Genomic DNA, 72089 nt, shown 5'->3' with positions numbered 1-72089 from the left:
GTAGTTACTGAGGAGCAAGTCATTGCTCAGGCGCAATACCTTGACTTAGTTTACACTCAGTCGGGTACGTTACACGAGAAGATTCCGGATCTTCCAAAGTCGAATCAAATCGCTGCTGCTCCTTCGGGATCTCATGCCGCTGATGGTATGATTGGTATCGTGAATACAAAAAGCAAGAAGAAGTCTTCCAAGGCTTCAACTACTCCTATTATCACTTTGCCTGATTCCCCGACAGGAGAGTCTTCTCCTGAACTTACCGCCGATATTCACGCTGTAGAGTCATCTACGGCCAAATCAAAAAATGGCGGAAAGAAGAAAGGAAAGAAGAAGCTAAAGCAGACAAGGCTCCGAAGGAGAAAACAGAAAAGTCGGAAACCAATGACGAAAAGCGCAAACCTCGATATCCTTGTCTTATTTGTGAAGAGGATCATTTTACGAGAGATTGCCCTCATCGGGCCGAGGTTGTGAAAATAGTCAAAGGTTCTCCCACTCCTGCTGTGTTAAAAAATCCATTTCCGGAGCAGGAGAATAAGATGATAGGTTCTTCCTCGAATGCCAGTGAAGAACCCATTTTGATGATGTCTCATGTGAGGATTGCGACTCGATCGCAAGATTATGGTAGTAAGAATCCTGTTGATGGTAAGGAAGCAGAATCTTCTCACTCTAACCCATCAACCTCAGCTCCTGGTTCCGATCCACTACAGATCGAGAAACCTAACCCGGACTTAGTAATTAAACCGCCCGCCAAGGGTGTACTTCGAAGGTCTGCTTTCAATCCACATGCGAGAGCAGCCCAGAATTACAACATTGTTGAGGACTTAGCTGTTTCACCCTCAGCAATGTCGGCGTTAGAAGTGCTGCAATCATGCCCAGCACAACGAAAATTACTTTTGTCGGCTATAGGAGCTGTTGATGTTCAGGACCCGAATCTAATAATCTTCGATCTAGAAAATAGTACACCGCGTCTCCCCCATCAAATGGCTTTCCAAATTCCAGTGATAGTCAAAAACATGCCTATTCATAGGACTGTGATTGATGAGGGAGCTTCTACGTGTATTATGTCGATTCAATGTTGGAGATCCCTTGGTTCTCCTTCGTTGAACCAATCCCCCACCATCCTTAAGGCCTTTGATGGCTGTGGGTTCCGTCCGTTTGGTATTCTACAGGAATTGCCTATAGGGGTAGAAGGTAAAACCGTTAGTCTGGATGTGGAAGTGGTTGATGCCCCTCTAGACTACAACCTTCTTTTGGGTCGAAGTTGGTCATATGCTATGACGGCGGTCGTTTCATCGGTCTTCAGAGTAATTAAGTTTCCACATAACGGTAAGATCGTGACTATTGATCAGCTGACATACTTTTCATCCGACCCAGCCTCTTCAGAGAGTATCCAGCATGTCGGTAAGACGACAATCCCTTATAGGGACGTTGGTGTAGGTTTAGTTAAGGATTCCGGTTTACTGGGAACTTTTCCTCTCCCTCCACTCAGCGTAGAACCTTCATTTGCAACAATTCATATGATTACATCAGAAAACATTATTTATGATGATCCTTGGATTGTCCCATCTGACTCTGAGATAGACTCATTCGGTGATGCTATGCCTTTGAGTCCATATGAAATTGCTTATGAAGCTGTCATGTCTTTTACCGACTCTCGTTCAACCAGATCGACCAAATGAATGTGGTTAGTGAAGAATCACTTTTCACCTCAACCTTAGAACGGATAGCGTTTCCCGAAGTCGTGTCATCTGACGAACAACTTCGCGAAATCCTAAGTGTAGACGATCTACCATGGGAAGATCTCCATCACAGATCTTCGTTTTTACCTAAGGATGATGCATTTGAAAATGATTTTTCATCTATCTTTACCGCTGAATATGTCAAAGACGCTCAGGATCCAACGAAACATTCTGATTCAGAGTTGAATTTAGGGAATATTTCTCGCACTATTCCCATTGATATTTCAGTGAAGCCCGGAATTGAGGAGAACATTCATATAGGTGCCGCATGTACAGAAGATGAAATCCAAACTTACAAGGCCCTATTCCAAGAATTCCGCGATGTGTTTGCCTGGTCTTACGAGGAAATGCCGGGAATCGATCCTGCCATTGTTGTTCATGAAATAAAGACCTACCCGGATGCTAAACCCGTCCGGCAACGGTTGCGTCAGATTCACCCTCGAAAAGCGGCTGCGATTAAAGCAGAAGTCGAAAAGCTGTTGAAAGCAGGTTTCATTTATCCGATCCCGTTAACGGATTGGGTATCGAATATTGTTCCGGTCAACAAGAAACAAGGAACAATAAGAATCTGTATCGACTATAGGGATATCAATCGAGCTTGTCCAAAAGACAACTATCCTACGCCTTATATCGATCAAATTATTGATGATTGTGCCGGAAGTGAAATGTTTTCCTTCATGGATGGTTTTTCGGGCTATAATCAAATCAATATTCTACCTGCCGACCAACCAAAAACGGCATTCATTTGTCCATGGGGGACATTTGCTTATTGCAAATTACCTTTTGGGCTTAAGAATGCCGGGGCCACTTTTCAACGGGCGATGTCTTACGCATTTCATGATATCAAGCACATTGTGCAACCGTATCTCGATGATTTGCCTGCTCATTCATTACATCGAGCTGATCACCTTGTCCACTTACGCGCAATCTTTATGAGGTGTAGGCATTATCGAATTCGGTTGAATCCCCACAAATGTGTTTTCTGTATAGAAACAGGTCGATTGCTGGGATTTGTTGTTTCAAAAGCCAGCATTCGCGTCGATCCCTCGAAATTCGAAGCTATCATCAAATTGCCTCCTCCTTCGAGTTTGCGCCAACTCCAAAGTTTGCAAGGGAAAGCGAACTTTTTACGCCGATTCATCCCAAACTACGCCGAGGTCACTAAAGGTTTTACACGGTTGTTGAAACAGAACGCTCAATTCTTTTGGGACGAGATTGCCCAACAATCTTTTGATGCACTTAAACACGCGTTGACCCATGCACCGTTGTTGCATCCTCCCAACTACAACCAGGACTACTTCTTATACCTCGCAGCTTCGCATTCCACCATTGGAATGGTGTTAGTTCAAGAAGATGAATTCGGAGCGGAACATGTGATATATTATCTCAGTAGGACCTTAAATCCCACTGAGCTAAAATATTCGCATGTGGAGAAATTGGCCCTGGCAGCCGTTCAAGTTGTCCAGCGTTTTCGTCACTACATTCTTCTCCGTAAAACTACAGTTATTTCGGATTGCAACCCTATGATTTACATTTTGACAAAACAACTGCTAGGGGGCAAGTACTCTAAATGGATCGTTATCCTGCAAGAGTTCGACTTGGAGTTCGAGAAGTCCAAGTCTAAGAAATCCTTAGTTTTTGCGGAATTGATGTGTGATTTCCCGCGTACTGACACAGAGACTGTGGCAGAGGAGTCCATTGCGGACGAATCTTTGTTTCTTATCAGTACTTTAGATCCGTGGTACGGGGATATAATCATCTATCTCCAAACCCAAACCTTTCGGCCTGAAGCTTCAAAGGCGGAACGTCGAAAAATTCGGTTTCAATCCCAGCAATACAAAATTATTGGAGATACACTTTATCGCCGGGGGCAGACTTAGTTTTTCGACGTTGTTTAACTCACAAAGAGGCTGAGAGGGTTTTGAATGATTGTCACTCTGGAGCATGTGGCGGTCATATGTCTGGGTATGCCACAGCTCAGAAGGTGTTGCGCGCTGGTTACTTCTGGCCATCTATGTTTAAAGATTGTATCATTGCAGTCCGGAAGTGCCACAACTGCCAAGTGTTTGATCGAAAGATGCGCGCACCACCTGCTCCTCTCCACCCTATAATTGCCGTTGGTCCATTCGCCGGGGGGCATGCGTATATCATCCTTGCGGTTGATTATTTCACTAAATGGGCCGAGGCGATGCCTACATTTGACGCAAGCGGCAAAACAGCTGCAGTTTTCGTATTCAATCATATTATAACTAGGTTTGGTGTCCCACAAGCAATCATTACTGACCATGGGAGCCATTTTCGAAACATCATGATGACTGAGCTTACAAGCCAGCTTGGTTTGCGCCACGATAGCTCTACTCCTTATTATCCGCAAGCCAACGGTTTGGTTGAGTCTATCAACAAAGTTCTGGTTATCATGATCCGACGAACCATTGGTATTCATCGGTCGAATTGGCACAACATGTTATTTTCGGCGCTATGGGCATACCGAACCTCAGTGAAAACTTCAACAGGGTTCACTCCTTTCCAGCTAGTTTATGGCTTGGAAGCTGTGTTACCCATTGAATGCGAAATCCCATCACTTCAAATGGCTGTCGAATTACTCCCAGCTACTTCCGAAGAGGAGAAACGTTTATTGTACTTAGCTAAATTAGATGAGACTCGACGTGACGCTGCATTGGCAATCGAGACTCACGCGAAGCGAATGAAAGCTCAGTATGATAGAAATGTGACCCCTCGAAGTTTTTCGGAGGGAGACCTAGTGCTATTATATGATCAAGCTAACGATAAGCTAGGTGCTGGAAAATTCGTTCCTATGTGGCATGGACCCTATATTGTAAAGCGAAAGCTAGCAAAAGGGGCTTATGAGCTGGTAGATTTTGATGGGGACTCTTTGGGTAAACCTAGAAATGGACTTTACCTAAAGAGGTATTATGCTTAAATGGTGGGTATGGAGAAGTTTTAGTTAGGTTAGGTTTTCTTTCTAGCTAGTATGTTTGTTAGTTAGTCAGTGTGCTTAGCTTAGCAAGTGTGTTTTTCGTCGTTATTCTGGCTTATCTTGGTTTTACTCTTGATATTGCAGATGTCGACGCCTCTCCAAACATACATTGGATTTTCTGATGGTGCTTGTCGTAGTACACGGAATATCTCTTCCGCAGCTTGGGTTATCTATTCACCCTCTGACGAGTTAGTTTCTATGCATGGGGTAAGCCTCGGTCAAACAACAAACAACATTGCAGAATACAGTGCAGTGGTTGAATTATTATCCGAATCTATTTCATTTGGAATTCGACGTTTGATAGTGAGGTTAGATTCTGAACTTGTTGTATTACAACTTAATAGAGTTTATGCCATTAGAAATCCTGTGTTATTAAGGTTGTTTTTGAGAGTGCGTCTCTTGGAACGTGAATTTGATTACATTGAATATCAGCATATTCCAAGGTCTTTAAATACATTAGCAGATGCAATTGCTTCTCGAGTGTTGGACAGACATTTACGATAAATCATGCAAGTAAATTTAAAAGCATTTCATCACATATGTTAAACAAGATAAGCCGGTAATAGTGATATATATATAGATAGGAGTGTGTCAAAAAATATACATCGTCTTCGATCATAGGTTGAAAAACACCTTATGATCGGCAAAAATGATAAAGTACAAAAAGTCAAAAATGTCACATGTGTCTACAAAGTGACTAGCCAATCACTGGTGGTGCTCCCTATACGACACCACTGCACGGGCTACCTTACGCAAAAATCTCCTAAACGGTCCAGGGACTGCGACTACATAGCGCTGAAGTCTGATAGGAATATCATCCATAGTAGTCTCAGGCATATCCGCCGTCAGACGCTCTAGATCATGCTCCAACTCAGCTAGTGTCTCTGCAGCCGCGTCCTGTGGGGCCGGTACCGGTGCAACTGGATGTCTCCTCTCAAAAGGCCGGAGGTTGGCTGGGCGCTGTGGACCAACATCTGCATTTTGAAAATTTTACTGTCAGTTTTGAGACGATATATATAAAAAACAAAAAAATACATAATTTGAAAACTTGTGAAAAATAAAGTACCTCTGTCGTCCCATTGTTCTCCCTGTGGAAGAACCGTGTCCGGATCACCTCGAAAATCTACTCCGGCATACGGAAAGTCCTGGATCGAAAAAACCTGGTCCTCTAACCAGTGAAAATAACTATCAGAGAATCGAACAACCGCCGCGCCCTCGTCAGGATGCCGGGCCATCACCGCAACCCATCGTACCAGCTTTGGCTCCCGAGGACCCAAGATATCAACAGTGAGTTGCTGAGGGATCAGCATCGGAACTCTCTCTAAGGCAAAGCTCACGACTAAAGGCCCATATACAAAAGTTTTCAGTCGTCCGTTCTTTGCCTTAGTCAGTTGGCTCTTCATATTAGCCGACACAGCATCACACCAGTTGAAAATGGTGCCTTGGTAACAGTCAATCGCCATCCGCATTTGGGACCCGGAAGCAATATGTAAAGCGGCTGCGCCGCAAATTCTAGTAACCGTGAAAGCTATAACTTTGAGTTCACGCAGAGAGATGTGTTTGATTTCCACGCCTTTCGCATGGTGTGCATTGGGTGTGCACCAATCTTCCCGGAGACTAGCAAGGGATTGGCCACCCGGCCTAGTCCCGGCTAGATTGAGTTGCTCGCCTCTATTTGGCAAGCCAGTGAGAAAGTATACATCAGAGGGCTCTATCTCGAGCTGGTGCCCTCCTATGTAAAAGCATTGCACTTGAACGTTCCATCTCTCAACCAGCCATTCTAAGAATCTCACCTGAGCCCTCATGCCAGGTATGGCCCAGTATTTATATAGCCCGCATGATTTTAGGGCATCAATGGAAGGTTGATGTTCAATTGCAGCTAAATCAACGTCCTCGTGCTCTCTTTCTCTCCAATCCAACATGGTGAGTGCCCTACACACCAAGAAACAATGATTAGAATTAATTTGGGGAAATTTGAATGGTTGTTTGTGAGGATTGGGGTTTCAAATTCCGCATTCCACGGAGGACGCACCCCGCGTTTAGAACACAGGGCGTCCGGACGCAGCTAGCCTGAAGGTGGGCTGTGTCCCCCGACCATTTTCCTGTATAGGAAAAAGTCGGGGGACGCAGGTCACCCGAAGGGCACCTGCGTCCACCGCAGAGCGCATTTTGAAACCTAAACCCCCCCAAAAAACAAAACTAAAACCTAAAATACAATTTTAATCGGATGAAATTGAAGAGTAGGATGTTGTAAAATACCTGGAAGAGACGGCGTTCGATTCTGACGGTCGGATTTTCCGCAGCGACCACGGGAAGTTTCTTGCCAAAAGCCCTTTTTTTCAACCTCAACAGTAAAATGGTAAAAATGACATGGTAAAAAGTCTTTTTATAGGTTTTTTGGATGAATTTGTTCATTTTTCACCATGGAAGGATGTTTTTCGATGTATTTTTGCCTATCTTAAACAGGTATGAGTAATGTGTTGTTTTTGTGCAGGACAAAGGGACTTAGAGGGAAAATTGTCATTTTTCACGAACCAAAATATCTGAGTCATATTTTAAGCCCTTTTCTGACTCCTAAAAAATGAAAAGATTGCCGAGCGTTTCTTTTACACTCGTTAAAACGAAATTAAAAGACGGTCCCCTTATAGCTCTTTTCTGACCGTAGAATCAGGAAAAGATTGCCGGGTTTTTGTCATTTCAAACTCGATACGGAAATAAAACGACATGTCCTTGATCGCTTTTTACTTTTCAGGTCAGTCACACTAATTATGAAAGTACTCCTTGGTCGCAAGATCAAGCGGTTCCCCCAGGTATTATTTTATACTTTTTTGGGCTTGAGGGACACAAATCTACGAAAAAGTTCAACTTGGAGTCTTCTTAAGTTTTTCAGACTCTCTAAAATTGAAAAACGCCGAGTTTCTCCTATACTGGGCTCGTTAAACATTTCACAGTAAAGGACTTGTTCAATTACAAACAGGAACGAACCACTCCTTCCTAGGGTTCGAATCAAAACTAGGTTGGACTCATCCGAAGGATGAGCTTATAATCAAGCATATGTTATCCTCCTCAAGCTTGTTAAAAATAAAGAGGTACTTGCCAGAAATGGTGGGGGAAAAGAGAGAAGAATGAGCCTATTTGTTACCTTTTGTCTCAGAAGAAACTTTATTACCACTCTTGAACACGACACTTTTCATTCACCTGGGTTGGGAAATCCTTTACCTCACAGTTGATCAAACCACTTTGAAAGTCTTCAACCGGGTTCCGGGGATTAACTTTGAGTTATTCAGCACCAAGCCATCTGTCGTGTCGTTATGTGTTCAAGAGGTCTGCAAGCAAAACTTTCATCTGCAAAATACTTGTCATACATTTGACCATCCCTGAGTCAGTCCTTACAGCAACATTTCTTCAACTTGAACAATGATTTCGTGTTGCGGGCTTGCCTGCAACAGGTCGCTTTCTATCGACATCAGCACATTATCTAGAGAGATGACTTAGAAATCGTCAGTACCTTGAAGTCTGCATGCATCAATGGCAGGTTTCTCGCCTTTGACGTCAGTTTACATCATTAACTTTCGATCAAAGGATTCCATGAAATGTTCGACATCAACTCATTCATTCACATCTCATGGATTGTACTGGGTACTTTGAGAACCATTGACATTACTGGTGGTCTCTCTCACACTTGTTAACAGTTTACATCATCGACTGGTAATCAAGTGGTTTCTACCATGTTCGACATCAACTCATTTATTCGCATGGCTAGAATCGTACCAATTCGAGAAGTAGAAATGAAGACCCTGGATCTAGTTTCCACCATCCAGGCTGCGAGGAGTTTTGTATTTATTATCTAAGTAGACTAATCATAAACAGATGGCTGCGCCCATACTGTGTCTGCAAAAGTCTATGATTATGATGTACTGCAAGATCATTCCTGTATCAGAGTAGTTAGTCTGTTAGTTAAAGTTTTAATCTGAGTATGGGAATGCCTACCTCAGTGATGATATAATCTTATACATGTATTTTGTGTTGAAAATTGTAGGTTCTGACCAGGCTCTCCACGAGTTAATCCTTGAAATGATAAAGCGCTTCACCCTTCCTAGATAATACAAAACCCTAATCTATTTCAGGCTTCGCACTTTAGGGGGCAATCTGTTACACTAAAAAATGTCACCATGACTATTTACAGTTAGTATGGCTCTATCAACAGTCATGCTACCCTCTTAGGCAAGTCTTATGCCTCTGCTCTCCATGTCAAACTCCAAAAAAGAGAGAAATTCTTTCTAAATGTATTTATCTCTGGGGACGCAGGTTCTCTCAACCTTACCTGCGGGTACGCACCCAATGTTCACAAAAGCTGCGTCTTTGGACGCTCTGTATGTAAAGGGGCAGGTGCGCCCCCCTGTAAAGGTTAAAATGCGCAAGTTTCATCTTTAAAAAGTCACTTGTGGTCATTTCTAGAGCATTCTAGAAGGTTGTTCGACGTGTATTGAGCGCCTCCAGATGGTTCATGCACTCCTACCAAAGAGGAACTTATCCCATCAATAGGGGAGCTATCCCATCCAAAGAGGGGATTATCCCATTGATGGTGGACCTGATTAACTTCCTCTTGAGCACTATAAATACAGGCATTGGGCCAGAAGGAGAGGAGGTTGAAAGCTATACATTTCTAAGGGTAAATGTTGCAGGAATTAGGACTCCCATTTAGAAGCTTGTGAGGAGAGATTGCCATCTTTGCTTGTTCTATTTGGAAGTGGGTGAGCTTTGTCAAAGTAAAGGAGAACTCTTGATGGACCCTGGGAGGGACTTGCACAACACCAAGGCTCAGGTTGTATTTGTTCCTTTTGTTACCTATTAATGCAAATGAGTCCATTCTTCTCAATAACTTGTTATTTATGAGTTGTTTCATGTACTCCTTGGTCTATGTGTTAACTATGTTTTATTCTATGAGATTATCAAGTGCTATTTAATCATTTGATTGTTAGTGTATGCAGGTTTCAAAGTGAAGGAGGAGCTCATCCGGATCAGCGGAGCTGGACTGCTACAACAGCGTTGGATTACAGGTAGGATCTAAACACTTGATTTCCCGTACAGTAAATGCATGTTTAGAGAAGGATTGCTCTTGTTTGTCTTGTTTGTCACTAGAGAGTCTTAGGCTCCTAGGGAGGTTGGTTGTGTCCGCACAATCGACTCTTTCCGCCTGACAAGGAGGAGGTGGCATCATCAGGCCACCGAATAGGGCATCATATGGAGATAGTGCTTTCTCATTGATGTATTGGGCACTAGAGCTATTGAGGTTCAACATGGTAGCGTTAGTCTTGATTGAATGTGAGGAGTTGAGCCACATAGGTGTACCTAGGCATATGAGGAGGTGTAGATCACATTGTGGTGGGTGTACTAGCAAAGTGGTGGATGCATGGGCACATATGGGATGGCCTATGGTACGTGGTGGCATGGCACTAAGCATTGATATCTAGTGGTGCATGAAGTTGTGCCATAAAGTTTAGGGCTACGTAGTGGAGTGTTGGGGTGTGTATTTGTGTTCAACAGAGCATGATTATGCACAACAATTTATTGAGGTATTTTCGCTAGAGAGATCTCCTGATGAGGGCATCAGGAAATCCATTGGGTTTGGCACACTCAAATTTGGAGAGTGATTTTATCATAGGGTCAACCGTGAGCTTCCCTTTATCACTCACCAGCATTGCACACTGATGTCGAGGACTTTGATACCATTCCTTGATGCTCTCATTGTGAGCAACAAAACCCAAGAGGTTCATTTTTGAGATAGTTGGACGGGGCGCAGTGCATCAGGAGAGAGGCTTTCCAGCTGTGGCATATGGCAAGGCACGGGTTGGTGGATGCAGGCTTGGGGGTAGTCCAATCTTCTATAGAGGTAACACTTGCACCGCATTTGAGCCCACACTCAGGGAGAGGCATGAACCCCTTTGGGCGAGACATTCTGAGGTGTATGCTCTACAACAATTTGTGGACCTTACATGTAGGCAGATTTTTAGACTATAGACGGTGTTGGGGAGTGATTTCAGGAGGTAGGATGATAAATCCCACTGCGTGGTATGGCCAGTGCAGGGCAGGTTTGTATGCACCAGATTGGTTCATGATGTAAGGAGGCCATATATAATTTCACACAGGGGATTGAGATGTGGTACAGGTTGACGGCAACAACTGTTAGGACTATGTCGTAGCCATTCTGGCTATGGGATCCAAGGATCTAGTTAGTTTATTGGCCACTTTGTTTCATGATGAGCGGGAGCAAGATAGAGGATGACCCAACTCCCACTTGATTTGACATGTGAGGGAGCATTGAGGACTTTGTCACATGGCAAGAGTGGTTTTCCTTGTTGCTACGACAAATCAGAGTGAGTGTTGGATGGGTAGGTCATGACATCGTGGGGATCCTTAGGCCAGATGTATTGGGACTCCATATATATTTTTCCATCAGGTCCCAGGAGAGGGGGATATAGCTTTCGTATGATGGGTAAACCGTCATGATCAGAGTGGTGCAACAACATCATGGTGGCACCCCTTTTGGACTAGCTTGGGATTTTTCCCTAGCAGGGATTAGCAGTTCAACTACCAGTGGAGGTGAGCAAGTTTCTATAGGGGAAGATCATGCATATCTTCCATTGGGTTTTAGTGAGTTGTTGGTGGTGTGACAGACTTCACTAGTGTGACAGAGTGATCAGTAGGAGGAGATCAGGGGAAGCACAGGCAGGAAAGGATTCCATCCCACAAGGATTGGATTGCGCTTTTAGGGGTCTACTCCTGAAGTGCACGAGAGAGACTATTCGGTAGAGTAGTTTCACGAGGAGATGATTAGGATATTATAATACCATGATGCTCTACTTAGTGGCAGTATGCAAGGGACGTCTAGTTCTTATGTTGAGTTGGAAAATAAGTGGAGTAAGGGATGCGTCATGCTAATCATGATGGCTTGGAATCTTGGCAGGACGAATTAGAGATCAGGGATGGTTGAGTGTACATTTGGGACCCTAGTATTGTGTGCAGAGACTATTGGGGCCAATTGATCAAGAGGGTGCTTGTTCAAGCATTGCTTGAGGACAAACAATTTTTGGTGGGGAGCACTGTAATGCCCCTAATTAAATTATTTTTTCTAAGATGAATTTCTATTTTTCAATTAGGTGTTGGGAAATATTTTTGCATGTAAACTTAGGAAAAGTGGGTGGAGGGAGTCCCCACTTAATTTTTGGAGAGATGGAGGCCACTAACATTAGAGAAAATGAAAGATTAAATTGATAGTGGAATATGGGGCCCACATAAAGTACATAATTAGGGAAGAAAGAATTTAAATTCGTTGAGGAAAATCGAATTGGTGGGGGGAACCACAAGGAATGCATGGCCAACAATTACAAAAGGAAGGAATGAAGGAGAAATAGGGGTCTTTTGTCTATTTGAAAATCAAATTTGCCTTAGTTGTTCAGCTAAGCCAATATTGTGTTGTTTAGGACAAGAGCTTCCGAAGGAGAGAAGCTCAACCTTTCTTTGGTGGACTTTGAGTACCACCCTAGGAAGCATTTCCTTCATCAATGATACTGGAAGAGGCATTAAATACAAGTCCCACACATTTCTGGAGTAGAGCACGCAGTCTGGGAGCCATCGCTACACAGAGGGAGGATTCACTAGTTGTTTGTGGAGCTGGGTTGTTGGGTAGTTGAACGAAGAAGCTACAAGAGTGTTCTTTGATAATTTTCATGAGTGTGGAGGGAATCTACAACCAAGAGGACCGACCTACACGCAACTCTCAGTTTATCATACACAGGACTGCATCATCTCCTCCATGACTGCGTAGTCATTGGAGTGAGACTCTTTTGGAGCAGCATCATCTGGGGGAGTTTGGAGTTGGGGTGTTGGGAAATCATTGGGAGGGAAATTTGAGGAGGATTGCTAGAGTTGGAGAGAAGAGATTGACAAGAGTAGCCATAGTAAGAAAATTTGAATTTGGTGGAAGGCCAAGTTGTGAAGGGTCAAATTTTGGAAGTTGGAACTAAAGGAAACCCTTTATGGGTTTTTCTGGGTTTTGGGCAAGGGGCACAATCCTAATTTTATAGAATTTTATAGGCACTCTAGAGTGGGAAAATCAGGGGGCGAAGTTAGACAACATTGTAGTTTTGGAGCAACAACACATTTTTTTGGAGGTGTTGATTATTGTAGCTGTTTAGCTTTCTCGTACTCATCACCTGGTGCTTGCAACTTGCCTTGTGCAAGCCCGGGTGAAATTTCTCCAACTAATTTGTACCACAATAGATGTTATTAATAAAATTTGGCTAGTTGGGGATTTGCAGAAATTTATGGTTTATGTGTATGAATTTATGAAATTTTCTGTATTATTTATTTGTGCATGTCTTTGTTATCATTGTAAAATTTCTACTAGGAATATTACAGAAATCAACTTGCATATGATTTGACATCAACCTATTTGTGACTTCGTCCAACCATCAGCCAAGCCAAAATGCTTGTACAAATCCTAGATAGATCCATGGCCTTGCCTTTAAAAATCAAATAATTTCTTGAACGCTAGATCTCCCATGAAATATACAAAGGGATAGACTTTTGTTTTGCACTCTTGTTGGACCACCATTAATAACAAGATTCAAGCGAGAAGAAAAGGAAGAAAGGGGGAAGTTGGAGGTAATCCAGAACTCATGGCCACACCTCCATAGAAAGAGGACACTGTAAAAAAATTTGAAATACATTTTCCTGAGACTGTCTACAAAAACAACACAAAATCGGGTCTTGGAAGCCCATTTTAGAGAATTGTCCCAGGTGAGAATTCTATTTCTCTGTGCTCACCAATAAAAGATGATAAATTTCAAAGGCACACCCCAACTCCATCCTTTCATGTACCAACACATATCATACAATGGATTGATCTTGTAAGAAATATATTTAAATATGTCTGAGACCACCACAGAACCATTACACATAACACAATTCCACGCTAAAACACCACCAGAATCCTTCCAAACAAAACCTGTGAGTTGAAGATCATATATGAAGCATTGCTAGAAATCTACATTTGCACCAAAAAATAGAATCTCCACAACATTCTTCCAAGACATAGACATATCATTCAGTGTCCAATGGCTTGATTGAGAAAGAAAAAACCTTTTGTGTGTAGTGTGTTAATAACCCCAACGGGTAATTTTTGAGAAATGTGAACCCCTAAAATTGGGTCAATAACAATCAATATTTTATCACCTTTACCTAAGGACCTTTGTAACTTTTCGAGGAACCATCTTCAAACTTTATAATTTTTTTCCATATATAAGAACCTTTCTGCACTCAAATATCACCCCTCCCGAACCATTACAATATCAACTTGCGCTTCATGTATTTATCAAAAATGATATCCTGCCATAAACATTTGCCAAAAAATATCTCCTTATATATATTTGTTAATTATTCCCAGTCGAAGACTCACAAGTCCATAATGCCCCATCTACCATACTCCTTACCCTTCATGACAACATTAAGATGAACCAAATGGAATTTTTTATCCCCTTGGTCCCTGACCAAAGGAAATGTATCATAATATCCTTAATCCACTGGATGATTTTCATCGAAAGCGAGAACAAGTGTATCTAATAAACTGAAATTTATTACACGATGGATTGAATGACAGTATACCTGCCTCCCGGAGATAGCTTGATGTGTCCATAAGGATAATTGTTTTTGGAACTTCTCCAATGACCAGTTCCAGACCACAATCCTGTAATTATTTGGTTTCAATATGAAGCCCAAATATGTGAGTCCATCTTCGATGTGTGAAACAACACCAGATAACCCAACAATTTTAGCACTTTCCTCCATATCAGGAGAGGAATGAATCAATATATATTTGTTACCATTTGTAACCAATCTGGTGTTGCACCATATCTAACAAAGATGAAATATAAAACACTCCATTGAGCCTAGGAGACCTGACCCAAAATTAGTACATCGTAAACAAAAAGTAAGTTTGTAACAGAGAATTGGCAAGATACCTATAAGCCACAGAAAGATCCTCACATATGGACCTCCCAAATCTTCTTATTCAACCTGTCCATGACCAGAATGAATAAGAACGAGGAAAAAGAGCACCATTTTCATAGACCTTTGTCGACTCGACGAAAGAAATTCGAAGGAGAGCCATTTATCAAAACAACAAAATTTATAGATTTTACACATGCCATGATCCAGCCAACGTTTTCTACGGAGAGCCCAATCTTCATAAGAATAATGTGCAAAAGAACTAATCAACACAGTATAGGCCTTACGTAAATCCAATTTCACAACCAAAGCCTCTTTTTTCTTTGTATGGATTGAGTGGATTCACTCTTGTGCAGTAGCAACAACATCATGTATTTGACATTTGGAGAGGAACATGAATTATTCTGGAGATATGTGATATGAAAGAGATTCCTTAATCCTCCATGTAATTATACTAGAAATCAGTTTGTATGTGATGGTACAGAGGGAAATCGGTCAAAAATCCAAGAAAGAAGTTAGGTGTGAGGATTTAGGGATGAGCACAATGAAGGTGGATTTAATTGCCCCAGTGACTCAGCCATATAAGTGAGATTCCTCAACCATACTCAAGAGGTCCTACACCTAGGATTTTAGAAGGAAGGATATATCATCGATAGAAATGGGTCTACTCAGAGCAACATTCGATTCCTCCAAGAACATGCAAGGAAAGGCCTCAATGCCCCAGAGTTGATCATAAATGTCAACCCCATTTCGAGTCGAGAACATGCCTTTGAAATATAGAACAACCTCCCTCTATATGTCTGCAGTGGAGTGGAATCTACCTCCCAATGTTGACTCCATTTCCTAGATAACATTCATGTTCCTCCTTTGATTAGAAAATTGTTAGAAAAAGCAGGTAGTTTGGTCCCCTTCCTTTATCCAGATGGCCCGACTTTTCAACTACCAAGAGGCCTCCTGAATGTTTAAGATATTTATTTTTTCAATATCTACCTCCTGAATGTGACTTAGGTGTATAGGGGACAAGGCTACATGATCCATAATATTCCCAAGGCATGCCATCTCCTCATAAATCTGTTGTAAATCCATCCTCATTTTATGTTTCTTTAAATTCTCCCATTTTCAAACTTCATTTTTTAATCTACTTAATTTCATCAAAATTTGGCTTATTGTCGAGTCCACCTCAAGGGATTCCATGGATGTCCAAGATTCACGCACCATTTTAATAAATTTCTCCTCTTCAAGTCAAACTCTATTAAATTTGTAAGGGAGGCCCCTCCGCATCTCCTCCCCTCTCCATTGCAGAATAATTAACAAATTATTTGAAATTTTTGCCCGAGAAACCCAAGATCTAGTATTCCCCAGGAGTTCCATAATATTACCATGGATCAAAAATATATCTAGTATTTTCCCAATATGCTCTAGACCAGACCTGCCATTACTCCAAGTTGGGACAAGTGGATACGAGAAAACATCCACTAGGTAGTTCTCTACAAAGAGATCCCAAAGATGACCTCCCAAGGGATCTGGTCTATGTCGAGAACCTCGTCTTTCCTCTCCTAAGATATGACATTTAGGTCCCCAATAACAATCAAAGATGAAATAGTTACGATCCCACATTCATCCATTCTGTTCCATAAAGCCAATTTGTCCCAACAAGGAGCATAAATACTAAGAAAATGCAAACAACATGAGATGCCCCTAACACAACTGGAAAACAAGATACGTGCAAAAAATTTGAACCCTTTTAATTTCACCCATCGAGGGTCCCAAAGTGCCACCAATCTGCCAGATATATCGCATGAATCAACAACCACAAAAGACCAACTCGGAGAGATAGATAAGAAGTAATATTTGGCCTTATCCTTCGAAGACATATATTCTTGAAAAAAGATAATAAAAGGTCGAATAGAGGTGATAAGGTGATTTAGGGATAATGTCTTCAAGGCACCCCCCAACCCCCTCAGATTGAGGGCTAGAATATTCATAAGGGTGCCTCACAGTCAGGGTTAGTTTCTCTAAGAGCTTGAGAATCAGTTGAGGAAATGATGGGAACCTCCTGAAGGTCGCTTTCCACCTTAAAATTAGGGATTTAACAGTTGATTTCCCATGAAAATGTAAACTACGCCTATCCCCCCACCTGCGAACCATAATATTCAAGGCTAAGCTAGGGCTAATGGAAGGGATCAAGTGGGAATAATAAAATTTGTGGATGGAAAGGATCGCTAGGTCCATAGCAAGATTTTTCATCAAGAAGCCAATGTCACTACCAACAGAGCCGTGGGGAGAGGAATCTAGTGGGAGGATGTCCACAAAAGATGGGACATGATTATCAACAGAAAGAGGGTCAATCTAGTGATCAAGAGCCTCTATTTGTGTCTCTAGGAAGTGGAATACCCCAAATCTACAGGATGAGGGAGGGCTCAGGTGAGTGAAAGGTATGACAACCTGGAGTCTTACCTAATGCCATGATCAAAGAAAGTTCCAAAATAAGAGGATCATGTGAAGCCAGTGAACCTGAGGAAGTCAGGGGAGGGTCTTGATTTAGAGGTATATTTTGGTCCACAGTGTCATCAAGCCCAGAGGAACATCCAAATGAACACCTGAGTCCTTTGACGAGGAAGGAAGGGAAGAATATGTAGAGAGGAAATGGTCCATATTGCAAAAAGGAACATCAAATATAGGGGCATGTGATGTACCTAGACGTTATTAAGTCTTGTGTGCATCAGAATAACCCTGCGAACATCACCCTTGATCAGACACCATATGAACATCGTTGGGTCGAAATCGAGCCTTATAGGGACATCTATTCGTAAGATGACCGATATGATGACAAAATAGGCATCTGAAGGGAATGCCCCAAAAATCAACTCGTTGTTTGACTTTAATTGAGCCCCATTCTAATTCAATATTTTCAAGGAGGATGCCAGAGGAATTTACCTCCACCAATAGCCAAGCAATCCACTTATCCGAAGGACCCAGGCTTTTTGGATCCATATAAACAAAGCGTCTTATGGCATTACCAATATCCTCAATGGCTTTACAATTCTAGAATTCCAATGGAAGTCTGGGGAGCTTAACCCAAATGTATTTATTTTGAGGGGTTTACGATAATGGGTTGAATCCTACATACCACCGTTGTAACTGCAAAAACTATGTCCTCTCACCCATGGGGACTTGAGGATGTGCTTTGCATTAGCTTGGTGCAGGAAATGTAAGTTATGAACCATCTATTCATCAACATGATGACCTTTGATAGCTAAGAATAGGAGACCAATATTTTTTGACCCAGTCCTGTATACAAATTTCAAACATATCTTCAAACGCCCATCGAACCACCAAAGCACATTTCTGTAAACTAACAACACGGTCCCAGAGAACGTTGTGTACAAAACTGAGTAATTTCAATGGATGAATTTATCGCTTTTCCATTTCGCATACAATATCTCCTAGCATGAGTCTCTCGATTCTTCTACCCAATGTCCTTTCCATGCAAAACATGGGAACCCAAAATCTAGTCTCCTAGAACATGCTCATCATGAAAGAGCGAAGGACCCAACAACTTACCATTTGGATGTTAGTTAGCGTATGCCACCTCAAAAACCAACATGTCATTGACGAGGGCACCAGGGTTCACTGAGTCAGAACCTGACCAATTCATCTCCCACAAAGGCACGGTCCACCAATGGCCAAGAACAAAATCATGAAAACCAAGAGATAAATAATAATGTTAAATCTGGCCCAAATCCAAGGATATTAACACTAGATCTTGATCTTCCTACCTAATATGGCGAGGATGGAAAAAAAGAAACATTATACTTCCACAAGAAGAAATGGGTACAAAGGGGCATTAAGACACTACAACATGAGCCCTCAAGAATCTAATTCCAAAGAGCAAAAAAATACAATCAAGACGCTGCCACCCAAAATTAGAAAATCCAAATACAATCACAATCGACTAGTACAACATCGATATCACAAAATCCAGACATGAAAATCCAACATATCACTAAAGTTCACCAAATAGCCAAGAAAGTTAGGCAAAGATCCTAGCCCACACTGAAACAGATACCCACAGCCGAGATGATGGATGATAATCAAACCATGGAAGTGGACAAAAGCCCCAAAAATCATCCTTGCACCCATGAAATTCACCTACAGTTACCACAACTACTCCCCATCAAATATAAGAGCATCAATGTATGACAATATATGGCTTAGTTTTAACTGATCTAAGAAATAAACTATTGCCCCAGTAGCTAGAAAAAATTCTAGCAACACCAACAACCAGGGCACCCCTCCACCAGCAGAGGTAGCACCACCAACGAAAATATTTACATCCAAGAACAAGAAATCTTGAGCGTTCCTTTTTCCTACAAGATACATCCAATCCCCCCCTTGGTAGCGCTTCGTTTCTTACTTGCATGTCCTATCTTTGACATCAGAAACAAAAGAAGAAACTAGACCCCTAACTTAAGAGCCCCCATACTGACAGGAGATCAATCAATTGAATCCAGAAGAAAATAACGTGAAAAATGTGAACAACCAATACACCAACTAGCATGTCAAGGAGAAAATTGAAAAAAATGGTCACCACAAATACAACGTAAATAGGTATACAGTCCACCTGTGATAAATACAAAACCTTTGAAAGCCATCTCAATTTGTCTAAGACTTTTTAGCAACTTTGTATGTATCAATAATGGTGAGAGAAATGAGAAGGACAACACTAATGACCAATCCCAGTAGCTGATCAAATTCAACCAACAAGAACGTATTCATCCTTTAGAACGTATCACCCATAAACATAATAAGGACAAAGTAAAAACTCGAACTACTATGTCTCCGCTACTCCACTTCCCTGAAGAACGACTTCTTTGCTTCATTGCTTCTCTAGAACATCTTCTCTGCTTCATTGTTTCCTTAGTGGTGAGGGAGTTAACAACTAAAGAAGTGTGCCAAGGGGAATTTAAAAACCAATTCTTTTCACATATATATATATATATAGGGATTAAATATTAATCCTAAATTGATAATGGTATATTTACTAAACAAAAAATGATGCAGTTATATGTAAATTGAATAAATAAACTAAACTTTACATTACCAAGTATTTGGGAAAATACAAGATTCGTTTTAATAAGCAAGAGCCATAAAATAATTACAGGTGTCTTGGAATTCCTCTCTTCAAACTATTTTGACCAATAACCCAAGCCGTTATGCAAATGATTGGTTTTTAATAGACAAGGGAACTAATAATCTTCTTGGGTAAATGCAACAACCTACAAGCCACATATATCAAAAACTCATAGTTCATCTTAGGACTGAGACATACGAAGACCACCAAAAACTGGAGCCAGGATCCCTAGCTCCAATGGGATGCCTAACCTTTCAACCGTACTATGACAAACCATGTCACTAGAGACTTGAACCAGGGTGGATGGGATTAAAAATCACCATCTAGACCACTCGAGGTTGCTAGTTCCCTTGTCTAAAAATAAATAAATAAAATAATGCTATCATTATTGTAATTAGAGAGGACTCCACTTAAACAATTAAAGAGGTCCCCACCATCTCACTTACATGGTCATGCCTTATTGGATATTAGGTTCTAAAGGAACTCTGTAAAAACCACCATGTGGGGAGCCCAATACTACTTTTGAAAACCAGGTAATAAAATTTGTTTTCCCAAAAAATTTAACTGTGATCCCCTCCCCCTCCTGCTCCCCTCGCTTACATAAAGGACTTGGGTAGAGCACTGAAGCAATGACCATTTATAAAATTAGTCTTTTTTTTTTTCATTTTAAAATAATTTGCGAGGTACTGACAAATACAAAAATAAAAATGCACTCCACTAGGGCTATTATGTCCCATCAAAGTGCTCTAAGCCAATAAGAAAACAAGAAATACATTTTTCAAAAATTATCGAAATTTTTAATAATTTAAGAAAATCATAATAAAAAAATCTTGAAAAGCTTTGGATGTGCACATGAAAATGATCAGAATTAATAGGCAGTCAATGGGTTTTGACTGCGACGCAGTTGTTATAGTCCTTGGCTGACACAGGGAGTAATAAAATAAAAATCATTCCATATACAAGTATTTTTAAGAGAAATATATCTTATCTGAAAGATGATGTATATAGATTTTCTAATTTCATTTTAAACATTATTAAATATATTATATAAAATGTAATGTAAATAAATTATTATATAATTATAAAATATATAGTAATTGTTTTTTATTTAAATATAATGTTTATTTCGAATGGGGTGCCTTTTGAGCAAATGGGGGGCGGGCTAACCAAGAGACCGAGGATTTCGTAGCACATCCTTGTGGCAGTTGTTAATGGTCTGATTGAATTTGAGCTAATGCCACGTGCAAACAGTTACCATGTCAATTAATCTCCTTTGCACTCCATACACCAATCTAATCTGCCTTGACTATCATCTGTCTTGACTGCCATCTGCCTATCCAAACTGTACGTCACAACTTCTCCTGTGCGAAGCATCAATCCAAGCCAACACCAAGTGTGACAATTCATAATTTGGTTCAAGTAGTTCATACTTATACCAACACTGGCTCTAGGAGGTCTCTATTACACAAGCAAGCTTTGGCTCACGTTCAATATTAATGGGTTCCTTTGTTGACCCATCTTCTTACACCTTGGCCTGACACAAATATGCAATTGTTAGCGTATCTTCGAAATTTTAGTAGGGAAGGATTTCACATTGCCAATTTGGACTGCAACTCTGAAGACAATCACCACTAGGTTACTCGAGAGCTTGGTTTCACCTGGTTGTCACTTTTCCTTGCATGTTTGTAGGGAATTTCGTGGCTTTTCTGCTTGATCTTCATTGCATGTATGATCACAAAAACTCTTACTACTAGACAACACATCTTACAGTTGTGGTACTAATATGTACTTGTTCGGGAGCCTCACCTCTGCTCTCGGTCTCACCTCTTCTTCCATGGTTCTTCTTTTACTTTTCTCCATTTTATGTCTTGGTTTCTCTGCTTGTCCTCATGTTTTCCCAGTGTTAGTGCCCAGGTGGATTCTCAGTAGTTCACCTCTCTGGATCTCTCACCTCCCCTTAGAATTATCCTTCCCTGGCACTGGACCTCCCTTCTATCTCTTTCCTTGGTAGGGTCACTGCCTTTTCCTTTGTAAGAAGTCTATCTTTCCCCCTTATCTTAGCCATATCAGTGTTTTGTCACTCTCCCCTAATTCTCCTTCGCGTTGATCTTTGTCAACCCTCTAGCATCCCTCTTCCAACTCTTTGTCCCCTTTTCCTTCTTTGTGATTCAATCATGCCCCGTCAGTGATCTTGTGTCTGCAAGGGAGTGGCATATCACTAAGAACGGGCAGTCAAGGTAAGACATGTACACACCATCGATTGGAGGAAAATACTGCCCACTTACCCATTTTGACTAACTACAATAAATCTATTATGCGAAAATTCTTTAAGTTATCATTCCTTTTTAATAGTTTCAAAACTTATGCATTCAACTATGAGTCTACTCAACTTGGCACCAAAGGAAGTTGAGTTTTACTTGATTTGGTTTATAACTAATAAAATTTGGTCAAATTGATTTATGATTTTAAAGTTTGAGTCAACCCAACTTGGTAGCAAAGCAAGTTGATTTTTACTTGAGTTTGTTTATACTTGATGAAATTGGGCAAATTGATTTACGATTTTCAAGTTTGACTAAGGATTGGTCGGATTGTTTAAAACTTTTTTTTAATAGATGTTTCTCATGGGCTAATTTTCCATGTTTTTCGCAAAAAAATTGTCAGATTCATCAATATAAAATTGTTTTACCTTAAAATCACCACAATTTAATAGAAGCTATATAAAATATTTACAAAGTTGAATATTTTTACAAAAATATCCCCAAACATTTTGTAATTTGCATATTAAGAACTAGTAAGATTCACTAATTATATCCTTAAAATTTTCCCTTCTTCAAATAAGGAATATTATAATGACATGGACACATCTTGTATGTTATGATAGCCATTCTTTAGCTATGTTTCCAACACTATTGGATATTTATTTCACCAAAATTATGTAACTACAAGAAGAAATATCTTCTATCAAAATCTTGTACCACAATTGAGAAGTTGCCAAAAAACATCCCAAGAATTGCAATTAACTCATACCATAATTAGTAACCCGCTTACATGGACACATTGGCCCAAAAGGTATAAACATATACTGTATATGATTTAAAGTTTGTGAGAAATAACAATACCTTGGTTTATCAACCTATTGGCCTAGGCCAAATGGTCGATGTCATACACCGAAAAGCATTTTCCAACCAATATAAAGAACCCACCTAAGTTCGAAACTTAATTTATCTATCTAAGGAGGGTTGTAAAAAGTTACATTAAACTTAAGAATATAGTATTGTGAAAAGTTACATTAGACTTAAAAATATAGTATCAGTGCATTTACTGGATCTCAAATCTTTTCAATAACGAGAAAATTACAAATTCTTTTTAATTAAAAAAAAAATCTACCTTACACACCAACCAAATAACCCATAAAAAAATATTTAACCATTAAATAAATTTTACAAAGAATCATTATATTTTTCTTATAATATATCTAAATCATTATATTCTTCAAGTTTTATGCCAAGATTTTCCAAATTTTCATTATACTTTTACTTAGGATTTGTTGAATATCATGCCATTATGAATGCAATACGTGGATCAATATTTTGCATACTGGATATTTATCCATAATGAAATATGTTTGGACATAATTGTGAATTAAGTGCAATGATGATGTTCGAAGCTTTTGTTTCATAATGCATTTTAATCCTGGTTAAAAGAATTAATTGGTTAGCGAGACAGGATATTTATCTCTAATGAAATATGTTTGGACATAATTGCAAATTGTGAATTAAGTGCAGTGATGATGCTCGAAGTTTTGATTTCATATTGCATTTTAATTTTGGTTTAAGAATTAATTGGTTAGCGAGGGCCATTCAAATGACGAGGAAATTTGCTTCGTATTAAATGCATTTGCTTTGTTTCGTATTAAATGCATTTGCTTGTACACAGAGATTTCAGTTGAAAGAGCATTTCTCTGTCAATATTGAGATGCACAGAAATCCAACCTGAGCAGAGGATGTCACTATGCTTGAACATATGGCTACAAGTTACAAGCACTCCAGCTCATTGGAAGACAATTTGTATGGAGCCTGAGCAGACATGGATCTAAACCGCTCACATTCTTAAAGCATAAAGATTCTTATTCCTCAAGTTCATCCATTATTCTGACCCATGAGATGAATGGCTGAGTATGCTTATTTAGATTGATGAGACAGCTATGGGACTCCTGACTAGATGACTTCCATCCCTCCAAGTATAGGACCCAAATACATACTTTTTATTTAGAGGCTTTTGAAGGGTGAATTGTATAGTGAAAATCTGTTTTTCTCCTGTAGATTTGAAAGACAACTTCTTGGGATTGATATGTACAGATACACCTGCTGGTTCATCGACTGAAACAGTGTATTCCCCTTTGCCACCAACATTGGTGACAGTCCTGGTGACGGTCTCCTTGTTACTCAAGTTTGCAATGGCAACTGATGGATAGTTCAGTTGATAATCTTTAGGTGGATTTTTCGGGCATTTGAAATTTCTGTTTCGTAAAATGGTAGAAGCATTTGCTCCACTGCCACAAAGAAAGAGTACATAATCTTCTATTGTGGCATCATACAACAGGCCTGGATCTGATGCCTGATTGGGGTTAACTTGACCTGATCCATAACTGAATGGTGTGGCTGGATTTCCAGATGCATCTGAAATTGGATGACCTTCATTGTTTGTAACATTTGCTGCAGGAAAGAAAATGAAATACTCAAAAAAATGTTAAAAGATTACATTGCCAGAAACCCTAGTTTTGAATTTAAAAAGAATGACATTAATCACCAGTGGTCATGAGGGCAGATTTGATAGCGGCAGGGCTCCAATCTTTATGAATTGCCTTTAATAGGGCTGCTATTCCTGCAATATGTGGGCACGACATTGATGTCCCCGAGATAATATTGTACTTTACACGACGATCATCCATTAAAAGCTTGGTAGGAGAGGCTGCTCCACTCCAGGCTGCCAGTATGTTCAGACCAGGTGCTGTAATATCTGGCTGCAAAAACCAATAGAATATGTTAAGCAAGGGAACCCTCAATAAACAGAACATTTTTCCATTTGCATGTGTCATAGATTAAAATTGATGTTTATGCTGATAAACAATCCAAAATAGGACAGGATTTTGAGGTTGTTTATGCTGTTAAACAAACAAACAGAGTACAGCATTTTGAGGCTGGGAAGCTCAAATCACAAATGTAACTCCATGCTTATTGGCTAAGGGGAATGCAGTCTTAATTTAAAAGGTGGTTCCAAACTTTGCAGCTATTGTAAATAGATTTTAAAGTGGGTTTTTGTTTGGCTTAAGAGTCAATATAAAATTTTAACATCAGGTGCCAGAGCACTGAGAAGATGGTTACGAGTCTTACAGAGGAGAGAATATTTTATCTTATCCTGAGGAATTCTGTGTCATAGAATCTTACGAAAAGTATGGTAGTTTGTCCCTGGGAATATTGTATGTCTCCTTTGAAATCTTGTGACATAAAAGCTATGTGAAGAATATTGAGATAATGTGTACCAGGAATATTATATGTGTCCTTGCAATCTTGTGGCACAAAATAAGTGAAGAATATTGCAATAATTGTCATCAGGAATATCGATATGATAAAATCTTATCCAGAGTTTTGTACTTTATCCAAGGAATGTTTTAGGATTATAAAAATTATTTAACTAAACCACTTTTTGGTAAAATTTTGCAAAAATCAAGGTATTCAGTATAATTTAAGTTGTAAAAATATATTAATTCTATGTTTTTCTCCCTCCTGAATTCAAGCCAAAATGATATTTTCCTCTTTATATAATATGTCATATTGTATGTGTTATAAGGAAAATCTTATAACATTGAATTTTCTGAAAAATAGTATAACAATTGTCTGTACAAAAAAATACTGATAATTATATTCCTCACTTTTAGCTCTTTATAAACTTTATATACTTAACACAACATTGCAATTCTGTTGCAATAAACACCTAAAAAGGAAAGGGTCACAGTCTGTAAAAATGAAAATCGAATGTAAATGCCTAATAAACACTAAGTTATTTTTAACTTTTAATTTTTTCTACTCTAAATCCATGTAGATTTGTGCTAGGTAGATTTCTTTATACAAAACCCTATTCAACTCTGACTTTGATTAAGTAAACCTACCAACACAGGCTAGGCTGGAAACCTGAAGTTCTTATTTTGATATACAATTAAGAGCAGGGTTGTGTTCCCTGCGAGACCGTTAAAGAAAACTGACTATATCGTTAGGGTAACATATGTGTGATTTTAAACAAAAGCTCTTATATTCTACACTAAATGTCAAATTGGAAGAGAGAGTTATTATGACAAATTTGAAGAAAAAATTATTACTCTTCCAGAATGAATCTCTTTACCTTCAGGATGTCTGGATTGACCAAATTGGGGCCCCTGGAAGAAAAGGCGGCCATGAATGGTGCTGGCCTGGTTCCCAGGACGGTGTGGGCTGGAACAATATGTGCACGGGGTTTAGTGGTAGAGGTGATGTAGGCAAGTATGGTTGCTGCATCATTAGAGACCACTGCAGTCCCAGGTAGAACATATGCATCCACTGATATTTCTGCTCCATTAATTGGCAGATTCCCCAGAATGATTGCAGCCCCTCCCGCCCTTTTCACCTCTATGCCTTTCCCAACCCTGGTACCATTTCCTCTTAGGCAGAAGACTATTTTATCCTTTACTTTCTTTGAGTCCAAAGATCCTGGAAGGCATTGCCTGCATTTGAACGGGCATTTCTAATACATTGGTCAGTTCATGAATCTTATTGCAATTTATCTATCCATTTATAAGCACAACATAGGTTGCCATTGAGGTTTTGATGTAAATATCAAGTAGGTGGGATGGTTGAGACATACCCAGCAAAGACCAATGGATAGAACTTGTTCGCTAGTTTGTAAGGGGTCACAGTTCGGCCCTGCTCAAACAAAATAATTTAGTAATCTGTTAGTAACAACAAAGAAAACTCAAAACTTTATTGTCTATACAATGCCTATATAATTTCTATATAATTTTTACACAACAATAGATCAACCACAAGGGCTATATCATTTCTACATTTTATTGTCTATACAATGCTTATATAATTTTTACACAACAATAAATCAACCACAAGGGCTATATCATCTCTAGAGAACCATAAATCAACCACAAAGCTTCTATTATCTTTAGGGGCGTGAAAATGGGATTACCTTGAAAGCTCGTATTAAGATACATCATAATTTAATTATTTATTCTATTATTTTTTAGGGCTTGAAAATGGGATTATCTTGAAAAGCTAGTATTAAGATACATCATAATTTAATTATTTATTATTATTTTTTAGGGCTTGAAAATGGGATTACCTTGAAAAGCTCATATTAAGATACATCATAATTTAATTATTTATTAGTATTATTGGTAGTTATTCACAAATATGTACTGGTGTAACTTGAAATGACATCAAAATGGCTTATAAAGGGATGTATTTTTATTTTTGTGAAATTATTTTAAAGGAATATGAGATTATAGCCAATTAGACGTACTTCTTGGGCTTAGGTCTTATTTTGGGATTAAAAAATAGTTTCAGCATAGATTGTACCTGCAAAAAAAAAAAGCATCTTTTATGGTTATGGTTGGAGTTACATTTAATATTAACATATGCTTTGTAATAGTATCTAGTTTTAATTTCATTTGTGAAATCAAATACTAATACTAGCCCTGAGTTTGACTTTGTAATGTCCACTTTTTAATTTTATTATGATATGCTAAGTTATTAGTCTATCTCTTGTGAGATTGATTGCTCTCATAGATTTTCATCTAGCTTTAATCTCATGCATGAAAGGAACTACTAACCTTAAGTTTAATTTTGTAATGCACACTCCTTAATCTCATGCATGAAAGGAACTACTAACCTTGAGTTTAATTTTGTAAAGCACGCTCGTTAATCTCATGCATGAAACCAACTACTAACCTTGAGTTTTGTAATACCCACTCCTTAATCCTATTGTACTATGCTTAGTGTTATTGGTATTATGTGGTAGGCTTATGCTATGGTCTATTATGCTAGATGCTTCTAATTATGATTAGCCTTAATATTTATTAATGTTTAAGTTTGATTAGAATTTAAGAATAACCCGGGAAAGATTGAGGACATTTACTTATGGATCAGTGGAGTTGGTAAGATAGTAAATAGGTCTAAATTTTATGGTAAAGGAGCCCTGGATATAATTAGGTGGGTAATATTGAGGGGAGATATTTTGGAGGTCACGCAATGGATAAATATTAAAGGGAAAGGATTAGGAGAGAGATTTTTTTTTGGAAGGGGGTGAATATTTTTTCATATTGGGTTTTGGAGAAGTCTTGGGGAAGGAGGAGAGGAAGAAACCTAGAAAAGTTAGAACACTCTGGGTTTTGATTTTCAACATAGGTACTGGGTGATTAGAGCACTAGATTTAGACTCACCATGGCTATGGTCTAGGTTCTAGAATCTCAAAGAGCTAAGGAATCTGTGGAAATTTCTATGTTAGAAAGATGAATAAGCTAACAAGATAACATATTCAATTAGGTGATTCCAAAAGAAAGACCACAATAGAATTAAGTGATAAATAACCATTCTTATTATTTTTTATGTTTACTTAAATTATTAAGAAAAAAATATAATATTAAATTAAACTTATTTAATATATAACTATATCTATATATATAAAATAAATTTTTGGTTTACAAATCTGAAGCGCTACTTAAGCCCTCACAAACTTCTTGTATAGGAGAAAGCACAATACGAAAATACATTGCAAATAATATTTCACATCAAAACAATTATATTTTATTAATTTGAATAAAATATTATAAAAATGTTAAGTGGAACGTACCTTGATTTTAGTGCCATCCCCTAGAAACACTAGTGAAACAAAATCTCGATCCACACTGTTGGCCGCCACGGTGGTGATCCACGGAGCAAGGTTTGATGCCGTGCCAGGTTTTGGCCCATCATTACCAACACTGCAAGCCACGAAGACACCTCGGTTGACGGCATGTAGGGTCCCAATGGCGATGGCATCTGTATACACAGTTTGCACGCCAGCAATCCCGATGGATATACTCAACACGTGGACGCCGTCGTGGATGGCATCATCCAGGGCTGCCAGCATGTCAACATCACTACACGTGATCTCCACGAAAGTGCCCTCACCGGCAAGCTGACCCCAACACGCCTTGTACATTGCCAACCTGGCCATCGGAGCCCCACCCGCGGCTTTCCCGGTGGCGAAACCACCCAACGCTGCGGCATCCACTTCCCGGCCGAGAGCAGTCGAGGAAGTGTGGGTGCCATGGCCATCGCGGTCACGTGGCGAACGATACTCTCCTGTCGCTGTTTCATTGAGGGGACCATTGTCGGCTTCAAAACCCTTCAAGTAGTAGCGGGCGCCAATCAACTTGCTATTCATACACAACAAAATTTTCAAGTTAAAAAGCTATACCTACAGTAAGTCAATAAATATAATTTTATCATTCATTAAAAGAGAAATATAATGATGCAAGATTATGAGATGTGATATAGCACTGACTTAATATAGTGAGAATTCTTTTTGACTCATTTAAATGCAATATCAATGAGAATTTTTTTTGACTGGTCTAAATGCAATTTCAAGTTAATGGTGTTATGTGATATTGGAATTATTCATCTTAATCAGTGAATTAATTTTAGACGATTACATTAATTTTTATAGATATTATGAAATAGATTATTTTTTTTTATATAGTGGAAAAATTTGTCTAAATTTAGTTCTCAAACCCTATTCCCACTTATCTTTTAAGAGGTACATTACTTAAAGATTTACACTGGGGAGATTATTAATGACTTAGCAGAGAGTCAACATTAATCACAAAGTGTTGGAAGATAATAACTATGTATTAAAATATATCATGAGCAATAGTAGACTAATGACAATTAATCTTTAACCGGCCATAGGTTCATTAATGCTGGGGTTATATTTAAATAGTATAAATATAATGGTGGGCATGTACAACTGGACAACATTAATGGCTTTATAGATGGGGAAATAAGTGTTTCTGTAGATCATTACCATCAACATTTGTATGGTATGATTTATATTATAGAATTGCTAAAAATTAGATATATGACAATTGAATTACAACAAATATTTTTTTATGGATAAACCAATTATTGTTTTATTATCTTTCTATTTGATCTATTAAATATCAATTTATTTTTATTCAATTAACACCATGTCTATTAAATATCACTTTATTTTTATTCAATTAATACCATGTCTATTAAATATCACTTTATTTTTATTCAATTAATACCATGTAAAGACAGTGAGCTAATCATTAACTTACGACAAAGTATCTAACAACTACAAAATTAAAAAAAAATTCTATAAAAAAGAAAATACACTAAACCTACTAAACCTGTTAAATATAGAACAATAAATATTTTCATCTCACAATCTCACAGATTGATTTGCAACTGTAAAATTCAAAATAAAAATGAATGTATATTCCACTCAATATACCATTAATACCCTGTTAAAAAATGGGCAATCAAAATTAAAATATTGTTAAAAGAAATGACAAATATTAAATATCCAGTCACAGAATATTAAATCTGTGAATCAAACTGTGAATTCAAAATAACTTTGAATTGAACCAGACACAAAATAAATTTGAATTAAACCAGACACACTCCATCTGCAGTACAATTTTAATGCTTTTCCACCTCTGCATGCGCAGCATTTTTAATGCTCAGTGCTCAGCAAAGGGAATTATACTTTTACATCCAACCCCTTTGCCAAAATTTGACCTGCAAACTAATTGTGAGCCCGTCTTTTCATTGTTGGGTGTGATAGATTCACAAACAAGTCAAAGGCATCATCAAACGGGCCCCAAAAATACAACTAATTTAATATTTTATGACTTTTCATTAGGTTAAAGGATAGGCTCTTTTCACATAATTAATTAAGAGAAATTGAAGTATCAAGACCCAGTGGAAAGTCCAGTCACAAAAAGTCTGTGCCCTCATCTTACTGCATGAGTGGTCCCTGACCCAAATATGTTGGAGATAGGGCAGTAGCAGACACCACACGAGATAATTGGATTTTTGAAGCACCGACATATACCAAAAACATTTTACTTCACAAAAAATGATTCTTCGGTAAGAAAAGAAAGTCTCCTCTATGACCACTAATTTGTTGCCTCTGTGACGACATCATGAAGGATTAGGTTGATATTAAAATGCCATTTAGGTGGAGACAGACTACAGAATGGATGAAAATCTGTGACTAACGATTCAACGAGAAAGATATTAATAATCCCAAAAGCTGTAATTTAGTTTTATTGCTATTTTAAGTGCACCCATTTGTCTGTGATTTCGTTTTCATACACGACAAAACATATTTCATGCCATTTTTAATCCTATCCGAATCACTATCCACTGCACTCGTGGTAGTCAAATCAAAGCAATTCCCATCAATATGCTTTAATTGGCGAGGTCCACTTCAGAATTTGGGTATCGAGTCAGGGTGGTTCAGGTAAATTTGAGTCAGTCAAGTTATAAACAGTTTTTGGGTTTCAGGTTTATGAAAACCATGGGCAAAATCATGAAAATTATAAGCAAAATAATGAATTCTCTTAAATCTAGATCCAAAAAACTGCTAATCACTTGACAGAATAAAATTGACCTGAACCACCCTAACATTGCCATGGGAATATCAACGATCATAGCAATGAGAAATACAAAGAAAGTTGCTCGGTTCCACTTACTTGTTACAGTGTGAGAAGTTGAAGCCATTGCCCTTGTCACATATGCCCTTCCATGTGCTTGGGACTGGAGGCATTCCTTCATCGTTGAAACTCTCGGCCTCTGGCCAAATCCCTGCTTACATGACAAAATATTCATGAACTTTTCATTTGTGGACATGTTTCTATCTACAAGACACCCACATCATTAGCATGTTTCTATCCAATAACAATCACTTGCCGCCTGTAGAAAGCCTTGAAGTAGAGGGAACTGGAACTACCTGAGTCTAGGAGGCCAATAATGGTATCTTGCCCATAGTTTGCCTCCTCCCATAATTTTCTTGAGGTTAAAATCGTTCCATCTCCTTGTGTGTTTCTACCCTCCATACGAAGGAAATCCCATGATCTTGTAGTGTGCATCTTTCTGTTTTTGCTGGGAAATACAGAGATTACTCCTTCCATCTCTGCATCAGTTCACAACATTTCAATAATCAATTCAGATACCTTTAGCAACCTATATAGCACATTCTGTAAAATCTTTGAGCAAAGCTTGTTTGATCAAAGATAGGCTTTGCTCAAAGATAATCACAAGAAAACCCATGAGCCATTGCATGCATAATTAGCAACTAACAGCACATTTGTAAATTGTATCTGCTGCCTGATCTCAGAATTTTACAGAAGATATTTGAATATATTCACACCTTATAACAACATCAGTAATATTATTATAGAGATGTCCATGGCTTTAACATATATACCTGAGATGGCAGAAGCTTCTTCAGGTGAAAGATGGGCAGCAAAGCCATTGAAGCTATGTTTGTAACTGTAAAGCAAAGACTCCCTGGCTTCATCGGCACTGCCCAAATCAAGATCACTGAATTAATATCAATATAATACCTGTAAATTTCCATTCTAAAAGACCAAACCAAGGTCTTTGACAATCATTAGATTCATCAATAGCTTGCATGATAGACAATGGGCTTAGTATGTATCTATGGATTGATTGAGTTAATGAAGCAAATAACTCACTTTCCCTTCACAGAAACCATCATGGAATGGTGACTATCAACCACTTCCTCTGGCAGCAGCCCTCCATGGTCGCCTGCATATACAACGTATATCTGCCAACAATACATACACACAAAGCTATAAAAATTTGAATCACCATTCCTACAACTGCATTTAAACTAAACTAAGAACCTTCCATGGTTTATATACTCATTGTGTATGTATATCAGAGATATCCAATCTATATATTATAACAGATAAAGATCTCATTGTCTACGATAAGATATCTCAATGCATGCCCACCTCCTTAGCAGAGATGCCAACAAGGCAGAATGCCATGAGAAGCTTCAATACTGTTAAAGCCACCATGAAGTATTTCATCCAAGCTTGTGATAATAGGCCTAATCCTAGATCCATGATGTTTTTGATTAAAACAATGGAGCTGCAGCTCCTCTCCTTTCTTCACTTCCTTTACACAAACACACAGAAAGTATTAGTCTGGCAATCAATAAATGAATAGCAAAAGGACTGTAGACAGAACACAGAAATGGCAATCCTTATCATCTGTCTGCCCTTCATCTTATTCTAAGCTTGCATGCTTTGCAGCTGTAGCTATGGAAGCAGTGCAAACACATACCACAAAAACAAAAATAGGCCGGAATAACTAGGACAGACAAGCCCTCCTTTCCATTTAAAAATACCATAACTTAACAGCAATTTTTTTATGATATCTAACCGAACAAAATCTCCAGAGACATTTTACAAAGCCAACCTTTTAAGCTGCTGAAATCCAATTGCAGGAGTCACATGCTATGATTTTGTTATTAGAAGTGCCGAGCATCCCCATGTATTTATAGCTCTCACTATGGTTACTGCTCCAGATTCCATTCCATACTTGTCCCTTCCATATTCAAAAATACCACCCAATCTTCTCATGAAAAGTGCTTCCTAATATGTACGGGGGTACCATCATTTCTGGTTTTTTTTAAGTTTTTTCAAGGCATCAATTATTATTACGAGGCTACAAAGCGCTTTGATTTCTGCCAATTCAATGATTTGCTTGCCCACTCAGTGGAAACATGATAGACTGTGTATTCGTAAAGCATTATTATGGTCACTACAAGTCAATGGGCATGTGTCATTTATACATTTGTGTAGGTATAGGACAGATTTATTATTTATCTATATATATATATATCATTGGAAGGTTTTTGAATGGAATTTATTTGTATAGATAAGAGATTTGATTTATTTTAAAAGCTTTTATTAAACATTTTTAAATCAATATAATAAAAGTTATAATTTTGAAATTTTATTAAAATTAGGTTAATGAATATAGATATAGACTTATTTTATTTTGATTTTTTTTATTAAATTTTTAATTTAAAAATTAATAAATAAAAAGAGAAAAGTAATTTATTTAAAAAATTTAATCAAAATTTTAAAATGAATACATAGAGCAATAACATATTTGATTGCTTTGAATTGAAAAATAATAATATAGGATGACTATACAATTTTAGGAAGGGAAGATATTACTTAAATTTGTTTCAAAATTTATTTTTATATTAGAAAAGTATTAAGAGGTTTTGTTAGATTACTATAGTAATGGTAAGTTAAAAGGTTAAGAAGGTTGATAGTGTGATAAAAATGAGTATTTCTGGGTTTGTGCATGTCATCCTTGTGTAGGGGGCATGCTAATTTTCTATGTCTGGTTCCAATTTTATCGGATGCCTCTGAAGAGACTAATTTAAAATGAGTATATGATGGACAATCTAAGAGAAAGTACATTTCATTTTCAATCTTCTTAGTGTCATAAAGGTGAGGTACTCTTTCATCCTAAGGCATTTTGGAAATTGACCAATTTTACTATGACCTCTTTCTTTATCTCCCAATGTTCTACCTAAGATCTAGTATCCTTATGCTATCCCCACTTAAGCCAAAGGTGGTTTTGGCAAGAGTTTGAAGCAAGTTTAGGAAGCCTCTTATCTTCCATGTTGTTTAAACTCCTAGTATACCATAAACACATAGTCATAGTCTTGCTCTCAATGAGGGAAAGACTTGTTTAGATGAGGAGGGTAGAATAAGGTGTATTTCCTTTAATTTTGAGATTATATATATTATAAATTGCTTTTGGATCAGTTTTATCTTTCTCAACTACTATTTTGAGATATTGCATTCCCAAACCTCAAATTCATATAAGATAACAGAGGTAATAAAAGTTTCAAATTGGAGTTTTTCTAATACCATATACAAAGATATGTTCATAATAAGTTTTCCACCCTTCATCAGTGCTTTTTTAAATGTTGTAATTTTATTTGATTTTGCAATGAATATATATTCCAAGGCATTTGCAAAAAGGCACTTCCTCCAAATTATTATTGTCATATACACAAGTATCATATACTTGAAAATTATATGTAAAAATTGTATAATAAAAGTTATATTAATATAATAAATATAATAAAATGGGATATTTATGATTTTTAATTGAAATTTTGACGAAATTTATTTTAATTAAAATGAATACTTTTTTTAATAAATCTTTAAAATGAATGTAATAGATTTTATTCATTTATATATATATATATATGAAATAAATTTCATCAAAATTTTAATTAAAAATCATAAATATCTCACTTGATTATATTTATTATATTAATATAACTTTTAATATATATAGCTTATATATTATAATTAACAAAATTATTGTGAAAAACAATATCGAAATTTCATTGAAATTTATTTTGAATTTTGAATTTTAAATTAATATTTTATTGAAATTCATTGGAATAAATATAAAATAGATAGTTTCCCCTTTGAAATTTTAAAATTAATATAAATAAAAGTAACACATCTCATTTATTTAAAATACACACAATTATATATTCTCTAGATTAGGTGATGAATGTAGTTGGTGTGGTAGGAGAACAGGCGACGTGGGTTACCATTGCCCACTAAACCAATAGGTCGGGGGATGTGGCACCAAGTCCCTGGCAAGTGTAATACAAATGAACATGGTAATTAATCTTCCTCTATTCAACAAATGAACTGTCGACGAGATCATGCTTGTGACAACACAATATCTGTGAAGGTGAAGGTCACAAGTATGTTTAACACAACAATATTTATTCATAGGTGCATTATGGAGCTCGAACATGATAATACACTGGAATGACCTGTAGAGTGGTATGAGAGTTATAGGCATAGGAAGATGATGGTATGGCAACTAGTTATTCAAGTAAAGGTGTTCTCCACCCTATTTCTAGTGCAACAAGGGGAGGAGTGTGGTGGTTCTAAGCTTTGGTTTTCATTTTGGTGGATCACTAATTCAAGGTGGTGGAGCAGAAGGGGTAACAGAAATATCTCTTTGATGAAGAGGAAATTGTTGAGTTGCCAAGCGACATAGGTGCAATTAGGTCTGTTGAATGTTTTCCTTCATCGACTCTTTAGGCAGAGAGCACTAAGTTTCTATTTAGGTAATCACTTTCCTCTGCTTGTTTCCCCTTTTTTATTGGCTATTTTTTTCTCTAATTGGAAGGGGTGTTGTATGTTTGTTCTTGGTTCATTTGGGTCTTGGAGGTTGGGGGTCTATGTATTCCATCTGTTCATACCTAGACAATTGGAAATCATAAGATTTGGAGGTGCCTCAGGGATCTCCAAACTTGGGAGCGATGGACATATTGTGTTAGGCCAGAGGAAGATTCCCGAGGTAACATGCCTATAGTTTATTTTGAACCTATCTCCCTTAACCATTGAAGCTCCTTTTCCGATCTTAGGAATTTCACTGTTAGCCGAAGGCATTGACCGATACCATTGGGGGTCTTTGTCTGTTGGTGGTGTAAAATGTACACAGAGTTTTGGTGTTCTGGTTGGAGAAGGGGCCATTGTGTAATACATAGGCATGGGGGTGGCAATATTATGATTGACAGGTTGTTGATTTAGGAACAACTCAGCTTGAGTGATGGTTGTGCGAGTCTATGGGTGGTTGGGGACAAGGAGGTGATGGGTATTAGAACTTGACAATGCAACAAGGGACCAACGTCTTGGTGGAAAAGGTGACTTGCTAATGGAGTATTAGAGTTTTGGCAGGGTAAGGTGGCTTTGGGGGGAACAAGCCCTGCCTGTTTAGTGCTAAGTGTTGTTGACTATCTAGGTTCCACGTGGAGCTCCCACAATGCCCAGAATGAGAGCTAGAGTGAAAAGAGGGGTGGCATACTATGAGGAGCGTGCTCGTAGAGGAAACACCCATATGCATCAATGTATAGAAGGTTTTGTAGCTAGATACAAGGAGAAGATCCCAACTCATGTGCAGGTAGAGGTGGCCAGGTCTGAGGGAGAAGTATTATCCCACATAACTTCCCTCTTAGATTATGAAGTTATGGCAAAATGGACAGATTGCATCCCTGATAGGGGACATACTCGAGGAAGTCTTAACTAGTATATTTTGACAATTGACTTATACTGGCAGATGAAATTTCTATTGGGATGCACTCTGCTTGATTGGCATGAGTCCTAGATGAACCTGATCCATTCATTGGACCACATGCATGGACATCTAAAGGATTATGATGGCAAACTGGAGAGGATTGAATAAACATTGGTGAGGATCGAACATCACCTTGGTATCCCACTACTAACAGCAACACCTACGGCATATCAAGTAGGCCCAATCCCAGTAACAGGCTTTGATTCAGACCCAATTACTTATATGTATGGATTTAGTATTTGGTTTTATTCTTGCAAGTTTGTTTAGTCGAGGCCAGCTAGGTCATTATCTAGACTTAGGCAATATGGTTGTAAGGTATGTTATTTTCTAGTTTTCTCTCTCATCTCTTCTACACGTTTATTTTTGGCTATGGTTTGGTCTCCCCTACGAGAGATTGACTGAGTTTTTGTACCTTAAGATGTAATCTCTTGTTTCCGAAGTTAATAGAATGGCAATATGGTTGTAAGGTATGTTATTTTCTAGTTTTCTCTCTCATCTCTTCTACACGTTTATTTTTGGCTATGGTTTGGTCTCCCCTACAAGAGATTGACTGAGTTTTTGTACCTTAAGATGTAATCTCTTGTTTCCGAAGTTAATAGAATTCACTATAAAAGAAAAACATAAAAATAATTTTATTTATTTTTATAATTTTATTATAATAGTTATAGATATATATCTATATATAATAATAATAATAATAATAATAATAATAATAATAAAAATATGGCGATGGGGCATAAAGCAGACAATGATAGGGTGTTCTGTTAAGGCACTTCGTGTATAAACATCACCAGTTTGAAATTTTGTAGGTAAAAATCCAGCCATGCTAAGTGTTGGTGTGGCCGAGGTTGGATGTAATCCCAAGTGACTTTAACGACTTAGATGCCCCTAGGTCACCACTACTCAAGCCACAGGTTAATTGTACACTCATCTCAAAATTCACATAAACTAGAAAACAAAAATATATATATATATATATATATATATATATAACTCTATATATATATAACTCTAAAAAAAACATTATTATTATTATTTTAATTAATTATTATATTCGATTAAAGTTCATTTCATTATTTTATATTCAAAGTAAGAAAATATGAAATATATAAATAATGTTGTATTTTAGTTTTAGTTATTAATAGATTTTTGTTGTTGTTGTTGTTGTTAATATCCATTAACCATCATGATTTAATAATAATTATTTATATTGATATAATAGTAGTAAGGAATAATTTTAAAATTAATTCTTTTGCATCATGATTTAATAATAAATATTTATATTGATATAATAGTAGTAAGGAATAATTTTAAAATTAATTCTTTTGTATCATGATTATATTGTGTAATTTTTTTTAGTTAAAAATGGTTTCTGATTAGGATTGATCATATTTTTTTTTACAAATATTTAATTTAATAAATGGTAAAATTTAATAAATTAATTTTATTGTTGAATTGAGACTTTATAAATAGAGCTTCGGCCTAAATCACATATAGAAAGACATTTGTTGACGCGTTTCGAACCAACTAGTGTGGTTCATCGTCAGGGCAAGTTGAAGAAACAGATCCAGCTTAGCATGTTAAATAGTTTGAGGAGAGTCTCCAACGGCTAAATGGACTAACAGCTAATTTTGACCCTAAGATCCAGGTCAAATTATTATTTATTAATTTATTATTATTATTATTTTAATATTATTTTTCTCTTATTTATTAGTTATTTATAATTTTAGGTAGTATATATATGTGTATATATATTATACACAGCGGACGTTAACCATCATCATCATCATTATTAACAATATTTAATAAATAATTTAATTAAATAAATAAATTTGCCTTTTTCAAACTAACCATTTTATTATTTTAGCCTAACTTTATAATTTAATTATAATATATATATATATATATATATATATATATATATATATGGGGTTATTAATAAATAAATTAAATTAATTTTATTTATTTATTTATTTTTACAAATTATTATTAAATTAATAAATGAATAATCTCGACCTAACATTAAGGTTTTAATTAAAATATATATATATATATATATATATATATATATAATTTATCAATAAATAATTTAAATAAATGAGTAAATTACTTCTTTAACCATCCATTTAAATCATTTTATATATTTATATATTTATATATATTTTTTCCTTAAATAATAATATTATTATTAAATGAAAATACTCGTCACTTAACAACCTAATATTATCATATATATATATATATATATATATATATATATATATATATATATATATATATAAATATAATAACTATTAAATAATTTAGATAAATAAATATATCTTTTTAAACTAACCATTGAAATCATTCTATTTATTAATCCTAACTTTTAATAACCTATTATTATAACTTTAATTAAATTATATATATATATATATATATATATATATATATATATATATATATTAATAATTAATTTAAATAAATTAATAAATTCCTTTTTAAACCAGCCATTAAAATTGTTTTATTAATTTTACCTAATTTAACTTATCTCCATAAATAATAAGAGAAAAATAATATTAAAATAATAATAATATTAAATTAATAAATAAATAATAGTTTGACCTGGATCCTAGGGTCAAAATTAGCCGTTAGTCCATTTAACCGTTGGAGACTCTGCTCAGACTATCTAACATGCTAAGTTGGATCTGTTTCTTCAACTTGTCCTGACGATGAACCACACTAGTTGGTTCGAAATGTCTTTCTATATGTGATTTACGCCGAAGCTCTATTTATAAATTAATTTTATTTGAAGTTATATATGAATAATTATTTATTTTAAAATATATATGTGTGTGTGTGTGTGTGTTATTATGTTAGTAAGATAAATTTTAGGTTTCCATTTATACTTTATCATTATTTATTATTTACTTTCGGTATATGATAATATTGCAAATATTGTTTATGTTTCATAATTATTAATAATAGAAATAATAATAATGGCAAATATAGTTTATATATGATGTTTTTTTACACAAATAAGAAATGATTTATTATTAAGTTTGTGTTCGGACACAACAAGGTATCACTAAAGTATATGGGAAATTTACATATTGCTCAAAATGACTAGAGCTTCTAAGAGGAAGGGAAGAGTCATCTCAAAATGATCACACATATTTGAGCTACATTTCGTCCGAGTGCCAACATTTAAATTTCTGCGACTGTAGACTTTACAAAATTGGTATTTTATCAAAATACATTTGCATGGATTTTCCATATCTTACTAAGAGGGATCAATTGTCAATTGGTCTACAAGAGTGCTACTTGTTGTGCTTCTTGAATCCTCATTGTTTCTATGAGCTTGGAGGTCAGCTAGTTGTAGACACACCCCATCTAACTCATCCTCCATGCATTAGATCATTACCTGTTGATTTTGGAAGTTTTAGTCAGGGCCAAATTTTTTTCACATGGTTCGGAGACTTCCGTGTACCAATCCAAAGGAAAGTGCAGACACAGGTGGTAGTAGTGAGCAATTTGAGAGACTGAACTTGTAAAAACCCATTGGGTGGCTAGGTTTAGAGAGGTGCTAGATTCTTCAATGCGATGACTATAAAATCACTGAGAGGTAGAGAAAGGAAAATTACCAACCGAACCTTTGATGCTTAAAGCCTGATTTTATCCTAATCTTATTCCTCTATACTAGCTCGAATGTAAAGATTGGAGGTGGAATTGTTGGAGAGTTGCATCAGTGGCTGCCGACATTCCCGGAGGTGCTATCCTTGGAAGAAAGGTGAGCTCTAGCTTACTTCTTTTTCACTAAGGAGTGAGAGTTACACCCGGATCAAAATTTATAGGGAGAGGGCTAACCAAATTTTCCTGGAGAAGAAGTAAACCAAAGAAAGGATGACTTCTGGATGAGGGATCAACATAAGCAACCCACAGGAGTTGCCAAAATTTGTCTTGGCCACCCGATTTACCATCAAATTTAACTATGATGAACACTTTTCATAGCCTCGGCATGAGCTTAACATGTATGACCAACTATATTTAATTCAAGATTTCCCATGCTCTCCAGATAGCTATTGATGCCGAAAACTGGAGGAGGTGACTAGTAGAGTCAATTTTGTAGAGTACGATGTAGTGTGAGAAATATTGCAAAGGGTATGAATTTAATTCAAAACTGGCTATATTGTAAATATGCTCCATGTCTCTAGACGAGGCAACTGCCCCTATGAAGGATCTGGCACACTATGAATGCCATATGGATGGCTTCACATAAATATAGAGGATGTGGGTTGTGGGAACACTATTGTCATCCTTGCTAACTATAATGAGCAGCATCTTCCAACTTTGCAAATGTATTGAAATAATGTCGCCTAAGTTTAAGCTTTGTACATTCTTCCTTTGCGAATTTCTCTTAGTGATGGGGAGATAAAGTAGGAACTTTGCTTGTTTATGGGATATACTTCCAAATGAGGTTACCATTGATCCTAAGTTGCCCTTCTTGTAACTGAAAAGGTATATTGGCTTGTTTGTCAGCTTCCTTGTTCTTATGGCAGAGAATATGATAAAATCACTTGCACGAGAATGATTCTAAGATGCTGGAAATTATGCAAAGAAGGAGAGAAGGTGTGTTATTCTTAGGGAGATACACCGAGCAAAGATGTTGAATGATTAATAAGGAGTCCCCTAGAACAAGAAAGAAGAGATGTTCTGCTCTTTGGCCAATTGAAGGCCAAGAAAGAGACCATACAATTCGACAAGGTTGTTCAAACTCTACCCCAGTGACTAGGGACACTTAGTTTCTGTTTCTCCTTCAGGATTTACAATAATCTTCCCCCTCCTACCACCCCTAATTTATATATGAAAAATAAAATAAAATTGAAATTAATATTTATAATATAAAAATAATTAATAATTTATATTTTAAATATTATATAATAAATATGTAAATCATAATCACTTAATTCCTATTTAAACTTTATATTATATATTAAATAGTGTTTGTAAATTTTACAGGACTACATCTTTATCATGTCCAATATATCATCCTCATATTGAACCGGTGACTTCACATCAAGGAATGTCTTAATAAAACACCTAATCACCGTCTAATCGAAACTCCACTAACTACATTATATATTATATTATTTCTACACATAATAATAATTTTAAATAACATTTAAACCAATAATACTATTTTTAAATACGGTTATTAAAAAAAATTCTTTAAACCAATAATACTATTTTTATTAAAAAAAATCTTTAAAAAGTTCTCTCATAAGAAAGGTCACGAACCTTTGTAATACCTTACCCTTGAAGTCTGAGATATTCTAAATTTAAAAAAATTATAATTATAATAAGTAAAATTAATTTTATTTTAAATTATAAATTATTTTGAAAAGCATATTAAATATTGTTTTAAATTAAAATAAAGTAGTAAAAAAAAAAAAAAAACACTGTATATCCCATTAACTTAACGAATCTTTGCCAATGTTTTTGAGCAACATTTTCAAAGTTTTATCACCTCTTTACCCATAAAATTTACAGTTAACTAATTGGCACTTCCAAAGTTCCCACACCTGTTTACATTGGCTGATAGTTTTATAAAATAATGTATTACTTTGATTTTCATCCGAGTGATGATTTGTGAGGTGAGTAATTTTTTACTTTCCATCTGGTGAATGATAATTTAAAAGATATTTATAAAGAAGGTATTCTTTTATTTTTTATAGTAAAAAATATATTTATTATATTAAATAATATAATGTGATGTGGGCTAACTTTAAACCTCTTTTATATAATTTTATTTTAATAATTTAAATCATAATGAAAATATATTATAATAATAAAACACATTATTATACCTTTTATTTAATAACTCAAATCATAATAAATATGCATTATTATAATAAAATAAATATTATCAACAAAACTTATTATTCAAATAAAAAGCCCAAACATCTCCCTCCTCCTTAATGTCATATTTCTTCTCATATTTATACTCCTTCCCTTAATGTCATGTTCCTCCCTCTTAATCTCATATTTCTTCTCATACTTATACTCCTCCTCTTAATGTGATATTTCTTCTCATACTTATACTCGTTCCCTTAATGTCATATTTCTTCTCATATTCATACTCCTTCCCTTGGGTTGTCATACCTTTTCTTATTGCTTCATCCCCATGCATTAAGTGTTACTTTACAATCCATTATTATTACAACTTATTATTATTATAGGAGGGCAACAACAATGTACAATTGGTTTATATAAATGTTTATGTTATTTTCATAAGTAAAATAACTTCATTTTATTAGAAATATTGTTTTACAACCATTAGTTTGTACTATGGCTTGGTTTGCAACTAGGGAAACCAAACGAAGCATTGAAACTTGGTTTGTTTAAGATCTAGACAAAAAATTTACTAGTTGAAAACCAAAACCACAATAAGTTTATTTAAGGGTTATTTCTTCTCGAGTTACATTGTGGCAAGACAAAAGGAATACCAAAGACTAAGTGCATGGAATTTTGAAACATAGATAATATCAGATTCTCCCAGAGTTTAAGGCTACAAGGAAGGGGTCCCTATTACCCACCAAAATGGGTAATCCTATAGGAGAAATTTTTTCTCTTATCAGGGACAACCAACCAACCAACAACCCTACACATTGCTCATTAATGATGATATGCCAAATTCCTCTGCCATTTGCACCAATCATGCACCTCCCATTATCCATAATTCTTCTTGAATGAAGGTGGGATACCACTCAATAGGTACTTTAACCATTTTGTAATCGAGTGATTTTACTTAATGTTTTTGGCATTTTAAACATGGATAAAGGCGTGATTTGGATGATTGAATGATTTTGAATGTAAACCTATTATCTCACCTTACCAAGGGGTTGGTCTTTAGCCCTAGTCTAGTGGGACTTCCTCTAAGGCCTTAGGGTTATAAGAGGGGCATTACTTGGGAAATCTGGATTGAAGCAACATGTCCATTGCCCTTTCCCATACTTAACATCTTTAATCTTTCATCATTCCTTTAATACTGCATCCATCCATTGGGTTAATTGTCATTGATTCATTGGTATTTGGCACTTACACATCCACATCCTTGAGTACGACCATAAAAATTTTCCTTGGAGGTTGATGTAGCTAAAAGAACGAAAAAGCATAAGATAGGAAAAACAAAAGAAAAAGAAAATTTAAAATGCAAAATATGGTCAAGACAAAGTTATCATGTGGGAAAAAGCATAGCATGAGCTCTACCTCCCTCATTAGTCATAACCCATTTCTAAGCAGTTGATGCTTCACCTCATTATGAGGAACCCTTACATGTTCTAACCCTAATGAGTGAGAAACGCTCTCATCTTAAAGGGTAAAATAATCGTTATATCATAAAGATCAAACTTTGATCCTTAAATTATGCACTACTAAAAGCATTATCAAAAAGAAGAAAATGGTGCAATAGAGGGGTGGAAAAAGCGGGCCGAGGAAAGGGGTAACTCATGCCTCCACGAGTCCTCTGTCCATTACATCTATGCACTTGGGATGTGGACTCCCATTAGGTATTCCCTTAACCATGGGACTTTTTCATGGAGTCATTCATCTCCATTTCCACCTATTCTCACTAAAACCTATGGATTGAAGGGTTGACCTCAGAAATGCCACCCCTACAAAGGTAGGGAACACTTTTACAAGACTTGTTCTTGTTAGATATTTGAAGGTGATCCTGGTTTGAAGAATTATTATGCCCTTAATAGTTAAGTATGGTACACTTAGATGCATCTACGATTATTGTCTCTAATGAATGATAGATTTCACTTGAGTATGAGATGGTTTTTCTAGGTGGTTTTGAGTAGCTAAGGCCTTGAGGGCACACTATTCCACTCCTACTCCACATGATTCCCGGTGCATACTACACTTCCAAAGAGGATGATGACTTGCAGATGTAGTCATTATTCAATAGAGCATTCAACAGTTAGATGATATTGGCAGTTGATGAACACCCTAGAGCATGTTCAAATGCCAAAATGTTGAGCTTATATTTTCTTACCATTTGCGATTCTTGATGATGTACCAGTGAACCAAACATGCCCCTAGGCTAGCATTGACACTACTTGATCAAAATGCAATTATCCAAATCCCACATGAGGATGCTTATCCCCTAGGATGGTTGAGGAGGCCTTGTTTTACCTGATGAAGCCCCAATGCTGGAGAGAAAGTGCACCACATCATCTACTTGGCACCCATAGAGATGATATTGGGCACCCAAAGTTGGATTTTTGACACATGGAGGTTATTTGAGGCTTGATGTGAGGTCCCTACCTCAAATTGATGGTTGATTGTGATGCTTGGTGTTTAATGAATAATTTATACCTATAGTAGTAGGATGTTTTAAGCTCAATATAAATGCCTAGGGTTTACCCAAAAGGAGGGTCTGTGAAGAATTTGATATAACAAAATAAGACACTCCCAATCATGCAAGCAATAATTGACAAGGAATAGAAATAGATGCTACTAGTTTATCACAAAAACCTATCTTTGTTGATGTTGCCAACTTCATATGAGATCTCCCAGAGATCTTAGCTCCCACTCCTCTCCTAGATCCTGCACAAAAAAGAGAAAACAACCTGCTATTTTCCTACAATAACAATATTAGTGCACAAAAACTATATCAAACATGAAACATATAACAATAATACATGGATAAACATGGGGATAAGTCTTTTACTTTGTATTGATATCACTAGAAAATGCACAAAGTTGAGGTTCCTACAACCTTCGTTCGAGTAACTCTCTCACCTATACTCATTGGTATCTAGAATTATGAACATAAGCTTACCGCAAGAGCACTCTGGCAACATTTTGACATAGTGACATTTCCTCCTTTGTGACTTGTGGATAGATTTGTTTATATATATTTCTCTTTTGATTAGACAGGTTGAACCTAGACATATTCTTGACTGTATCTAGGGTTTTGATTAACATGACCAAATCATTCATGATCTGATCAAACATGACCAAATCATTCATGATCTGATCAAACACGACCAAATCAACTTATCCATGTGAAAGATTCACTTTGTTTCTCCATTGTAGTGACAAAGGGGTATAGTTAGGCTCTATTTCTCCTAAGTACACTAATAGAGGGTGTTGATAGGCCTATTGTTGCTCTTCTAGCATAATAGAGAAGCATTGAAGCCACTAAAATTGCTTTTATGGAGTCTTCCATTGATCACAATTTGTCCCTTTGACTTGGAAAGGGTTGTTACCTTCTATTGGACCCCAGGGTGTGGATTTTTGAACTATAATAAATTCCCCCTAATATATGAGGTTAGAAGAGAAATTGATGGCCAAAATAAATTACAATAAGTAAGCCACTGAGTGAGGTATATAGAGAGACTACAAAAATAAGACTTGCAGAGATTCAAAAGTATAGTAAGATATATAAATAATTACATCCTCAAGGTAGGCATACCCATTCTTGATACTAAGAGAATAGAGCATGGCCGACCATACAACATACTATAGACTCATGTCAGCGAGGACTAGTCATGATACAAAATCTATCTCTAGCACAATAGCTATTAATAAGGTTGGACACTAATGTAAGTGCCCCTAATGATGGTCCTCAAGGTACATAATACATTCTCCAATCACAACTTGGGGGAGACAATGGTCATGAGTGAGGTACCTCCACTCCCCAAGGTCTTAGAATCTTCTCAATGGTATGACTCTACTACATGTGAATAAATGAGCTGATGTCGAGCATGTAAGGAGACCGTATGATTACTAGGATTTGAGGTATTTCGTTAACAGACCCAAGGAAGACTACCGATAATGAAAATGATTCCCAAGGTACTTAGCACAATCTACACAACATGAATGAAAGAGCTAATGTCAAGCACTCCGCAAAATCTTGATCAATATGGGCTAATGATGAAAACCCATTATCAACCATGAAGGAACCTATTGTTGATGGCTACAGGCTGCAAGGCACTATATTGTTTCTAGATCTACATCCCAAATAAGGTGTCAAATTCCATGGGAAGAGATCCGATGAAGGAGGGAATTGATGTTGAGATTGCAACAAGATGACGGAGCTTAGTGAAAAGAGTCGCCTTCACTAAGTGGGCCCGCAGGCTATTTTTGGCGCAAGTCTATTTTTAGACTATGTCTATTTTTAGACATATGGATCATGTCTATGGATTGCAGGTTGCTGTTTATGGATGATTGATCAAGTTGGGAAAAAATAGATGGAATTCTATTTTTGATGAAAGTGTGAATGATCACAGTGTGAGTGATCAAAGTCTATTTTTAGACTCGCTGTCAAAAATAGAAAAGTCAAATATTATTATCTCACAATAATATTTGGACTATAAACTTAATCTTATTCTCTTGGAGCACTTCAGTTTGAGCTATAGAGGTGGCACATGTAGCTGTCAGAAGGAAATACGCTTTTCTTATGAGTCAGTTGAGTTGTTGCATGCATGACTTCAGTTAGAACTCAATCAGTTGAGTTTGGTGGAGTTGATTGTGGAGTTGATGGAGTTGTGTTCAGTTTAGCTTTGTTAAACTGGTTGTATTTAGTTTAACTGGCAAATAGACTAGAGATGAGTTGGGTGAATTAGTTATTAATTAATTCACAAGTTATTAACTCATAATACAACTAATGAATACATCAGTTAACTCAGTTGCATGTCAGTGCATGTTCAATTCAACAGGGACAGGTGGTAGAGAATCAGATTGCTATCAGTTGTGACTATAGTTGTGCACCAGATCTTGCACAATCAAGGGATTGAGTATGCCAATGAGTTTGCCCACGTATTTTCCCACATTATAGCTTGTGCTCACGTCCAACAAAGTGTGAGTGACTATTTTGCAGGTGAAAAACGAGTTTGATGAGCCATTCTCATCAGTTCTTGAGCAGGTATTGAGCAGTGGAGGCAGGCAAGCAGTGGAAGAGATTTGGAGATCAGATCTGAGCTGTATTGTGTGTAACAGAGGTGGAGATACTTGTGAGAAGTATTATGCTGTGTAATGTTACATGACTCAATCATTAATATACAGATAGTTGGGGTTTTTAGCGAGATTCTTTCCTCGGGATACATACTGTGTTAATGTGTGAATGCTCTTGATGTTTTATTGTTATTGATGCTGCTATATTGATGATCAACGTAGAGGAGCTTATGTATTGTGTATGTTTTCCGCACTAGTACATGATCAGGATAATCTCCATTGAATATGTGTTAAATTATTCAAAATTTCTACATGGTATCAGAGCTGTTGATCATCAGATCTACTATTCAGGAAGTGTCTACATTCTATTTCTTCAGGCAGAGTCTGTAATCGGGCCAGGTAGCCTCTGGATTCATCCTTCCTTTGGAAGGTGAGATATCCGGTGAATGCCCATACAGTCAATCTCTGTACGAGAAATATTGTGTTCTCACGAATCTTAGATCGGAAGCAGTTGAGTTTGAGCTGGTGGAAATCGAATTTGCAGCAGTGTTGTTGAAATGTCTTTCAACGGATTGCAAATGTTATTCCAAAGCAAGAGCGACCTGGCGCTCAAGGATAAACTCAGAAACAATAAAGGTGAGAATGGATCTTCATCAAAGGTATCTGATGAAGAGAATTGCACTTTGGCTGCCAAAGCAAAGAAGGGGAAGAACAAGAAAGCTTCTCATTCCGGTGCGAAAGGCAAGAAGCAGGATATGTCCAAGGTGAATAGTTTTCACTGTCACCAGCACGGACACTATGCCACAAATTGTCCGCAGAAGAAGAAGAACAAGCAAGCTGCTGGATCTGCAGGGGGAGAGGCCTTAGCTTCTCAGTTTGAGCTTGATTTTTCATTGATCGCATGCTTGGTTTCAAGTGTGATGGGATCAGTGTGGTTCTTGGACAGTGGTGCGTCTTTTCACATGACGAGAGATAGAGATTTGTTCTCTGATCTGGAGGACAAAGATCTTGGAGTGCACATCGAGATGGGCGATGATGGTAGATACAGTGCGACCGGTATCGGTACCATTTCCTTTGAGAGGGAGTCTGGTAAACCCTTTGTATTGAAGGAAGTCATGCATGTTCCAGGATTGAAGAAGAATCTCATCTCAGTGGCGATGTTAGAAGACAAGGGGTATGATGTTGTTTTCAGCGAGGGAAAGGCCTTCCTGCGCAGCAAGACAACTGGTGAGACTTGGAAGATAGGGGTTCGAGTGAGGAACCTTTATCAGTTGCATGTAGATGGATGCGCAACAATGGCAGGCAAGGCAGAAGGATTGGTGAGCCGGGATGATGGCGAGTTGTGGCACAGGAGATTGGGTCACCTTCACCATGGAGCCTTGAAGATACTGCAGCAGATCACTACAAGGCTTCCTAAAGGCACACTTGCGCAGTCAGATCAATGCAAGGGGTGTACTTTGGGGAAGTTTGTGAAAGCCACCTTTCACGAGAAGGATAGTCGCGCCACGACGATCCTTGAGAGAATTCACACAGACGTGTGTGGACCTTTCTCAGTTGCTTCGACAGAAAAACACAGGTATTATGTGATTTTCGTTGATGATTTCTCTCGTAAGTGCTGGATCTTCTTCATGCAGAAGAAGAGCGAGACATATTCAAAGTTCTGTGAATTCAAAGCACTGGTCGAGAAGGAGTCGGGGAAGAAGGTGAAGGCTCTTAGGAGCAATAATGGTGGTGAATACATCTCAGACGAGTTCAAGGATTTCTGCAAGGCAGAAGGGATTCGTAGAGAGCTCATAGCTCCCCATAACCCACAGCAGAATGGGGTAGCTGAGCGGAAGAACAGAACGATTGTGGGAGCTGTACGGGCAATGTTGCATGATCAGGGCCTACCCCTTCACTTGTGGGCGGAAGCATGCAATACAACAGTTTATGTGCAGAACCGTTGTCCTCATAGGATACTTGGCATGAGTACACCCGAGGAGGCTTATTCTGGTAAGAAGCCTGATCTTTCTCATTTGAGGATTTTTGGTGCTAACGTTTACATGCATGTGACGAAGGATGCCAGGAAGAAGTTGGAGCCGACCGCAGAGGTTGGGATATTTGTGGGGTACACTGATACGCCCCACAACTATCGTGTGTATTTGCCAGACAGTGGTAAAACTGTTGTGCGACGGGATATAAAATTTCAGGAGGAGAAAGCCATGAAGTGTTTGCTTGAGAGGGAGCTACACTTGCATGCAGATGAGGAGCTATTAGTTCCTAAGGATGAGCTTCAGGATGTGGATCAGCCACAGGACGAGGTTCATGGAGTGGAAGAGACCACTCATGCAGCACCAACCATCAGAGGGCGAAAGCGCTTGACAGAAGCTGAGCGACTGGCTCAAGATGCAGAGAAAGTTGTAGGACCACCTACAGCCCAACGCAGGCAGAGACAGTCACCTGATCGGTACACTGGATACATGGCTCTGATGAGAAAGTGTGTTGTGACTGAGCCATCCTCTTTCGAGGAAGCTGTGGAGGATCCCGCATGGGTAGATGCCATGGTGGAAGAGTATGATTCTATTGTCAGAAACAGTGCATGGGAGATTGTTCCTAGACCGGAAGGGAAATCAATGGTGGGTTCAAGATGGATCTACAAAGTTAAGCAGGCAGCTAACGGGAGTGTGGAGAAGTACAAGGCAAGATTTGTTGCCCGAGGCTTTTCACAGATTGAGGGGATCGATTATGAGGAGACCTTTGCACCTGTCACAAGGTATTCTTCCATACAGAAGATTCTTGCTCTCTTAGCACAGATGGGATGGCACATTCATCAGATGGATGTGAAGACTGGGTTCCTCAACGGAGTCATTGAGGAGGAGGTGTACATTGAGCAACCCGAAGGCTTTGAAGTCTTCAACAGCGAGTCGCATGTGTGCAGGCTCAAGAGAGCGCTGTATGGGTTGAAGTAAGCACCACGTGCTTGGTACACACGGATAGACAACTATTTCACAGGACTTGGATTCTCCAAGAGCGAGGCGGATCCGAACCTATACCAGATTGTGGTGGAGGGTAAGTTGCTTATCATTGTACTGTATGTTGATGATTTGATTCTAACGGGTGATGAGCTGTTGATACTGTCATGCAAGAAGGATCTTGCTACAGAGTTTGAGATGAAGGATTTGGGCCTCCTTCACTATTTATTGGGATTGGAAATATGGCAGCGCAGTGGTGGACTATTTGTTTCTCAGGGCAAGTATGCTCGGGAGATACTGGAGAAGTTCAACATGCATGGCTGCAAGCCTGTTGATACTCCTCTTCCTGGAGGTTGGAGGAAGGAGGATGCCACTTCGGGAGAAGAAGTGGATGCCACTATTTATCGACAGTTGGTGGGGTCACTGATGTATTTGGTCAATACACGACCAGATATATGCTATGCAGTTAACCAGCTTTCACAAGCTATGGTTAAGCCTACCAAGCTCTTCTGGAAGGCGGACAAGCATGTATTGCGCTACTTGAGAGGCACATCGGGATATGGTTTGTGGTACAGACAGGAGGATGAGGTGAAGCTATGTGGCTTCATGGATGCAGATTGGGCAGGGAGCCCAACAGACAGAAAGAGCACATCAGGAGGGGTCTTCAGTATTGGATCGACAACAGTTTCTTGGTACAGCAGGAAACAGAGATCCGTGGCACTCAGTTCAGCGGAGGCCGAGTATATGGCAGCAAGTTTGGCTGCATGCGAGGCTATATGGATGAGGAAGATCCTAGTTGGTTTGTTCGGTTCTCATTTGGATCCTACTGTGATTTACTGTGATAACCAGAGTTGCATTAAACTCTCGGCTAATCCTGTATTTCATGATAGATCTAAACATATTGACATCAGGTACCATCATATCAGAGATTGTGTGCAGCGGAGGATCATGTTACTTTCGTACATTCCAACGGAGGATCAGGATGCTGATATTCTGACGAAGGCTCTCACCAGGAGCAAATTCGAGTACCACCGAGGCAGGATAGGGGTTGTTGATAATCCATATCTTGTCGAGAGGGAGTGTTGAGATTGCAACAAGATGATGGAGCTTAGTGAAAAGAGTTGCCTTCACTAAGTGGGCCCGTAGGCTATTTTTGGCGCAAGTCTATTTTTAGACATATGGATCATGTCTATGGATTGCAGGTTGCTGTTTATGGATGATTGATCAAGTTGGGAAAAAATAGATGGACTTCTATTTTTGATGAAAGTGTGAGTGATCAAAGTCTATTTTTAGACTGGCTGTCAAAAATAGAAAAGTCAAATATTATTATCTCACAATAATATTTGGACTATAAACTTAATCTTATTCTCTTGGAGCACTTCAGTTTGAGCTACAGAGGTGGCACATGCAGCTGTCAGAAGGAAATACGCTTTTCTTATGAGTCAGTTGAGTTGTTGCATGCATGACTTCAGTTAGAACTCAATCAGTTGAGTTTGGTGGAGTTGATTGTGGAGTTGATGGAGTTGTGTTCAGTTTAGCTTTGTTAAACTGGTTGTATTTAGTTTAACTGGCAAATAGACTAGAGATGAGTTGGGTGAATTAGTTATTAATTAATTCACAAGTTATTAACTCATAATACAACTAATGAATACATCAGTTAACTCAGTTGCATGTCAGTGCATGTTCAATTCAACAGGGACAGGTGGTAGAGAATCAGATTGCTATCAGTTGTGACTATAGTTGTGCACCAGATCTTGCACAATCAAGGGATTGAGTATGCCAATGAGTTTTCCCACGTATTTTCCCACATTATAGCTTGTGTTCACGTCCAACAAAGTGTGAGTGACTATTTTGCAGGTGAAAAACGAGTTTGATGAGCCATTCTCATCAGTTCTTGAGCAGGTATTGAGCAGTGGAGGCAGGCAAGCAGTGGAAGAGATTTGGAGATCAGATCTGAGCTGTATTGTGTGTAACCGAGGTGGAGATACTTGTAAGAAGTATTATGCTGTGTAATGTTACATGACTCAATCATTAATATACAGATAGTTGGGGTTTTTAGCGAGATGCTTTCCCCGGGATACATACTGTGTTAATGTGTGAATGCTCTTGATGTTTTATTGTTATTGATGCTGCTATATTGATGATCAACGTAGAGGAGCTTATGTATTGTGTATGTTTTCTGCAATAGTACATGATCAGGATAATCTCCATTGAATATGTGTTAAATTATTCAAAATTTCTACAATTGATGTATTTCATATCATTTACAAGAAATTGACACTAAGAAAAGGTCTTTGATGAGGACAATTGAAGAACTAATGCACAACTAACACAAAGATGCATGAAAAAAAAATGATATAATGATACTTGGAGATCGCTGACTCTTGACTAAGAATTCCCTTGAACATATAATGGCATGACATAAGGGGGTCTTTCAACAAGCATGATTATATGTAACCCCTCTTCAATTCATTTTCTAAATGAGAAAAAAGAGAGGATTGTATCCAGGATCTCTAAAAATTGGATTGGAATTGACTTTCCATTATAGATTGAAGAATATGAATAAAAATGACAATGAAATAATAGGCATCACCAAATACCATAGAGTGGAAGGGTAACCAATGAGGTGAGATACTAACTCAATAATAGAGTGACTCAACTCAAGATGATGGTGTGGTTCTAAAGCCGAGAAAATACCAATTGTAAAAGTATGACCCAAACAAGTTCCATTTCCAAGGGCGGCATATAATTTCCATGATATAAATGTGAAAGATAGAAGGAACCCCCCCCTTCTTGTATAGTGTATCCCCTTCATAGTTAAGTGAGCACAAAAGAGAAGACACGTAAGCTCAATAGGTTCCTTTTTTGTAAGTTATATAGTGAGGCCAAAAAATAGATAAAAGTACACTCATGTCCTTCTCATGGTTTTACGAGTTTGAGAATCGAAAAGAGACCACTCTCCAACTTTCATCTTGACTAACAAGTGGAAAAAGACGGAAATAAATCGAAATTTTCATATAGGTTTTATGAGCATGAAGAAACGGGAAAAAGAAGCTTGAGATTTTCTTAGTTTAATGAGTATGAAATAAGGCCAAAAGAGACTCAACATTTTCCTATAGATTTAACGAGTATGAAAATATAACAAAAGGATCTTAAGATTTTCATTTTTAGTGAGCATGAAAATAAGGCCAAAAGGAAGCTCATTCCAGAGATACAATTGGTATAATGGTATGCATCTTGTTTTGAGGCTAATGGAACTGACCTAAGAAAAGTAGTATGTGGTGGAAAAGTTCCTAGCAATGGAAATCAACTCATCGTAGCAGTCTCTCGGAAATGCGATAGTGGGTTGTGAGATGGAGGCAAAGTCGATTCAAAGGAAAGAGGTCAAGCATGACTACAAGGTTTCAAAGCAGAATGAATGAAAGTATCATTATGACAACATCTAGAAGGAAATTGAGGACCATGAGCATAATCGATCATAAAGAAACATGAAAAAAAGTGTGGGGACTCCCTATAGGAAATTTTGGCCAAAAATAATAAAGAAAGAGAGGCATGAGACTCAATTTCGATGTCATGGTGGATACTAAAGAGGATCCCCTGAACCTATGAATAATTGCAACATGGGCACCAAAATAACAATTGAGTTCTATTCTAGGGTTCCCATGGAGGGTAGGATCTATTGCACAAGCTACGACATGCAAAAAGACATGGTTAATGTCACAAATTGGTGGGGTGGACCCTAAGGAAAAGTGAAACACGGATAGATAAGGCCAATAATGCAGTGATAAGATCAACGAATTCTAATCCTATATGCCAATTTGAGCAAAATACCTTGAGGAAAGATGAAAAATGCATTTTTTTAGATAAATTATATACATATGTATAGGGCACCATGCCCAGAAAACTAGACACAATATGACCCAACAGGGAGCCTATCGGGGGGGCTCCACAACGATGTACTCATCAGGATCAATATACTTCGGATAAGCAGAGGGTCTAAAGTTGACACAGTTGTGACGAGCACCATTTTTTTTTTTATGATGGGGATGATGTTAGATAAACATTTCGTCAAATGAACTAGATAGATAAACTTAGCTTTGAGCAATTTTTTGACTTCCACCTTGATGGTAGTGGATTTGTGAGGACGGAATGGTTGGATATTTTGCTGAATAGGCTTAGCTTATTTATAGGTTTTTATTTCATGCTAAAAAAATATTCTAGTAATTTCTTCATAGAACCAAGTGAAAACATCACAAAATTCTTTGATAAGATAGGTATAAATAAAAATCTCACCAGGAGTGCAATCTCCTCTAATCATGATAGTTTCAACGATGATCCATTCTTTATCAGAAATGTTGATGGGAATGATAGGACATATGTTCACAAAGTTTCCTTCATAAAACACATCATGGGTGGTATCAGTATCTTGTGCCTAATTAACATTTCATGAAGAAACAAGGTTGTGCAAGTTGTGATTCAAGTGTGTTTTCATAGGGAGAAATGATGAATGGTGATGAAATTCATCCCAAGGTGGATTAGAGATTGTCATGGATTCCAAGGTAGCTTCATCAAATGGCATCATAGTATCAAGGAATTCATGGGAAAAGGAATGATCAACAACTCAGGTGGGTTAGGAATAAGCATCAAGTCCAACATCATGGGAAGAACTCAACTCAGGGTCAACTTGATCACAATTTGAATAGCTTGATAAGATAAATTAGCAGGGCTAAAAGGAATCTAATCAACAAACATGTCATTTTTTTGAGGAGAAGGAATGATCAAAGGATCAATGGTCCACTCGGCACCATATGGTAGAAACGTGATCATGTTTATGGACTTAGCTAACTATGACAATTCAGGTGGAAGCACATGTAATGTGCCCATCAATGAGGAGTTTTTGAACATCCCCACTCTAATGATTTCAGAAAGGGTGGTGGAATCTCCTACAAAGGTGCTGGATGACTATCATGAAATCAAAGATTATGCTTGCAAAATTCTAACTGGTTATTGGTGACTATCTTACCATGATGGGGGAAAATCATGATGCAAAAGACTAAAGTCATGACAATGGTAATACCATAAAACCATCTTCACCCGAGCATGAGGTTAAAATCAAGTGGTGCATCAATGACCTCAAACTCAATAGAGATCGTTTTTCTCCCAAGATCGCTAAGTAAAGTAGAAAATACCCCTTGAGGTTGCAAGGTATTCCCATCAAAAGCCTTCTAAGTTGATCTAGGTGTAGATAAAGTCAGGGAACCAAGATATTTCCAACACTTATATGAAATAATGCAAGTCAATGCTAACTCATCCAAAATTTTCCTATGAATATGTCGTCTACAGAATTAGACCATAATATGGAATTCCAGATGATGTGGAAGACAAGGTTTCCATAAATAAGGATCAAAGTCATAATATTTGAAGCTAAGGGATCCAACCCACCAATAGCAGATAACAGTTCCTTGCGTTGTGTCAGGAAATTTTACAAAACATCTAGCGTGGACATAGTAGTTGGAGCTTGGGCTAGATCCTCGACAATTGTATAGTTGTGAGTGGCCATAATATTAGGATTATGCATATTCTTTCAAATTTCACCCTTAGGTGGGTGAAACATGGTGGTCAATGATGGCTTATCAAAATGAAGTTGACCATCATGTCAAGGTTAGGTCACAAAATTTGAGGTAGAAGTTCCTTTCTCAGGATTTCCGTAATTATGCGCTCTGGTCATGACATTGATAGTTGACTTAACCATAAAGATATCTTGCATAGAAGACAAGGCATTAGATGAAGTGTTTCCCCCACTACCCTGTTGCTAAGATGGTGGAGGGTTAACAACCTATGTTGCTGCTGGGCCAAAAAAGGATTTGTCAAGACAACAAGTTGACAAGAAATAGGTTGCTACGAGAAGTATCAAGAAATCTCATCCATCCAAGGGTACTCATGAGTAATATGGTCATCACCACAAATCTTGCAAGGAAAAAAATTCTACTTTTTATTCTCCTTGGTACCACTCCTAGTATTCTCTTGGGTTCTTGATGCCCCTTATTCCTCATTGGAAGATTTAGAATTATTTTTTCTTCTTACCTCCCAGTTGTGTAGGGTTCTTGTTCAATGTGGACTAAAGAGAATTGACCTTAGAGGTGGGAACATGGACATGAGGAGTTTGAGTAGAAGGATTTCTGACTAGGGCACTAGAAGATATATTAATTTGACTCATTTAAGAGGCTAGTTTGCCTATGTTTCTAGAAGTTATGAACCCCACGACTCCATCAACATGGGTTTTGGGTTTATGATTCAAAGGATTAGTCGATGATCGAGGAGTGTTAGGAATAATCTTTTATAAGGTACCCACTTGAGAATAGATCGAGTCAAGTTATGGACATGCATGACCACTTGCTCCTTGGTTTGGGCTCATAGCTTTGCCACATATTTAGAAAATTTAGGACATAACGACTTAATGAACTACTCACGTAGAAACTCAACATGAATCTTTGTCTTGATCAGGGCTCATGAATATGATCAAAGATGTGCGTGGAATTATCCTAAGAAAATCTAGTGAGAATATTGGTACCAGTCTCATACCTAACAAGAAAGTGATAATGGTTAACAAAAGACTGTGCTAAAGAGAGGGAAGAATCATAAGTGACACATTCTAAGTCAGTGTACCATTTGGTAGCACTGCTGGTAAGATTCTTTTGGAAAAGATCCAACCTAATGCTATCATCCATAAATGAGTTGGATGAACAACACAAATGATAAGTAGTGATGTGTGCTACAAGCTATTCTCCACGTTTACCATTGAATTTAGGATTTGTTGCTAGCAGTTTATGCGGGATAGGTGATAAACATGATTATGCTTAATGGTATTGTTTATTAACTTAGACAAATCAAGAAAACCTAGTGTCACCAAGAAAGGTGAGTTGAGCAATGCTTGGGGGGGGGGGGGTAGGTGCCCCTTGTGACCCAAGTGGAGGAGGTGATCCACCAATAGCTTGGATCCTAGTGTTAGTTTGACTCATGGAAGTGGGTTGAATAGAGGTGTTAGATTGAGTGCCCATGTAAACCTATTATTGGTTAACATCCCCAGGGTCAATGCCCTAAGTTGCAAAAGGATTCCTAGAAGGTTTTTTACCTCCTAGGATATAGGGTGGTTTGAAAGGGTTATTAAAAGGATTATGAGCCCACGTATTAAACATATAGAAATAATTCGCCCCCCCCCATGGGCATTCCATGGATCAAATGTATGATCCTGAGATGTAGATCCCCCTAACAATAAACTTCCAAAAATTTTCAAGGACCCACTAGAAATGAACATACCCCTAGGTATGCTAGAGGATGACATGGAAATGGTGAAAGGATTCCAACCATAATGGAATCCATTGTTAGGTATAGTCATACCTCCTATTGAGACACCAAAACCCATCACGAGGATTGAGGAACCAAATGTAAAGGAGAAGTTTGACCCTCTGACATTAGACATATAAATACTAGACATAAATGAGATAGAACCTATGCTTAATGTGAACAGAGATGAGGTGGTCATGGATATGGAGCTACCCATGGACATACTAAGTGGAAGGAATCCCATGAATATTCTTCCAGAATGAGGCGAACGAGTTATCAAAGAATGTAGTATGAACAAGACCTGCAGTCATAAAGACAAATGTAGACGTGACATGCAGAATACCATCAGTCATTATAGGTGTGGAAACAACAAGTTTTCTTTTAGAGGTAGTAGCATTATCCATAATGAAATCAGGTAAGGGACTATGCAAAGATCCATACAAGTCAACACCCCCACATAATGAGATGGGTGTAGAGGTATGGTGATGATGTGGAAGACTTTGGTCAACTACTCAGTGAACATATGGTTTAGGTCTCTAAGTATCACCTAAAGTAATTCAAGACAAGGATGTACCTATGGTGGAGTTAATTTTATACTTACGCGGAAGTGGACCCACCTCCTGGGGGGTAAGGGTTGCAACTCTATGAGAGTGATGCAAATGAAAGTCTGCCATGATGGAAACTAGAGGTGACACAAGCACAAAAAAAAACAAATCCTAAGGTCACTAGATAAATTCAATCAAACAACACACACTAAAAAGATCCTAAGGAAACGAATCAAGAAAACTAGAGTCAAAGGGATCCACTCATCGTTGGAGCTCGATTAATGAATGTCCAAGTTAATGGTGAGGAAATGGTAATTGGGACAAATATAACAACCTCCTACTTAATGATTGATGTGTCTGGATCAAGTGCTCATATTATCTGTGGAGCACCCCCCGAGTGAATCGAGTTAGTTCTGACCGAAATTTGTCCCAGGTACAACAAGGACGACCCCCTTATTGTCACATGCGATAACTACCTAATAATTGTGACTAAGGATACTCCTATCAACAACACGTTCTGGGGAGAAATCATCAGCTAGAAATACACACAATGGTAGAGTATCAATCCTGAAGCCTCCCTAGAGAGACCCCTCGAGTATGTGCAGCTCCCGAATATAATCACCACCAAGACTAAGTGAAGTGGGGTTTATCACTCTGCTAGTCCCAATGTTGCCTAATGCTTGACCCTTGTGTGAGAAGGGCTTGTTGGACATGTGCCACTGAGAGTGGGTTTATGCTCATTATCACAAGATGCTAGGTGTGTGTTGTATGATCTTGGAAAGTTTACCTTTCACTCCTATTCAAAGATCCTAGCCCATCTATTATGTGTTTGCTACTAGAGAAGAAAATAAATCCCGAGTTAATTTTAGTTAATGTGTTACCTCTTAAGGCTATTATTTAGGTCAGGGGTGTGATGGATGAAATTGTGTGATGTAGGACTCGTATTTTCAAGGAAACCATGCAAAATGATGAACATGCAAGTTTTGATTTCAATGAATTCTACCTAAGGAAAGGATAGGATATTTTCTTTTAAATGCAAGTATGAACAAAGTCCATTTTATCTCTCATTCAACTCTTAGATCCATAAAAAAAATCAAACAACCATCTACAAATGTATAAAAAACAAATTGAAATGAAACAATAAAAAAATATACTAAAAAGACCAAAACCCTAACTCTACAAGCATGTATGCACTAAGATGTGAAAATTTTCAAAAAACAACACACTCACATGCAGACAAAAAGTTATGGGCTATCAAGACAATGATGGAAGATAGGTATCTGGGCACCAATGTCATTGATGGGAATAAAACCCAAGAGGTAGGCTTAAAAACATAGTAAAAAACCAAATGCACAAAAATGCAAGCAAATCTTGAAGAAACATATTAATCAAGGTATAAAACTACAAATCTAAAGATAGACTCCAAGTGGGATTACAATGGTGCCAAAAAAATAGATGTTTTTTCAAGTTAAACCCCTAAAAAATCTTATCAAGAGGCTTTTAATGCTCTATTCATCAATAAATTGAGCAACAAAGAACTATCAACGCTTCGTTGTAGAGTAACTAGTGAACTAGAGAGGTCTTCAATGCCCTGGTTTGAACAATGGGTGAGAAGCAAAGGAGACAAACTCAATTTTAAATCTTTTTAGCATCAGGGTTTGGGATCTAAGTTTATGATGGAACTTAGGACTACTATAAAAATTAGAGGGAAAAATAAATCCACTAAAAAAAGGTAAAAACAAAGGCTGAAAAAAAACCTCTTGGGTCTCCCTAGTGGAGTTGCCAATTCTGTTTAATGACAAATTTCTACATATAGTAGTGGGATACTTTAAGCATGACAGACCTTCCCAGGGTCCACCCTGAAGGAGGGCGTGTGAAGAATGTGATATAACAAAACAAGACACTCCCAATCATGAAATAAAGAATTGAAAAGTAAGAGCAATAGATGTTATCGTTGTATCGTGAAAACCTATCTCTATTGATGCTTCCATCTTGAGAGGGATCTCCTAGAGATCTCAACTCCTGCTCCTCTCTTAGATCTTGCATTCAAAAGACCAAACAACTTGCTACTTTCTTGCAATAACAAGTTTAATGCATGAAAACTATATCAAATGTGCAACATATAACAAGAATAAATGGATGAAAATGGGGAGAAATATTTTACTTTGTATTAATAACAATGGAAAATGTACAAATTTGAGATTCCTGCAACCTTTTCCCAAGTAGCTCTCTCACATATACTTATTCATATCTAGATTCATGAAAATAAGCTTATCACAATATCACTCTGATAACATTTTGGTATAGTAACATTTCCTCCTCTGTGACTTATATAGAGCTTTGTTTATATAGATTTGTTTTGTGATTGGCCACATTGAACCTAGACATATTCTTAACCATATTTCGGGTTCTTATTATGACCAAATCAATCATGACCTAATCAAACATGACCAAATCAACTTTATCCATGCAAAATATTCGCTTTGTTTCTCCATTGCAGTGACAAAAGGGAATTGTTAGGCTTTGTTGCACTTGAGTAGACTAACATAGGGCGTTGATAGGCCTACTGTTATTCTTTATCACAATATAAAAGCATTGAAAGCACTAAAATCACTTTTTTGGAGTCTTCCATTGATCACACTTTGAACCTTTGACCTAGAAAGGGTTATTCCCTTTTATTTGACCCTAACAGGTGGTGTTTTGAGCTATAACGTGACTTGGAGACTTGTTATCCCTTCTAGTGCACCTTAGAGCTTTTTGATCCCTAAAAGGTAATGAAATCATTCTTACCAAGGGCTTATGGCTCACATATGTGGGCATTTATTAGCATATTTTATTTTTTGAGCTAGTGGGTTGGCTTGCAACCCATTTTATTTGTGTATACTCAAAACTAAACTTGTTTGAGAGGATTTCAGTTGATTATTAGAGGTGATAGACCTCCCATAAAAGGAGGATCACTTCTTTTAATTTTTCATCATCACACTTGTTGATTTTGGCCTCTTTAAAAGAGCTCAACTTAGCCTATTCTATTTTGTTGCTTGAGGAGATGTGGTCTTATGTGGATTTATGATATTATAGACTAGTTTTTATGTTGGAGACATCATTTTGAGATTCAAAGAAGTCATGTTCTTAGATAATGTGTGATTATTTATTGCATATCTTTTATGTTTTTATATGTAACGAAATATTACTCTAACAAAAGAGGGTATGCAAAATGAAATCTCTCTGTAACCCTAGCGAAACTGTGATAGCCATGAACTAAGCTCACCCGTGACCTAACCCTCTGACGGTTATTGTAAAGTTGCATTCCAGGGGGATGCCCACCAGGTCGGGATGATAGAGGAAGATGGGGGGAAGAGATCCCCTCCTACCGGGATGCGACGGTAGGGGATTCCCGCCAGAACACAAAAAATCAAACACAAACGCAGGAAACAAACAAAATGACAGGACTTGTCCTCAGGGCATGGTGGTAGAAGAGGAAAATGCCTACCATGTGCAGTAGAAAAACCAAGATTCATCATTACGATGAATAAATTGGAGAGATACAAAAGCTTCACGAAGTATCACGCGTTGATCTGCAAGTTCATAGGAGTGTGTTCGATGGAGAAAGACCTTACCAAGTGGATACAACAAAAATGGCAACCCAAGGGCCATATCGAGCTCAAGCTGGGAGCTAGAGGCTTCTTCATGGTAATATTCTCAAACCTGCAAGATAAAGAAAGATTATTTGAAAATGGCCCTTATTTCCGTTATAATGCTGGTCTATTCGCGAGATATTGGGAAGAATGTTATGACCCAAACAAGGCGAAATTCTTGGCAGCCCCAGTATGGGTATGATTATTTGGCCTCCCAATGGACTTTTGGGACCCAAAAATATTAGAGGGTATTGGGAATACGATAGGAAAATTTGCCAAAATAGCAGAAATGACAAAAAGAAGCAGATACACATCTTATGCGAGAATCTGTGTGTATATGAACATAGATGAACCCATACCTAAATTCGTGGAGTTAGAATACCATGAAGAGGTTTGGAAACAAACTCTAGAATACAAACACATTCTGTTCGAATGCCGAAGGTGCCATGAATACGACCATATTTTTAAGGAATTCCCACTAAACATGGAGGAGATGGAGAATAAGCTCAAGCAACAGAAGAAACCTCATGATGACAAGGAAGGGTTCCAAGAAGTGAAAAATAAGAGGAGGAAACCAAAGGAACCCCAAAACCCAGGAAAAAAGGAATACCAAACTCAGCCGAGTGGTAAGAACAACTTTGAAGAATTACAAGTAGAAGAAGATGAAGAAAGTGAGATCCAACTCATGGATCATCAGGATAAAGGAAAAGAGAGTAGCTCGAGTCAAGGCAAACCAACACCCAATCCGAGAGCCCAAATATATTTGGCAAACAAAGAGGATAATGAAGAAAGGGATGGGATGGAAACCACTACACTGTAAATCCAAGCAAGGGAGAGGAACTTAGCATGGAAGAACAAGTTCTAAAGAATTGTTGAATGAATGGAGACACTTAGATGAAAGATTTATTCTAGAAGACCAAAAAAGATTGTACAGAGAGACTTTCCAACAGTATCAAGCCAAGTAAGGACAGGGACAGGTTGAGATTAAAAAAAAACTAGGGATGCATCAGGAAAACCCCCATGAGTATCCAAAAAAACAAAAGGGGGGAAAAAAAGGCCCCGAAGAAACTTATAGGAATCCATACAGATCATGGGAGAAATGCTGGTGAACACGGGCAAGGTGGTACCACTATCAACAGTATACCAACAAATAAATAAAGTTCCCAATGATAGTAACATCCTGGAACATAAGAGGCCTAAACAGCTGAGGAAAACAAAGATACTTAGTAGAGTGACTGAGAAAAGAGAAACCCCAATTAATGTTTCTTCAAGAAACTAAGATTACAGGAGGGAAACTAGATGAAATACCAAGTAAGATGAAACTGAGGTATGAAGTTATGTCAATAGACACACGAGGAAGCGCAGGAGGGATATCAATTCTGTGGAACCCAGAAGAGGTGACTATTTATTACTCGATAGGCATGCAACATATCCTCACAGGGCAGTTCCACCTCATAGGAAATAAAGAATGGTTCTTAATCTCTGTAGTTTATGGCCTACACATCCCAGTCAAAAGGGAAAAATTCCTCTAGAGGATAAAGATTTTAAACCAAATGCATGAGGAAAAGCTATGGTTACTAGCAGGCGATTTCAACTTGATAACATCACTGGAGGAGAAAAAAGGAGGAATCCGAAGGGAAGAGCCAAAAATGGAGAAATTGAGGGATACATAAGAAGAAATTCACCTAGTGGATATCCCAACAATTAATGGAAAATACTCGTGGAACAACAGACGGGGAGGGAACAGGAAAATAACATCTTGTCTTGACAGATTCTTGGCAACAGAAAATCTCATAAGTAAAGATGTTTACTATGAGGCATCTATACTGTTGTACTTGGGGTCAGATCGTTGGCCTATTAAATTAGAAATGGAAATGAAACAAGGAAATTCAAGTAGACCATTCAGGTTTGAAGCCTTTTGGCTAAGAGAGCCGATCTTCATTGAAAAATTGAAGGAATGGTGGAACATGAGTGAGAAAGAAGGTAAAAATCTGATGCATACCTTCCAACTCATACTCAAAGAATTAAAGGGTAAAATAAAAAAATGGAACAAGGATGAGTTTGACAACATTCAATAGGAGCAGGAATTGATCCAAGCCAAGATGAGGAAAGTACAACAGCAGATCATTAATGAAGGAAAAACTGAATCTCTAGTGGAGGAGGAAGGACAAGTGATAAATAAATTGGAGGAAAGGAGACAACAAGAAGAAATACTGTAGAAGCAAAAATCAAGAATCCAATGGCTAAAGGAATACTAGGTTTTTTCATAAATCCTTGATCCGACATAGGTAGCAGAATAGGATATCCTCCCTAGTTGATTAGCAAGGCAATCAGCTTACTCAAAAGGAAGACATGGAGAACCTGTTAGTTCAACATTTTCAAAGTGTACTGATAGAACCCAATCTAGACAGGGAGGAGAATATAAACAAAATCACTCGACACATTCCCAATCTGGTGAGCAGGAACCAGAACATGGCCCTACTAAAGGAAATATCTAAAATATAGGTTGAATAAGTCATCAAAAGCCTGGCGAAGAACAAAGCACCAGGCCCATACGGGTTCACAATAGAATTCTTTTAGGCTATGTGGCCATTCATGGGGGATGATATTGTGAAACTAGTTGAGGAGTCTTGACGTAATAAAAGAATGCACCCGGCCCTGAACTCCACCTTTTTTTCCCTCATTCCCAAAACGAATAACTCAGAAGAACCACAAGGTTTTAGACCCATAGCGCTTTGTAATGTAATTTACAAAATCATGGCTACAATTATGGTAAATCGCCTCAAAACTATCCTACTTGGTCTAATCTATCAAGAACATACAGGGTTTGTTAAAGGGAGACAAATAGTAGAAGATATTGTGATGGCACAAGAGGCAATACATTCATTAAAGACTAAAAAAACCAAAGGGATGTTGGTAAAACTAGACTTATCAAAAGCATATGACTGTTTGAACTAGAAGTACCTACAGGGAATTTTGAAGTCATTTGGCTTTGATGCAAGATGGATAAGCTAGATAATGTCGATGATATTGACCCTAGCCCTGTCAGTTTTACTTAATAGGTCGCCCACATAAGCATTCAATGCAACCCGTGGGCTCATGCAAGGTGACCCAATATCCCCATTCCTATTCATACTTGCCGCAGAAGGACTAGGAAGGTATGTAAAAGAGAAAGTACAAAGGGAACAGTACACAAATCTTACATTGTGGGGGAATGATTTACTGTTAACTCACCAACAGTTTTTTGATGACATAATGATGTATGGACAAGCAACCCTCAAGGAAGCTAGAGGGTTAATGGAGATCCTAAATGACTTCACAAGCGCATCAAGGACAGAGATAAATAAGGAAAAGTATTATATCTTTTTCTTAAATACAACTACCCCATCATAAGATTTTCTAGCGAGAATAATGGGATTCCATATTAGTAATCTCCCCTCGAAATACCTTGGAATTCAGCTAAGTGATCAACAAATTAGAGTGGCAAACTGGAAACCCTTGTTGGCAAAGATCCAAGGGAGAATGTAGAATTGGACATTCAGATCACTGAATATGTCGAGTAGGGTAATACTAGTGAGAGCAGTTCTACAATCGATCCCAATTTATCAATTAACCATCCAAGTGACGCAAAAAACAGTTTGCCAAAGGATGATTGACATTTTCAAAAAGTTCTTGTGGTAAGGGCCCAGAACAGAAAAAAATGGGCCTTGCTGTCATAGAACTGGCTCAGCAAACCCCTAAAATATGGTGGGTTAGGGCTCAGAGACCCATACATTCTCAATTAGGTCATGGGGGCAAAGCTTTGGTGGAGATGGATCCAGGGAGGAGCAGACCTATGGAAGGAAATATGGGGGAGAAAATATGGAATGCCGAGCTCGATTGAAGGAAGGCTGAGAGTCTAGGATAATATTAAGGGATCAGCCATTTGGAACTTAGCCTCAGAAAATAGAGATTTGATAAGAACACTTAGTTTCTAGGAAATAAGGGGAGGAGACAAAGAAATTTTTTTGGAAAGAAGCATGGCAACAAAGAGAAAAACTAAACCATAGACCCGAGCTAGGAATAGTATGTCAATATACTAATAACCCTAAGGAACAAGCAGTAAAAGACTTCTAGAGATGGGATCCAGGAGATTACTGGAGAAAATGGAAATAGAAACAGGATTGGCTAGACGCCCTTGAAACCACCCAATGGAAGGTATATGAGAAAGAGATGAAAACTCGGAAAATTGCAAAAACGGAAGGACCGGACATACTAAGATGGGGGTTATAAAATTAAAGGGATGTTCACAATTAAAGAGGGCTATCAACTGCAAGCAACACACCACCTGCAACATGGGACACATATATGGGACAAAATTTGGCAAGAAAAGTCATGGCCGTAAATCGCTTTCTTCATGTGAATCTTCCGACATGGGCGAGCACTCACTTGGGATCAACTTCAGAAAAAAGGCCTGCAAGGACCCTCGATCTGCAGTATATGCAATGAACAAGCAGAAATAATGGAACACCTGGCCAATGCCTGTAGATATAGTGAAAACATGTGGAGAAACCATGATCAACTCTTTGGAGTCAATGACAGGAATCAATCTAGTATGAAAGCAGCAATGGATAATTGGTGGAAAAATCCTTACCAAAACCCCATTCTGAATCGAGCCTGGAGACTATCATTAGGTTTCTTATTATGGGTAATCTGGAAGGAAAGAAATAGAAGGATCTTCAAACAAGAAAAAAGATCAGAAGAAGAACGATGGAAAATGATACTCCAGAACATAAGAGAAACGATCCTTGCTGAGAAATGGTATGCAGAGGATTAGGAAACAAATCCACAGGAAGAACGAATAATGATGGGCCTAATCTTGAAGCCAAGTATTCTGAACCCCACCGCGTGGAAACAACAACCCCCCCCCCCCCCCCAATTGTGAGACTGTGAACAACTTCATACATCCTCATAAAGAATTCATTAAACTCAACTTTGATGGAGCCGTGAAAGGGAACCCTGGGGCGGCGGGGATTGGAGGAGTGTTCAGAGATGACAAAGGTAATACGATTCGAATGTTTTCCATGGACTGTGGTATTGCGAGAAACAATGAAGCAAAGCTCCATGCATTGAAGTAGGGATTGGAAATTGTAGCAAGGGAGAGGTTTCAGAGATTGGAGGCAGAAGGAGATTCAAAATTGGCAATAGACATGATGAAAAAACTCCAGCAAGGGACATCATGGGAGAAAATCAACCAAATCTGGAGGACAAAAAGGATTGTCCAAGAGATTGGCAAGCTAATTTGACAGATCGAATGCATTATCCCGACACATGTCCATAGGACGGGTAACGTGGCAACATATAATTGCTAACTAGGGGTGCGGGCAGGCAGGTAGAAACCTAGATATAAGAGGAGAAGAGTTAATAAAAATGGAGGGGATGAGAAGGCTAGATGAGATCCTAGAAAATGAAAAGGAGAAGGGAGAAAACCATCGATTGGGGTGCAGAAGGGAAGAAGAGGTGGGCCAAAGGGGTTGGGAGGTAGAGGCGTCAGAAGCCAACCACCTGGGCACAAGGACAGATGGGACATTGGGATGTGGGAGGAGGAGACGACAGGATTGGCAACAAGCAGGACAGGGCAGGGTAGAGGATGACACTGAGAGAGGACAAGTGTGGCCAAGGACGGAAGGGAACGATGAAGGTTTGGGGACAAGTGAGAGGGCGGGCATAACAGAGATGGAAAGTGGCACGATGGCCGAAAGAAACCCATGGCAAGAGCAGCCGAAGGCACGAGGGAAGTTATGAGAGACAGTGATAAAAGAGTCAGACGAACATCATTATGAGGAAATGGAATGAAATAATGGGCGGCGTGAGGAGGAAGAGTTCATGTTGGGGGATGGACGAAAGTAAGGTGGGGCAACATGACAAAACAACAAGAGGTAAAGGCAGATGGGAGAGGAGGTAGCTGCATGCAAAGGGAGAAGGCGAAGGAACAAGAAGCAGAAGGTGGTGGACGCCGGCTCAAGCACATCGGGAGGATATCAGATGTCGACGCAAATCAATGGTATGTTACTCTGGCTGCCTTACTTGATAGAATTGAAGAAATGATTAATTCAAAGGAATTCAGGGAGGGGGCTGAGGGAAGCCAAGACTCAGAACGAGTCGAGACCTGGGGCTCTTGGGATTCTAACCAGGGTAAATGGAGAGACTATGTCTGGAATGTTAATGGAGTGAGGGGGTATGGTAGATGAGAAGAGAGGGAATGAGGTAAGAGGGGATGACAATTGGGATTTCTTTAATGGAGAGTGTAGGAAGATTGCAGTTCTAGCCATGTGGTACCTGAGGCATGGAAAGGAAAAAACAATTAGCCAAGACAGAGAGGTTGGAATCACAATGGCCAAATTAATAAGGCTATGGCTACTCTGGCTCGATACAAACCCAAACTAGAATGTCAGAAGCGGGACGCAAAGGAAAACCAAGGGCAAAAATCAGGCGAGGATACTTGAGAGGAGAAAGTCTTGGACGGGAAACTCAATTGAGACCCTGAATACTGAGAAGGGAACCCAAATTAGGGTCTCCTGCAGAATCAAAAAGGATGGCCTGCACACTCTGGTTTGTTGGGGAGGGATTAAACAGAGAGGAGAGGAACTGAGAGGCCGAATCCTATTATCTCAAGGGCAGGTAGGGGGGAAACTAAGGGAGAAAGAGGGTAATCCTAAGTTTCCAGGACCAGAGAGAGTGGCCAAGTCAAGTGAAAATAAAATTATGATCAATTTGCGTAAATGTATCCAGACTGATAATGAAATTTCTTGTGTTACTGTTTTAGGTATTAAAATAACCAAGGTGCAACACAACCTGGAGGATTGGACTACACTTCACGCTTCAACAATAAAACTGACTGTGGAGTGCTGCTTGGGTAAAGAAAAATGAAACTGGGAAAAAGACAGTATGGAAAAAGAGGGAAAAGAGGTGCTAAAAGAGGCACCAGAGGAACAAGGAAGGCAGGGAAAAGGACCACAGGGGGGAAGAAACCTCCAGCAGAGGTCATAGCAAAAGAGGCAGAAAGTCTAGAAAGGAGCACATGTAGACTCTCATTAGCGCATACATGGTTGACAATCCGCTAGAGGTAAGAGTGAAAATAGTAGGGTGGGAGAGGGAACTTAATGACAACATAACCAATTAGAACATAGAGACAGAAGAGTGGAAAGCTATGGTGAAAGACCCTGGGAACACTAGAGGCCGACATACTCTTTTCCGGCAAACAATCCAACAATACTGGGTTATGAAGAACATAATAGCCTGAGTTATAACATTAAACAAGGAACGGGAGGAACAAGAGGAGGTCAAAACAAAGCAGCCCAACATGAAGGATCTCCATAGGGAGATTGCTACAGTTCCGATACAAGTATACAAAAACAATTTAGCATTGAGAAGGTGTCGTGGCGGAAAAAGTCGTTTGTACGGACACAATTGACCTCCCTAGGAGTCTAAACTCTCTAGCGACAAACAAGACAAAATGGAGCGATCTTTCTCTAAATACACCTTTTAAAACATGAAAACTACAAGTGTTTAGGCTTACCTTATTCCAAAACGCTGTTGTTGTAGTCCGTCCTTGCCGATCCGGATGAGCTCCTCCTTCACATCAATTCCTGCAACCACAAACAATCAAAAAATTACCAAGCACTTGCATCTCATATAATAAAACATATATTCAACATGCAGACCAAGGAACACATGAAATAACTCATTAACACAAGCTATTGAGAAAAACGAACCAGTTTGTATTAATAACGAAACAAAGAAACTCTTACAACCTGGCCTTGGTGTTGTGCAAGTTCCTCCCAGGGTCCATCAAGGGTTTTCCTCTACTTTGACAAAGCTCACCCACTTCCAAGTAGAATCAAGCAAAGACAATCTCTCCTCACAAGGTTCTAAATGGGAGTCCTAATTCCTGCAGCATTTACCCAAAGAAAATGTATAGCTTCAACCTCCTCTCCCTCTGGCTCAATGCCTTTATTTATAGTGCTGTAAGGAGGTTATTCAGGTCCACCATCAATGGGATAATCCCCCTCTTTGGGTGGGATAGCTCCCTTATTGATGGGATAAGTTCCTCCTTAATAGGGATACATGAACCAACTGGAGGCGCATCCATTTCATCAAACCGACCTCTAGAAAGTTCTAGAAGTAACCACAAGTAACTTTTTTAAGATGAAACTTGCGCATTTTGCCTTTTACAGAAGGACGCACCTGTCCCTTAACATACAGAGCGTCCAAGGACGCAGCCTTTGTGAACATTGTGAGCGTCCCCGCAGGTAAGGCTTGAGAGAACCTGCGTCCCCAGAGATAAACACATTTTTTACAAGACTTTCTCTCTTCTTTGAGTTTGAGATGGATAGCAGAGGCATAAGACTTGCCTAAGAGGGTAGCATGACTGTTGATTGAGCCATACTAACTGTAAATAGACATGGTGACATTTTTTAGTGTAACAGATTGCCCCCTAAAGTGCGAAGCCTGGAATAGATTAGGGTTTTGTAATTCTAGGAAGGGTGAAGCGCTTTATCATTTCAAGGATTGTTTTGTGGATGACCTGGTTGGAACCTGCAATTTTCAACACAAAATACATGTATAAGATTATATCATCACTGAGGTAGGCATTCCCATACTCAGATTCAAAACTTTAACTAATGGACTAACTACTCTGATACAGGAATGATCTTGCAGTACATCATTTTTATAGACTTTTGTAGACACAGTATGGACGCAGCCATCTGTTTATGATTAGTCTACATAGATAATGAATACAAAACTCCTCGCAGCCTGGATGGTAGAAACTAGATCCAGGGTCTTCACTTCTACTTCCCGAATTGGTACGATTCTAGCCATGTGATTAAATGATTTGATGTCGAACATGTTAGAAACCACTTGATTACCAGTCGATGATGTAAACTGTTAACAAGCGTGAGAGAGACCACCAGTAATGTCAATGGTTCTCAAAGTACCAAGCACAACCCGTGAAATGTGAATAGATGTTTTGATGTCGAACACTTCACGGAATCCTTTGATCGAAAGTCAATGATGTAAACTGACGTCAAAGGCGAGAAACCTGCCATTGATGCATGCAGACTTCAAGGTACTGTCGATTCCTAAGTCATCTTTCTAGATAATGTGTCGATGTCGATAGAAAGCGACCCGTTGCAGGCAAGCCCGCAACACGAAATCATTGTTCAAGTTGAAGAAATGTTGCTGTAAGGACTGACTCAGGGATGGTCAAATGGATGACAAGTATTTTGCAGATGAAAGTTTTGCTTGCAGACCTCTTGAACACATAATGACACGACAGATGGCTTGGTGACGAATAACTCAAAGTTAATCCCCGGAACCCGGTTAAAGACTTTCAAAGTGGTTTGATCAACTGTGAGGTAAAAGATTTCCCAACCCAGGTGAATGAAAAAGTGTCGTGTTCAAGAGTGGTAATAAAGTTTCTTTTGAGAAAAAAGGTAACAAACAGGTTCATTCTTCTCTCTTTTTCCCCACCATTT

At 38.0% G+C, this 72089-nt stretch overlaps 1 protein-coding gene and 1 non-coding gene across 3 annotated transcripts; both read right to left on the bottom strand.

The window, feature by feature from the left end:
• Nucleotides 1-23888: 23888 nt before the first annotated feature.
• LOC149209589 (subtilisin-like protease SBT5.6) lies at nt 23889-33577 on the bottom strand. Of its 2 annotated transcripts, none has more exons than XM_089396409.1 (11): nt 33439-33577; nt 32970-33135; nt 32688-32779; nt 32417-32514; nt 31940-32122; nt 31683-31794; nt 28769-29336; nt 26774-26832; nt 26276-26633; nt 24686-24899; nt 23889-24591 (listed from the first exon to the last, which is right to left on the bottom strand). In XM_089396409.1, exons 2-11 carry the CDS (start codon nt 33081-33083, stop codon nt 24062-24064), a joined length of 2328 nt encoding a protein of 775 aa, XP_089252535.1. In that variant the 5' UTR covers nt 33084-33135; nt 33439-33577; the 3' UTR covers nt 23889-24061. The 2 variants fall into 2 exon arrangements, with proteins under 2 accessions (XP_089252535.1, XP_089252536.1); XM_089396410.1 differs by having other exon boundaries at nt 32970-33131; nt 33439-33510.
• A 732-nt stretch (nt 33578-34309) lies between these two features.
• On the bottom strand, nt 34310-34412 carry LOC149209588 (U6 spliceosomal RNA). The gene has a single exon (XR_016253195.1). It is a non-coding gene; the product is annotated as a U6 spliceosomal RNA (small nuclear RNA).
• Between the last annotated feature and the right edge of the window lie 37677 nt (nt 34413-72089).

This window comes from Pinus tabuliformis, chromosome 1_2 (genome assembly GCF_031772625.1).
Source record: "Pinus tabuliformis cultivar Carrire ecotype Pingquan chromosome 1_2, CPIR1, whole genome shotgun sequence".
NCBI lineage: Eukaryota > Viridiplantae > Streptophyta > Pinopsida > Pinales > Pinaceae > Pinus > Pinus tabuliformis.
The sequence above is the reverse complement of the archived record's forward strand: the minus strand, read 5'-3'. Positions and strand labels throughout refer to the sequence as shown.

Bases quoted from the DNA above. Each gene is read 5' to 3' on its own strand.
- LOC149209589 (XM_089396409.1), bottom strand. From the start codon at position 33,083: ATGGATCTAGGATTAGGCCTATTATCACAAGCTTGGATGAAATACTTC. The intron at 29,337-31,682 runs GTAAGTGGAACC...GTGTATGAATAG, and splicing joins AACTTCTCACACTGTAACAA to CAAGTTGATTGGCGCCCGCT. The intron at 26,833-28,768 runs GTACGTTCCACT...TTGTTTGAGCAG, and splicing joins GGGATGGCACTAAAATCAAG to GGCCGAACTGTGACCCCTTA.